The sequence below is a fragment of the Rattus norvegicus genome (assembly GCF_036323735.1).
Source record: "Rattus norvegicus strain BN/NHsdMcwi chromosome Y unlocalized genomic scaffold, GRCr8 chrY_unlocalized_9, whole genome shotgun sequence".
Lineage (NCBI taxonomy): Eukaryota > Metazoa > Chordata > Mammalia > Rodentia > Muridae > Rattus > Rattus norvegicus.
Genome location: NW_026947412.1, coordinates 370,418 through 442,506, shown reverse-complemented (window position 1 = coordinate 442,506; position 72,089 = coordinate 370,418).

Below are 72,089 nucleotides of genomic sequence, written 5' to 3'. Positions count from 1 at the left end.
ATTTATTTTAGCTATTATCTGACATAAAAATGTGAATTCCCTCCAGCACTCTTGATGTTAGGTCCCAGGTAATCAGTCTCTTATCCACGACATATGTTTAAGCAACCCTTAAAATACTACTTTGAATGTGTTGAAAATATCAATTTGAACCTTAGCAAGGCATTCAGCTTTTATCAAACAGCTTCTTTTGTGTCTAGTTAACTCTAAATGATAAGTTTAACAGATGTGTTCCACCTATTTTAGTAACACTTATGAAAGCCAATATTTACTTTGAGATCTTGTTTTTATAAGCTTTAGCTACAACTCTTTTTTTTATTTTTTTTTATTAACTTGAGTATTTCTTATTTACATTTCGAATGTTATTCCCTTTCCCGGTTTCCGGGCAAACATCCCCCTAATCCCTCCCCCTCCCCTTCTTTATGGGTGTTCCCCTCCCCACCCTCCCCCCATTGCTGCCCTCCCCCCAACAATCACGTTCACTGGGGGTTCAGTCTTAGCAGGACCAAGGGCTTCCCCTTCCACTGGTGATCTTACTAGGATAGTCATTGCTACCTATGAGGTCAGAGTCCAGGGTCAGTCCATGTATAGTCTTTAGGTAGTGGCTTAGTCCCTGGAAGCTCTAGTTGCTTGGCACTGTTGTTCATAAGGGGTCTCGAGCCCCTTCAAGCTCTTCCAGTTCTTTCTCTGATTCCTTCAAAGGGGGTCCTATTCTCAGTTCAGCGATTTGCTGCATTCGCCTCTGTATTTGCTGTATTCTGGCTGTGTCTCTCAGGAGAGATCTACATCTGGCTCCTGTCGGCCTGCACTTCTTTGTTTAGCTACAACTCTTTCAACACAGAGAAAGGATATCCTCCTCTTCTAGATACCCTAGATTACTCCAGATTTCTCTCAGTCTTCCTTAATTCTGGGTGATTCTTAGAGCAGAGCATACACTAAGAGCAGCATCTATCAGGGATTCCCCCATGCAACTCGGATTTATAAAATCATGGAACTACCTGACACTATTACTGATGATGTTATGATATGCTTATAAACAGGAGCCTTGCAAAACTGTTCTCTTAAAAGCCCAACAAGCAGCTGAAAGAGTCAGATGCAGATATGTGCACCCAACCAATGGACAGAAGCTGCTGACCCCTCTGGTTGAATTAGGGAAAAGCTGGAAGAAGCTGAGGAGGAGGGCAATCCTGTAGGAGGACCAGCAGTCTCAATTAACCTGGACCCCTGAGATATCTCAGACACTGGACCACAAACCAGGCAGCATACACCAGCTGATGTGAGGCCCCCAACACATATACAGCTGAAGATTGACTGCCTGATGTTAGAAGATGCACCTAACCCTTAATAGACTTGAGGCCCCAGGGAATGGGAAGGTCTGGTATGGTGGGGTGGTAGTATGTGGATATCTTCTTGGAAACTGGTTGGTGGATTGATGAGAAACAATCAAAAGGCAGGCTGTGAGGAAAATAAAAACTGGAATGTAAAAAAATTAAGTAATAAATAATAAATAAATAAAATCACAGAACCAGTTTTTGTTAAACAAAAGTAATTTCCTATAATGTTATTGAAATGTTTATACAGAAATATCTAAATTTAGGAAAAATTGTTTTTATTATGTATTAATTATTTAACTGTATTTTTCCATATAACAATGTTCTTTAAACATTATCCTTGGCTCAGATTATAGCAATTTTGTTCAACAAATGCTATTTTCTATAATTCTATTGACATAATTTAACATAAATAGTAAAACATGGGACACATGCATTTTCATTATTCATCAATTTCCCTTCACATACCCTATACCTGTTGTAGAAAATATTAAAAATGGAATGCACCATCCTATATTACTGCCTGTTACTCTCTTGCCCCAGCAGTCTCATTGCCTCTATGACTAGCCCTAGCATTTGACCCCTCCCCCCATTTTGTTAAGTTCCCATGGCAGGATGCTGCCATGTCATCCCCATGTAATGACCACCCACCTTGAAGTTAGCTATCACAATTCCAAGTAAACAATAAAATCAAATGTCTTGAGGCTTGTAATTTATCAATCTGATTTATATCAATAAATTCTCATCCCACAAAAGGTCTACACAATAAACTCAGAGTCGATTGAAATTGATATAAACATCTAACCTAGATAAGACAAAATGTCCTGTAATTATCCACCCCCTGTAAGATATCCATAACTGCCTGTGGCTAATTAGAGACACATGGATCTGGGTCATGCTTCTCTTCCTCCATCTTCTTCCTTCTCTTCTCTGTACTCTCTGTCCATCTCCAAAATTTTCAGCCTGCTTTTCTGTTTCACTACCCAAATACAGGCCTTGTCTTATCTTGTGCCTGCCCTCACCTGCATATAGACATCAACCAACATACACGAGGTAACAATGTACTGCACCTCTATGTAACTGAAAACAATATCCATAGATGAGAGTTTTGCTAAGTGGTAGAGCACAAATCAACAAGCCATGCCATGTGTAAAAGTAACTTTTGTTCCCAAGATGTAATTGTCAACTCAGAGGCTTACTGCTAAATAAACTCACACTTTCTAGTCTATTTTTCCCTTCTGAATTCTGGTTGGATTGTTCAACTCAGCTCTCCCAGCTCAAAACTACTCTCCAAGCTGACTGATTAAAGCTGGCTTGTCTCAGCTTCTCACTGAATTTCTCTGCTTGGAAAAACTGCTTCTGAAGTCCATTAATGGAGCTGTACTGACTACATTGACTGCATGAATTCAACTGAACTCAAATGCATTCAAAGAACTGCACTGAACTGCAGTGAACCCAATTGAACTCCACAGCATTGCCTGAATTAAACTGAACTGAACTCACTGAAGTGTCCTCCTTCCTGTTTCACTCTGCACTGTTCTTAAGAAGCCTGTTTTTCCTGTCTGTTCTCATGAGGGTTGGGTGTATCCTTTTTCTATTTTATTCTGTCAAATCTTTAAAGCTCTTATTAGTCACTTTCTCTGGCCTCAATTAGAAGTCACTTTCAAATATGCCTGCTTCCTTGTGCAAACTAAATGTACTTTACATTGTTTTGATTAAAGGTGTGTGCTAAGTGTGTGTCTATATTCCAGCCATAGGAATTAAAATTATATCATTCCAGCTGAATCACAGAAGATCTTTAGATTTGACCACTTGCCATAGTAGCCATATTTCTAGATAAAATTCCTCCATAGCTATTTGATCCTAAGAATATAATTAAAAATATAAACAGCCCATTTAGCTTTGAAAGTATAGCACAGTTTTAGACTATTTACCTAATATGTATGACAGACTTCAGTATTTTCACCCTATACTAGTAAAAACAACAAATTTAAATCAATTTTTCACTTGACACTCAAGGTTTACGAATGCATTTTGGTACTAGTTTGGTAAAATGAAATTATATAAGAAAACCTGAATTATGTCCACAGCCTTAGCCAAAGAAAAGCCATAATGTAGGTTTAGATTTAAAAGAAGAAAATGATAGGAGCTACTTAATAATATTGCAGAAAGGATAAATAGAGATTACAGTGAAAGACACAGAATCTTTCAGCACCCATGACAGCAGTGGGTTAGCACAATATTTTAACTATTACCACTCACAGATAAAACAATTATATAAATAAGTTTATAGCAAAATCAGAACTATAGCTGGCATTCATCTGAAAAGTCTAACTAAATATGGACATGCTATTTTATTGTACATTTACATTTATGTATAATTTTCTGAATTCACAATATTATATTATCTTCAATGATTAAGAAGATGAATTTCTTCACAGCAATCAATATATTAATCAACAGAATTTTGAAAAGTGAGAAAAATATGTAACCTAGAGCAGCAATTAAACCTGATTTGAAGACAGAGTTATTCCTGCCATTAGTACAAAATACAAGAGGGCAACTGTATTAACTTCAGTTTCCTGGAGAAATATTTTTTCTTGATTTAAAAGCAAACATTCTGGTTTTTATATGAGTAACTATAATCTTGACCTTTTGGTCTATAAAAACCAACAGTAGACATTTTCTTCTTTATTAAAAGATTGATTTCCAGAAGGTTGGGTCTATACAGGGAAAAATGAAGTTCAATGAGAAACATATCCATGTCTCTGACAAACAATGTTTGTCAGACAGTGCATGACATTTTAACATGGTATTGAAAAGTAAGCAGATCAACAATGTTTCTATTCTGTTAAATAAAGAACTTAAATGATACATATACTCCTATGGCACCTTGGTGGACCTGTGTTGCCAGGGTCTAAGGAAAAACACTCTAGAACATCACAAATATACTTTAAAGTTGTGAAATTGAGTAGTTTCATCTGTTCCCTCAGTATACAACAAAGAGAAACCTACTGTTTTATCATTATAAATCTTTTACAGAAAATCATGAATTTGTGGAATTAGCACTCCAAAGCATTGATGGGCATTACTGTTTTCACTCAAGTCTTTGCAGCTCAGGATTTATTTGTAAATAAACTGAGTTTTCAAAGTTACTGGTATTTTGTTTTCCTAAAGACAAGTTTGGCTATGAAAGAAGGAAATGTATGTCATGCAAGAATATATATATATATATATATATATATATATATATATATATATATAATGAGAATGTATTTTTCAAAGAAAATAAAAACCTAAAAACCTGCCACAGGTACTACAAAGAATGATATATAAATACAAAGTCATATATTTCACTTTCATGATGTGCATTTAAGTTCTTAGTATTATATCTGACATCAACACTTAAATTCTTTCTGAAAGCTGAAATATAAGAAAACACTTCCTTATTTGTGTTGGTTATACTTTTTGTCACCTTGACAGAAGCTGGAATCTTCTTGGAAAAGTGACCCTCATTTAAAAAAAAATATATACTGCTACCATCAGATTGGCCAGTATGCAAGACAATGAATGACCTATTTTCTTTCTTTTTAATTGGATATTTTATCTATTTACATTTCAAATGTTATCCCTTTTCCTGGATACCCTAAAGAATATCCCTATCCCATCCTCCTCTGCTTGCTTTTATGAGGATATGAGGATGTTTCCCTACCCCCCCCCACTTCCACTACCCACCCCTGGCATTCCCTTATACTGGGGAATTGAGCTTTCCCAGGACCAAGGGCCTCTCCTCCCATCGATGTCCAACAAGGCCATCCTCTGCTACATATACTGCTAGAGCCATAGGTCCCTCCATGTGTACTCTTTGGTGGGTGATTTAGTCCATGGGAACTCTGGGGAGTCTGATTGGTTGATATTGTTGTTCTTCTTCTGGTTTACACACACCTTCAGCTCCTTCAGTTCTTTCTCTACCTCCTCCACTGGGGACCCTGTGTTCAGTTCAATGGTTGGTGGTGAGTATCCACGTCTATATTTCTCAGATTCTGGCAAAGCCACTCAGATGACAGCTGCATCAGGCTCCTGTTAGCAAGCACTTTTTGACATGTACAATAGTGTCTGCATTTGGTGTCTATATATGAGATGGTTCCCCAGGAAGGGCAGTCTCTGGATGACCTTTGCTTTAGTCTCTGCTCCACACTTTGTCTCTGTATTTCCTCCCTTCAGTATATTGTTCCCCCTTCTAAGAATCCATATTTAATCATCCATGCTTTTGTCTTCTTTCTTCTTGAGATTCATATGGTCTATGAATTGTATCTAGGGCCTAGCCCACTATGAGCAATTGGTCCTAGTCTGTGTAAAAAATGCACCTGAGAGGGCTGGAGAGATGGCTCAGTGGTTAACAGCACCTGACTGCTCTTCCAGAGGTTATGAGTTCAATTCCCAGCAACCACATGGTGGCTCACAACCATCTGTAGGGAGATCTGATGCCCTCTTCTGGTATATCTGAAGACAACTACAGTGTACTTATATATAATAAATAAATAAACCTTTAAAAAAATCTCTCTCTTTCTCTCCCTCTCTCTCGCTCTCTCTTGCTCTCTCTCGCTCTCTCTCTCTCTTTAAAAAAAATGCACCTGAGCAAGACAGTAAACAGTATCCCTGCCTTTCCATGATCTCTAGTTGATTTTTTTTCCTACAGGATCCTGCTTAAACTCCTGCTCTGATTTCTCTCAATAATGGACTATGAAGTGTAAATATAACGCCAAGAAAGCATTATTTCCCTTACCTTGATTTTAATTTGTATTTTTTCACAACAGAAAGCAAACTAGGATAGTCACAGAAATAAGTGTGAATTTTCAATAGTTTTAATCATTTTGCATGTGTTTTCATTATAGTTCAAGTTATATCAATATGTTTTATTGAATTTTGAGTTTTTCTTAAGCATATTTGATCATGATGGATGATCGTTTTTATTTGTTTTGGATTCTGTTTATGAGAGTTTTATTGAGTATTGTTGCATTGGTATTCACAAGGAAAATTGAACTGAAGTTCTTTTTCTTTGTTGTGTCCTTGTGTGATTTAGGTATAAGCATACGTGTGGCTTCATAGAAGTAATTATATAGTGGTCCTTCTGTTTTTATTTTTTGGAACAGAATTGGTATTAGGATTTCTATGAAGGTCTGAAAGTTTTTGCCATTAAATCCATCTGGTCCTGGAATGTTTTTGGTAAGCACACTTTTAAATAACTCCTTCTACTTCTTTAGGGTTATGGAACAGTATTAGATGGTTTATCTGATCCTGATTTAACTTTGGTACCAGTTATCTGTCTAGAAAACTGTCCATTTCATCCTGATTATCCATTTTATTTAAATATCGGCTTTTGTAGTAGGATATGATGATTTTTTTTATTTCCTCAGATTCTGTTGTTATGTCTCCCTTTTCATTTCTGATTTTGTTAATTTGGATACTCTCTCTGTGCCTACTGGTTGGTCTGGCTAAGCATTTATCTATCTTGATTATTGTTTCAAAGAACCAGCTCCTGGTTTTGGTGATTCTTTGTATAGTTCTTTCTGTTTCTACTTGGTTGATTTCAGCCCTGAGTTTGATTATTTCTCTTATTTCCTTCTACTCCTCTTTGGTGTATTTTATTTTATTTTTCTAGAGCATTTGGTGTGCTGTCAAGCCGCTAGTGTATGCTTGCTCCAGTTACTTTATGGAGGCACTCAGAGATATAACTATTTTTTTTCTTGGCACTGCTTTCATTTTGTTCAATAAATTTGGGGATGTTATGTCTTCGTTTTCATTAAAATTTAAAAAAGTCTTTAATTTCTTTCTTTAGTCCTTAACCAAGTTATCATTGAGTAAAGCATAGTTCAACTACAATGTCTATGTGGCATTTCTGTCATTTGTCTTGTTACTGAAGACTAGCCTTCATCTGTGGTCATCTGATAAGATGTATTGTTTTATTTCAATCTTCTTGTATATATTGAGGCCCAATTTATGACTAATTATGTGGTCAATTTTGGAGAAGGTACCATGAGGTTTTGAGAAAAAGTTATATTCTTTTGTTTTAGAATGACATGCTCTCTAGGTACCTGTTAAATTCATTTGGTTCATAACTTCTGTTACTTTCTCTATGTCTCTGTTAAATTTCTGATTCCATGATCTGTCCACTGATGAGAGTGGGTTGTTGAAGTATCCTATTATTATTGTGTGAGGTTCAACATGTAATTTGAAATTTAGTAAGGTTTATTTTATGAATGTAGATACCCTTGCATTTGGAGCATATATTTTTAGGAGAGTTTCATTTTATGAATATGAAGTATCATTCCTTATCATTTTGATAATTTTTGGCTGAAAGTTGGTATTATTATTATTTTTTATTAAAGATTTATTTATTATATATAAGTACACTGTAGTTGTTTTCAGACACACCAGAAGAGGGAATCAGATCTCATTACAGATGGTTGTGAGCCACCATGTGGTTGCTGGGATTTGAACTCAGGACCTCTGGAAGAACAGTCAGAGCTCTTAACCATTGAGCCATCTCTCCAGCCCGAAAGTTGGTATTATTCAATATTAGAATGGTTACTCCACCTTGATTCTTGTGACCATTTGCTTGTAAAATTGTTTTCAGCTGTTATCTCTGAGGTAGTGTCTGTCCTTGTCACTGAGGTGTGTTTCCTGTATGTTGCAAAATGCCGGGTCCTCTTTCCTTATCCAGTCTTTTAGTCTATATCTTTTTATTGGGGGAATTGAGTCCATTGATCTTAAGAGATATTAAAGAATAGTTCTTTCCTGTTGTCTTTGTTTTTGGACGTGGAATCATGTTTGTGTGGCTCCCTTCATTTGGATCTGTTGCAAGATTACATTTTTGCTTTACTAGAATATAGTTTCCCTACTTGTGTTGGTGTTTTCCATGTATTATCCTTTGTAGGGCTGGATTTGTAGAAGCATATTGTATAAATTTGATTTTGTCATGGAGTATCTTGTTTTCTCCATCTATGTTAATTGCAAACCTGGGCTGTCCATGGTGTTCTCTTAGGGTCCATATGACCTCTGCCCATGATCTCCTTGCTTTCACAGGCTCTTGTGAGAAATTTGGTGTAATTCTGATATTACTTGACTCTTTCCTTAGTGTTTTTAATATATTCTTTCTTGGTTTTGTACATTTGGTCTTTTGACTATTATGTGGTGGGAGGAATTTCTTTCCTCATCCAGTCTATTTGGAATTCTGTAGGATTCTATTATGTTTATGGGATCTCTTCCTTTACGTTAAGAAATTTTCTTTTATAATTTTGTGGAAGATATTTAGTGGCCCTTTATGTTAGGAATCTTTCTGCTCTTCTACATCATTTATCCTTAGGTTAAATCTCCTCATTCTGTCCTGGATTTCCTGGATGTTTTCAGGTAGGAGCTTTTTGCGTTTTACATTATTTTTGATGGTTGTGTTGATGTTTTCTATGGTATCTTCTACACCTGAGATTCTCTCTTCTATCCCTTGAGTTCTGTTTGTGATACTTGTGTATATGACTCCTGACATCATTGCTGGATTTTCTATCTCCAGTGTTGTCTCCCTTTGTGATTTCTTTATTTTTTACAGTTTCCATTTTTATATCCTGTGTTGTTTTGTTCAAAGCCTTCACCTGTTTGGTTGTGTTTTCCTGTACTTCTTTAATGGGATTTTGTTTCCACTTTTATGGTTTCTACTTCTTTACCTGTATTATTCTGTATTTCTTTATGAGAGTCATTTATGCCCTTCTTTATGTCCTCAATCATCATCATGAGATGTGATTTTAAATTCAAATATTGCTTTTCTGGTGTGTTGGGATATGCAGTATTTGCTGTGGTGGGAGAACTGGGCTCTGATATCGCCAAGTACTCTTAGTTTCTGTTGCTGATTTTCCTGCTATCTCTAAGAGTGTATTGACATTCCTCTAAGCCTGTGTATCAGTACTCCTGTAGATGGGCTTTGTTCCATTGGAATCTCAGTACAAAGAGCTGTGGGACCTGGTCAGCTCTGGGCGCAGGCAGAAACTGGAAGGGTCTTGTCCTAGGCTGCTCCTGCTTTTGTGTGTCCTCAGGGATCCAGGCAGGTCCCTCAGAGCAGAAGTGTTGGTCTTACCTCTGCTCTCAGTTGTGTCGCTTGTGTCTTTTTATATTATCTCTATTTCTATGTATATCTATATACTGAATGTTAAAGTATTTTCTTCAAAATTTTATTATAAGTAATTTTGTTTAAAAAATATTAAAAAAGGATTAAAACATGTGATCTTTCTAAGCAATGATCTAAGAAAAAGGCTTAAAAATTAAATCATAATGCCAGAAATAAAAAAAAAAACAGCTTTAGACATTGTTCAGGTAGGATATAACTACTTTAAAAATTTTAAGGATATTATATTCACAGTTTGAATATACAATTTTCACATAGCACACTCTATTTTGAAACATTGAACATAGTTCTTTTTGGAAAATAATAAAATATTTAAATTTCAACATGTTGAAATATCTATATACAGCCCTTAAAAGAAGACTAGGTTAAAAATATAAAATGGAATATTATATATGTCCACAATATTTTATTATTCTATTTTTAAATTTTAATTTGTATTTATTGAAATAATGATATTCAAATTTGTATAACAGAAAATTTTTCCTGTACAATATTAGGACTATGTCTACTTTAGAAAAGTGTTCTTCTATTTTTACTGCTCTATGAGACAATATGTATATGACAGTAACCATAAGTAATATTAAAAATGATTCATAAATTGTCTGACAGTTGTTTTGTTCACATTAGTCTATGTCATTATTTACTGTTGTACTTGCTCTACTCAGTGAGGCTTTTTTAACCCTGTTGTGCTAAACATCATCCATATTTAAACTTATTTATTAAATACAGTCATCAATTAAGAAATGAAAAACAAAGAGTAAACCCAAATAGAAGGGAAAAAATTATTCATTGAAGTTTTGATTACAAGTTACCAGTTTCTTATCAAAAACTTCCTGTATATTTAGCCTCAACTTGATAATATATTCAAAAGTGCTGAAAAGCTTCCAAAATTTCAATCTTACCTGCTATCCTCCTTCATGTATGTTGGTAATGGATTTATTTATATTAAATATGTCATTAATGGCAAAAAACAGAAGCTTTTACTATTTTAGAGAATTCAGTTTGAACTTTTCTAAAATTTTACTAAGTGATAAATTATGTTCAATATTATGAAGTTGTGTAACATTCCTTGGTATGTGTTGAAAATAAAAGTGATACCTAATTGGTATGTTGGCTCTAAGATATAGGCACATTAATATCAAGGGTGAGTAAATGGTAAATGTTGCTAATATTGCTACTCATTACTACTAATCATTACCACCTGGACTTTTGTTTTTTGTTCATCTTTTAAAATCTGATCACATATTGGCAGCCGAGTTGTATAATAGTAAATTTGATTTCTACCAATATGAACAAATATTTTAAAATGTCTCTGTGTATTGAAGTCTGTGAATTTCTATTATATTGAACTATGTATGAGTCAATGAAGCAATGTTTTGATTATACTATCATTTAAGCTAGTTTACACATGTATTTCCTTCTTAAGTAATACGTATTCTATGACTGTTGTATGAATGGAATTTTAATGCAATTATGTATTTGGAATCCATCATCTACCCTTTAAGGAAAATAAAAACAAAACTTTAGGGGCTATCAATGCCCCCCTCTGGATTTTATATATCAAATGGGATGATGTGTAATGTTTCTACCCTCTTGAAAAGTTTCTGCATAGATTTTGACAAAATTAGTCATATAACATTTATAGCCTGTGGAATTTATACAATAGTTATTGATACCAAAATCCATAACACTGTTTTTACATATATTCTGGGATCTGATGAATGAATCATATTGACTTCATAGCTTCACTCAACTAAAAGGGATATAAGTCACTATCCTAATACCTATACCAATTCTACTAGATCACAGGTCATACTGTGCAGTCATATAGATGTCAGCAATACCTTGTGCATCATTTAGGAGAAAGCCTTAGCCTTATGTGTTTCCAATGTACAGTTTCTGTTTAAGTGTTACTAGACTTAACGATACAGCCAGTGCTTCAACAGCAAAGTTGTGCTACTTGTCTACTGTAAGCCGATTAAAGCATTTTAGTAAGTAGTGAAAATCCAAAAAGATTAATTTCAATATAACAGCATTGCACAGAGAAGCCAAGAAATCTAGTGATTCCTCCAAGTTTCTGTGGGTTTCTATACTAAAGAAAACATTTAATTACAGGGTCAGCCTTATAAATAACTAAGTAAACTCACTCATGGCATGGCCTTAGCAACCACTAAGCCATATGTATCTGTTTTGTAAGGTGGTCTAACAACTTTATCTTTTTGTGAGAAAAGGTTTCCTATCTCTGGAACCAGGATTTAGGCCTTCTCTTCTTCCATCATGAGATTCCTGAGGGAATTCTAAGTACTTTATCTCCATTCTTCCAATAATTTGGCAAACATAATGAATAACACATTTTTTCTGCCCCATCCCACATCTCTAATTGAAAATATATTATCTTATCATGCAATGATACTGATTATATTTTCCCCTCTCTCTAGTCTTCCCAGTTCCTTCACACTTCCTGTCTCTCACTAGAAAACACAAGGTTTCTAAAAGGAAACAACTAAAAATTTCAAAATAAAATATAAAGGGGTGAATCAAAAATGTTCATATAGAATTTGAAAACAGCAACCCAATAGAAGTAAAAGAGTCCCATGAACAGACAAAAGATTCAGAGTTGTACTTGTTTTCACAATCAGGGTTCTCATAAAATACTAAACTGAAAGGTAAAATATATACACAGAAGACTTAATGCAGACACATGCATGCTCTTTGCTTGCTCCTTCTGTCTCTGTGAGCTCATATGTCTCTTCCATAATTGGTTCAGAAAGCCTTGTTCTTCTGGCGTCCTCTATAACCTCTGCCACTTACAATCTTCTTGGCAACTGTATTATGGTTTTCCTGAGCTCTGAATTAAGAGATTTGATGGAGACATCCACTGTAGACTTTCTCTGCATAATTTCTGCCTGCTGATCTCTGAATACACTCCCATCTGTTCCTGAAGAAGACCCTCTGATAATTACTGGATAAGGCAATTATCTATGAATATAACAAATTATCATTTGTAATCATTTTATTATTTTTGTTGCTGTTTATATGTTTGTTTGATTGATTGTTTTTAATCAATGTTGCCTAGTTTTACCTAAGACTTGGGCTATCTATCCTCTGCTTCTTGGTTATCCAAGTAGTGTCAGATATAGGCTCATTCTCCTGCAGTGTGGCTTAAGTCAAATCATATATTGGTTGGCTACTCACACAAATTCTGTGCTACCATTGCCCTAGCACATTGTGAAGGCAGGACAGTAGGTCAGTGATTTTGTGTGTGTCCCCACATTTCTCTTATGGTAGGCTACAGAAAACTTCCTGTACCACAGATAATATAACATAGGGGTGAATGCTCCATACAGGTAACAGTTCCACTTATACATGTCAAATGATGTGTTTTAATGTTGTTTTCAGCAATGGGTCCTTACTGACTTTAGAATATGTTAATCCTGGCATGTCCTGTTATACTATGGAGCATCCTTTTTATGCCTAGTACTTTAAAAATTAATACTACTGGAACCAAAAGCTTAGTATTATTTGTTCTTGTTCCAATTCACATGAAACCTCCTATCCATCTCATCAAAGCAGAAAAATACCATCAGAAGTTCCAGTGGCATCAAAAAAAATGAAGCCTAAATATTTAGACAAAGAAGACCTCATGTTATTGGTACAGAAACAGGCAAATTGATCAGTGGAATAGAATAGAAGTCTCCAAAATAAACCCACACATGTATGCCTATTTGATATTGCACAGAGAAGCCAAACATGTACAGGGAAAATAAAAAAGCACTGATCTCTATGTAGAAGAATGCAAATAGATCCATATTTATCACCTATCACAAAGATCAAGTCTAGCGCATCATGGACCTCCACATAGAACAAGATACACTCAAACTAATTGAAGAGAAATCAGGGAAGAGCATCTAACACATTGGCACAGGGGAAAAAAATCCTGAAAAGATCATCAATGGTTCAGGCTTTAAGATCAAGAATTTAAAAATGGGACTTCTTGAGTCTGAAAAGCTTTTATAAGGTAAAGGACACTGTCAATATCACAAAACTGCAGCCTACATTTTGGCAAAAGTTCTTCACTAACCCTACATCCAATAGAGAGCTAATATTTCAAATATAAAAGCTAATATTTCAAATATAGTACAGAGTTAAACAAATAATTTTCAAATGAGGAATTTCAAATGGCAGAGAATCACTTATGGTTTGTGAAAATATCATGGATATTTTGATGTTGACAGATATTTTGCCATGCATATGGCAATGTGTTGTGAGAGAAATTATTGCCAAGTATTTTGTTACTTCTGTTAGAGATAAAGTGACTTCAATCAAATACATTAGTACAATTATAAACCATTTTGCTTATATTCTCAGAACTTATGCACATTTATAATTGCCATTTAATGCATCGAAATAATAACTTTTTCTGAAATATTGGAAGTTAGAAAATATAAACTGAATCATTTATAAAATCTCCAATATTTTTAGACATCAGGAAACTGCAAATCAAGGCAACACTGAAATTCCACCTTACCCCAATCAGAATGGCTAAGATAAAAAAACTCAAGTGATGGTACGTGCAAGTAAGGATGTGAAAAAAGAGTAATACTCCTCCATTAGCAGTAGGATTTGAAACTGGTACAACCACTCTAAAAATCAATTGGTGGTTCCTCAGAAAATTGGAAATATTCTACCTGAAGACCTAACTTTACCACTTGGGCATATACCAAAACAATGCCCTACGATATCAAAAGGTCACATGTTCCACTATGTTGACAGTAGCCTTATTTGTAATAGCCAGAAGCTAGAAAGAACCCAGATGTCCCTTAACCAAAGAATGGAAACATAAAACACAATTCATTTACTCAATATAATACTACTCAGCTACTAAAAACGAGGACATTGTGAATTTTGTAGTCAAATGTTTGTAACTAACAAATATCATCCTGAGTGAGATAACCCAGACTCAAAAGGACATGGATAGGATGTACTCAGTGATAAGTGGATATTAGCCAAAATGTCCAGAATACCCAGGATACAACTTACAGACCATATTAAGCTCAACAAGAAGGAAGACCAAAGTGTGGATGCTTCAATCTCATTAAAAGGGGACGACAAAAAAATCATTGAAGGCAGAAAGAGGGAGGGACCTGAGTAGGAGAGTAGAGTGGGAAGGAAAAGTGGGTACAAGATCAGGTATGGGGGAAAACAGGAGAGATGCCCAGAGACCAAGAGAATCAGTAGAAATATGAGTCAGTGGCCCCAGCTATATATATAGCAGAAAACTGCCTTGTCTTGCTTCAGTGGGAAATGATGTGCTTTATAAGTGTTTGTGTGTGGGAGCACCCTCTTAAATGCAAAGAGAAGTAGGATGGGGTGAAGAATTCATGGATTGGGGACTAGGAAGGGGACAATATTTCAAATATAAATAAAATAATAAAAAATGCAAATATCAAATTCATAATAAATAAATAAGAATTAAAACAAGTAAAATTAAGAGTATAAATAATTTCAAAAGATCAATGAATTGGAGTTCAAAGGATTATTTCCAGGGGTGATATGCAGGTGAGATATCATCTCATTTTCTAGGCCAAGATATCCTGGAAATCACCATGTTCTTATTTTAACATCTATAGTGCTGCAAAGATGAGAATATATTGGAAATACTTGAAAGCATTAATATAGAAAACAGTATTTTATACATAACTTTAAAAGTTTTGATAACAAAAATGGAAGATAAATGGAATCATGTAAAACTATGAAGCTTGTGCACATCAAAGGAGGAACCTGGGATGAAAAGCTAATGTAAGAATAATTATAAAATGGTACATGGTAAGGAACGGATACTTTGGGATGAATAAAGAATCCAAAAAGTAGTTATTAAATAGATGCCATCCACAAGAAAAGAAAAATGCCAGATGTAGCAGTAGCATGGTTCTATATCTTCACCCCTCAATACATGACACAATATAATAAGTACTTGTCTTCAAGCAAAACCAAAATTGACCAGAAAGAAATGAGCAATTCTGGTAAATATTCAAAGGAAGGGAAACTTTTCTACATTTTTGATAGGAATGTAACTAAGACTAACCATTATGGGAAATAACATGGTGATTTCTTGAAAATCTACATGGAGTTCTCCCACATAATCTAGACATTCCACTACTGAGATATTAACTTATCATATCCGGGACATTTTTTTGTTGTTTCTTGCATTCTTCTATCATCTGTTATAGAACTGTGCACAAAAACTAAACAATGAAATTTTTAAAGATGTCCTTCAGTGCCTGATAGGGTAAACAAAATAAAATTATGGTATATCTTTGCAAATAGAGTACTATAAAAATATTTATGTTATAAAAATAAGCACACCCTGCCTCCTGAATAAAAGAAGGGACTATTACTTTAGGGTAAACAAGTAAGAAACCATAATAAAATTACCATGCCTTTTAAACTTGTATTTAATTTTTTTTACAGTCTAGATTTTATCCCCTTCCTGGTTTAACCTCTGACTGTTTCATATCCCACAACTCCTCCCCCACTCCCATCTTGAAAAAGATGTCCCCACCCTCAACCCCACCCCACGAGACCTCCCTACCCTCTGGGTCCAACAAGTGGCTGAAAGAGTCATATGCAGATATTTATACCCAACCAGCATACAAAAGCTACTAATCCCTGTGGTTGAATTAGGGATAACTGGAAGAAGCTGAGGAGGAGGGTGACCCTATAGGAACACCAGCAGTCTCAACTACCCTGATCACCAGGATCTCTCAGACACTGACCCACGAACCAGACAGCAAACAGTAGCTGATAAGAGGCTCCCAATACAGCAAAGGACTGCCAAGGCTGGACTCAATCAGAGAAGATGCACCTAACCCTCAATTGCCATGATTTTACTTATTTGTGGAAACAAGTATATCACCTTTGCAGAAGCATGGCATCTCAAGAGACTATTTATAAAGGTAAAGAGAGAAGTGATGAGAATGATTTCACTAAGGAACACTGAAACCTCACATTGAATGGAGAACTTATTTCCATTGATTCTTTAAAGCAGTTGGGTGGCAATTCAGCATGAGAATCTATAAGTGATATATTTCTAATGCATAGAAGCAAAAAGTACAAAATTTCTAACACATAAATTATTAGTAATTAAAAATGCTTATTTTATATTTTTAATGCATATTGTATATGTATATTGAATTATTACTATCTCTCCATAAAGAAATATGAACTCTTTAAAAAAATTTGTCTGATATACATATATATGTGTATATATATAATTTAAATATAAACATATATTGAAAATATGAAGCATAAAATGCTGTATATCTTAAATTGTACCAGACCTAGTTTGTGTTGATATTAAAAGATTTTTGATTTCTACATTTATGGATTTGGGATGTCCTGCTATTTTCCAAGTAAATAAATAATAATGGACACAGATTACCTAGCCTCCCCTATCAACTTGAAGCTTTTTGACAGAAAGCCATATGAAGACTGAGAATGGTGAGTTTAATAGCTCCATCCCCAGTGTAGAAATTGATCTCAGTTGAAGTGTAATGTTCTTGGAAGTGATGATTAAAATGTTTTCTAGTCATCACAATGTTAAAGACCCAGTTCTAGGAAACATGACTTTCTGAATTTTAAAATCAATATCAAGTAATTTTATACAATGTATGTATGTAATGGGAACTCTCTGAGTATAGCAATATGAAAAATACATAGCATATAATTTATGGTTCCAGAAAACCAAGCATATTGAATTCTAAATTAAGGTGTATGTGAATATTTAAAGCTTTTCCAGGCCTCGAAGTACTGGGATATCAATCAATACTAAGAGTGCTTTTTATAGAAAGACAGTTATATAAATTTGCTAACCGTCAGATAAAAAAAATGAAGAAAACATTTATTTTAAGTATGGTATTCGTGGATAAATAGACTTAATTTGATAACTCAATGTACTATTTTCCCTTTTCTCATCTCTCACATGGTGGTTCACATCTCTATTTCACCAGGTGATAAAGGTCCTCTTATCTCTGTAGCACCACCGCATACACATGCAAATAAATACATACAGGCAAATCATACTCATGAAAGAATGACATAAATCTAAGAGGTATATTTTTAATGATACTTGGTATATCAGAAAGAAATAAAAATAAAGAAATAATAGATATTATAAATGTAGACATACTTTTTAGACAAGATTAATTTTGGGTGGAAAGTTTTGTAGGTGGGTTGGTATCCTCACCCTACCAAATATGGGTCCTGTTTAACTACTAGAGCTGTTCTCTTCAGGTTACATATCACAACTGTTAGGCATTTCAGCTGTGGTCACCCTCATTGATTCCTGGGAGCCTACCCCATTCTACGTTTCTGGGATTTATAGTAGATTCCCCCACCCCAAACACCCGCTCCCAAACCCCCACCCCCAACAGGGGAATATTTCCATTCATTCTTCTGGCCCTCTTGGCCACTCTCCTGTATCCCCTGATACCTGATCCTGCCCCTTTTTCTGACTCACCCTCCACTCTCCCACCCATGTCACTCCCTCCCTCTGAGTCCCATGATTGTTATGTTCTCCATTCTAATTTGTATTAAATATCTTCACTTAGGCCTTCCTTTTTGTCTAACTTTTTTGAGTCTGTGGGATATATCATGAGTATTTTATATTTCTTGACTAATATTCACTTATCAGTGAGTACATACCATACATGTCCTTTTTCATCTATGTTACATCACTCAGGACGATATTTTGTAGTTCCATCCATTTGCCTGCAAAATTCATGATGTCTTAGTCTTTAATAGCTGAATAGTATTCCATTTGTGTAAATGAACCATGCTTTCTGTATCCATTCTTCAGTTGAGGGACATCTGGGTTGTTTCCAGTCTCTTATTATTATAAATAAGGCTACTATAAAAATAGTGGAGCATGTGTTTTGTAAGATGGTGGATCATCTATTGTATATATGCCGAAGAATAGTATAAATGGGTCTTCAGGTAAAACTATTTCCAACTTTTTGAGGAACCACCAGACTGATTTCCAGAGTCCAAAATTGCTCCTGTTTGAAAGAAATGCAGTGACAAAAATGTAACAGAGAATAAAGAAATGGACAACCAACTTAAGATCCATCCCACGGATTGGCATCAATCCCTGACACTATTATTACTGATGCTATGTTGTGCCTGTAGAAGGAGGCTGCCAAGGCTGAAGTCTGAGAGGCTCTGCCAACAGCTGACTGAGACAAATGCAGATACACATTGGCAAGCATTAGGTGGAGTTCAAGGATCCCCATGGAAGAATTAGGGAAAGTATTGAAGGAAATGAAGGGAATGACAACCTCATAGGAAATCCAACAATGTCAACTAACATAGGCCCTGTAAGAGCTCCTGGAGAGTGAGCCACCAAGCAAAAAGTACCTACACAGGTTGGTCTGTTCTGAGAACCACAGCACATATGTTGTAGAAGGTTGTATTTTTTGACCTCAAGGGTGAGGATACTCCTAATCCTGTAGAGTCTTGATATAAAAGAGTGGGGGAATACCAGGACAGGCACCCTCTTATATGAAGGGGAGGGGAGGGGGGAAGAACCACGTAATGGATGGCCAAAAAGGGAACAGCATTTGGGATAAAAATAAATAAAATAGACCCGCGGATCCCGGCCCGCAGCAGCTCTCTGCTCCCAGACCCGGTGAGAGAGAGACCCAACCGCCTGGTCAGGTGGGCACTCCTGAGGCTGCAGAGCAGAAGAGACCACCAACACTGCTCACCCCTGCCCACATCCCTGGCCCAAGAGGAAACTGTATAAGGCCTCTGGGCTCCCGTGGGGGAGGGCCCAGGAGCGGCAGGACCCCTGCCACAGACACCACCGGACCCTGAAGGAAACAGACCAGATAAACAGTTCTCTGCACCCAAATCCCGTGGGAGGGAGAGCTAAACCTTCAGAGAGGCAGACAGGCCTGGGAAACCAGAAGAGACTGCTCCCTGCACACACATCTCGGACGCCAGAGGAAAAAGCCAAAGACCATCTGGAACCCTGGTGCACTGAAGCTCCCGGAAGGGGCGGCACAGGTCTTCCTGGTTGCTGCCGCTGCAGAGAGCCCCTGGACAGCACCCCACGAGCAAACCTGAGCCTCGGGACCACAGGTAAGACCAAATTTTCTGCTGCAAGAAAGCTGCCTGGTGAACTCAAGACACAGGCCCACAGGAACAGCTGAAGACCTGTAGAGAGGAAAAACTACACGCCCGAAAGCAGAACACTCTGTCCCCATAACTGACTGAAAGAGAGGAAAACAGGTCTACAGCACTCCTGACACACAGGCTTATAGGACAGTCTAGCCACTGTCAGAAATAGCAGAACAAAGTAACACTAGAGATAATCTGATGGCGAGAGGCAAGCGCAGGAACCCAAGCAACAGAAACCAAGACTACATGCCATCATCGGAGCCCAATTCTCCCACCAAAACAAACATGGAATATCCAAACACACCAGAAAAGCAAGATCTAGTTTCAAAATCATATTTGATCATGATGCTGGAGGACTTCAGGAAAGACCTGAACACACTTAGGGAAGCACAGGAAAACATTAATAAACAAGTAAAAGCCTACAGAGAGGAATCGCAAAAATCCCTGAAAGAATTCCAGGAAAACACAATCAAACAGTTGAAGGAATTAAAAATGGAAATAGAAGCAATCAAGAAAGAACACATGGAAACAACCCTGGATATAGAAAACCAAAAGAAGAGACAAGGAGCTGTAGATACAAGCTTCACCAACAGAATACAAGAGATGGAAGAGAGAATCTCAGGAGCAGAAGATTCCATAGAAATCATTGACTCAACTGTCAAAGATAATGTAAAGCGGAAAAAGCTACTGGTCCAAAACATACAGGAAATCCAGGACTCAATGAGAAGATCAAACCTAAGGATAATAGGTATAGAAGAGAGTGAAGACTCCCAGCTCAAAGGACCAGTAAATATCTTCAACAAAATCATAGAAGAAAACTTCCCTAACCTAAAAAAAGAGATACCCATAGACATACAGGAAGCCTACAGAACTCCAAATAGATTGGACCAGAAAAGAAACACCTCCCGTCACATAATTGTCAAAACACCAAACGCACAAAATAAAGAAAGAACATTAAAAGCAGTAAGGGAAAAAGGTCAAGTAACATATAAAGGGAGACCTATCAGAATCACACCAGACTTCTCGCCAGAAACTATGAAGGCCAGAAGGTCCTGGACTGATGTTATACAGACCCTAAGAGAACACAAATGCCAGCCCAGATTACTGTATCCAGCAAAACTCTCAATTAACATTGATGGAGAAACCAAGATATTCCATGACAAAACCAAATTTACACAATATCTTTCTACAAATCCAGCACTACAAAGGATAATAAATGGTAAAGCCCAACATAAGGAGGCAAGCTATACCCTAGAAGAAGCAAGAAACTAATCGTCTTGGCAACAAAACAAAGAGAATGAAAGCACACAAACATAACCTCACATCAAATATCAAAAAAAATCAATTTCCAACTAAAAGTCATCAAAAAAGATAAGGAAGGACACTTCATATTCATCAAAGGAAAAATCAACCAAGATGAACTCTCAATCCTAAATATCTATGCCCCAAATACAAGGGCACCTACATATGTAAAAGAAACCTTACTAAAGCTCAAAACACACATTGCACCTCACACAATAATAGTGGGAGATTTCAACACCCCACTCTCTCAATGGACAGATCATGGAAACAGAAATTAAACAGTGATGTAGACAGACTAAGAGAAGTCATGAGCCAAATGGACTTAACGGATATTTATAGAACATTCTATCCTAAAGCAAAAGGATATACCTTCTTCTCAGCTCCTCATGGTACTTTCTCCAAAATTGACCATATAATTGGTCAAAAAACGGGCCTCAACAGGTACAGAAAGATAGAAATAATCCCATGCGTGCTATCAGACCACCACGGCCTAAAACTGGTCTTCAATAACAATAAGGGAAGAATGCCCACATATACGTGGAAATTGAACAATGCTCTACTCAATGATAACCTGGTCAAGGAAGAAATAAAGAAAGAAATTAAAAACTTTTTAGAATTTAATGAAAATGAAGATACAACATACTCAATCTTATGGGACACAATGAAAGCTGTGCTAAGAGGAAAACTCATAGCGCTGAGTGCCTGCAGAAAGAAACAGGAAAGAGCATATGTCAGCAGCTTGACAGCACACCTAAAAGCTCTAGAACAAAAAGAAGCAAATACACCCAGGAGGAGTAGAAGGCAGGAAATAATCAAACTCAGAGCTGAAATCAACCAAGTAGAAACAAAAAGGACCATAGAAAGAATCAACAGAACCAAAAGTTGGTTCTTTGAGAAAATCAACAAGATAGATAAACCCTTAGCCAGACTAACGAGAGGACACAGAGAGTGTGTCCAAATTAACAAAATCAGAAATGAAAAGGGAGACATAACTACAGATTCGGAGGAAATTCAAAAAATCATCAGATCTTACTATAAAAACCTATATTCAACAAAATTTGAAAATCTTCAGGAAATGGACAATTTCCTAGACAGATACCAGGTATCGAAGTTAAATCAGGAACAGATAAACCAGTTAAACAACCCCATAACTCCTAAGGAAATAGAAGCAGTCATTAAAGGTCTCCCAACCAAAAAGAGCCCAGGTCCAGACGGGTTTAGTGCAGAATTCTATCAAACCTTCATAGAAGACCTCATACCAATATTATCCAAACTATTCCACAAAATTGAAACAGATGGAGCCCTACCGAATTCCTTCTATGAAGCCACAATTACTCTTATACCTAAACCACACAAAGACACAACAAAGAAAGAGAACTTCAGACCAATTTCCCTTATGAATATCGACGCAAAAATACTCAATAAAATTCTGGCAAACCGAATTCAAGAGCACATCAAAACAATCATCCACCATGATCAAGTAGGCTTCATCCCAGGCATGCAGGGATGGTTTAATATACGGAAAACCATCAACGTGATCCATTATATAAACAAACTGAAAGAACAGAACCACATGATCATTTCATTAGATGCTGAGAAAGCATTTGACAAAATTCAACACCCCTTCATGATAAAAGTCCTGGAAAGAATAGGAATTCAAGGCCCATACCTAAACATAGTAAAAGCCATATACAGCAAACCAGTTGCTAACATTAAAGTAAATGGAGAGGAACTTGAAGCAATCCCACTAAAATCAGGGACTAGACAAGGCTGCCCACTCTCTCCCTACTTATTCAATATAGTTCTTGAAGTTCTAGCCAGAGCAATCAGACAACAAAAGGAGATCAAGGGAATACGGATCGGAAAAGAAGAGGTCAAAATATCACTATTTGCAGATGATATGATAGTATATTTAAGTGATACCATAAGTTCCACCAGAGAACTACTAAATCTGATAAACAACTTCAGCAAAGTGGCTGGGTACAAAATTAACTCAAATAAATCAGTTGCCTTCCTCTATACAAAATAGAAACAAGCCGAGAAAGAAATTAGGGAAACGACACCCTTCATAATAGACCCAAATAATATAAAGTACCGCAGTGTGACTTTAACAAAGCAAGTAAAAGATCTGTACAATAAGAACTTCAAGACACTGAAGAAGGAAATTGAAGAAGACCTCAGAAGATGGAAAGATCTCCCATGCTCATGGATTGGCAGGATTAATATAGTAAAAATGGCCATTTTACCAAAAGCAATCTACAGATTCAATTCAATCCCCATTAAAATACCAATCCAATTCTTCAAAGAGTTAGACAGAACAATTTGCAAATTCATCTGGAATAACAAAAAACCCAGGATAGCTAAAGCTATCCTCAACAATAAAAGGACTTCAGGGGGAATCACTATCCCTGAACTCAAGCAGTATTACAGAGCAATAGTGATAAAAACTGCATGGTATTGCTACAGAGACAGACAGATAGACCAATGGAATAGAATTGAAGACCTAGAAATGAACCCACACACCTATGGTCACTTGATTTTTGACAAAGGAGCCAAAACCATCCAATGGAAAAAAGATAGCATTTTCAGCAAATGGTGCTGGTTCAACTGGAGGGCAATATGTAGAAGAATGCAGATCGATACATGCTTATCACCCTGTACAAAGCTTAAGTCCAAGTGGATCAAGGACCTCCACATCAAACCAGACACACTCAAACTAATAGAAGAAAAACTAGGGAAGCATCTGGAACACATGGGCACTGGAAAAAATTTCCTGAACAAAACTCCAATGGCTTATGCTCTAAGATCAAGAATCGACAAATGGGATCTCATAAAACTGCAAAGCTTCTGTAAGGCAAAGGACACTGTGGTTAGGACAAAACAGCAACCAAAAGATTGGGAAAAGATCTTTACCAATCCTACAACAGATAGAGGCCATATATCCAAAATATACAAAGAACTCAAGAAGTTAGACCGCAGGGAAACAAATAACCCTATTAAAAAATGGGGCTCAGAGCTAAACAAAGAATTCACAGCTGAGGAATGCCAAATGGCTGAGAAACACCTAAAGAAATGTTCAACATCTTTAGTCATAAGGGAAATGCAAATCAAAACAACCCTGAGATTTCACCTCACACCAGTGCGATTGGCTAAGATCAAAAACTCAGGTGACAGCAGATGCTGGCGAGGATGTGGACAAAGAGGAACACTCCTCCATTGTTGGTGGGATTGCAGACTGGTAAAACCATTCTGGAAATCAGTCTGGAGGTTCCTCAGAAATTTGGACCTTGTACTGCCTGAGGATCCAGGTATTCCTCTCTTGGGCATATACCCAAAAGATGCCTCAACATATAAAAGAGACACGTGCTCCACTATGTTCATCGCAGCCTTATTTATAAGAGCCAGAAAATGGAAAGAACCCAGATGCCCTTCAACAGAGGAATGGATACAGAAAATGTGGTACATCTACACAATGGAATATTACTCAGCTATCAAAAACAATGAGTTTATGAAATTCGTAGGCAAATGGTTGGAACTGGAAAATATCATCCTGAGGGAGCTAACCCAATCACAGAAAGACACACATGGTATGCACTCATTGATAAGTGGCTATTAGCCCAAATGCTTGAATAACCAGATCCCTAGAACAAAGGAAACTCAAGAAGGATGTTCAACATGTGAATGCTTCACTCCTTCTTTAAATGAGGAAAAAGAATACCCTTGGCAGGGAAGGGAGAGGCAAAGATTAAAACAGAGACTGAAGGAATACCCATTCAGAGCCTGCCCCACATGTGGCCCACACATATACAGCCACCCAATTAGACAAGATGGATGAAGCAAAGAAGTGCAGACCAACAGGAGCTGGATGTAGATCGCTCCTGAGAGACAGAGCCAGAATACAGCAAATACAGAGGCAAATGCCAGCAGCAAACCACTGAACTGAGAATAGGTCCCCTATTGAAGGAATCAGAGAAAGAACTGGAAGAGCTTGAAGGGGCTCTAGACCACAAAAGTACAACAATCTTAAGCAACCAGAGCTTCCAGGGACTAAGCCACTACCTAAAGACTATACATGGACTGACCCTGGACTCTGACCTCATAGGTAGCAATGAATATCCTAGTAAGAGCACCATTGGAAGGGGAAGCCCTGGGTCCTGCTAAGACTGAACCCCCAGTGAACTAGACTATGGGGGGCGGCAATGGGGGAGGTTTGGTAGGGGAACACCCATAAGGAAGGGGAGGGGGGAGCGGGATGTTTGCCCGGAAACCGGGAAAGGGAATAACACTTGAAATGTATATAAGAAATACTCAAGTTAATAAAAAAAAAAGCGTGACAAGAGAGTATCAGGATATTGTGACACTGTCCTCCCATTAGAAACATGGAAGTGTTGACAATCACAGGTTGTGGTATCATGGCTGAAATTTGACACCCAGCTAGGCAAAGGTTAACCTGTCAGTTAGCTTCCTGAGTACCATCCACAAGACAAGGGTAGGCTCAGATGATGGAACGTTGAAGATAGCTGCTATTCATTGTGAGCTACTTTTCAGGGTAAGTGGAAGACCATTTATCCTCTTGTGACATTGGAGATCAGAGTAATGAATGGGGACAGAGGAGACAAATCTGTGTTTTGTTTTGTTTTGTTTTCTGGACAACCATAACTACATTTTCTAGGCTAAGGATTTGCACATGGAAGTCTAGTGTCTCACATTGGTATATACCAATCTTGTATGATCTCAATAGCACAACTGGTTCCAGGCTTCTTTCTTAGTTACTGGGATTTACAGGCAGTCATTTATGTCTTGTCTCCTAGATTCACAAATTATTTTCTGGCTTCATATACACAAGGCATATTTTTACACTCTGTCTCTCTGTGTATGTGTCTTTCTCTGTCTTTCAGTCTCATCTCTCTTTCTCCTTCTGTCTGCCTCTCTTTCCTGTTTTTCAGCTTTCCTACAACAATCTTTACTAATGATAATATATTTCATTTCAGTTCATGCACTTTATTCTCTCATAAACTCCAGTGTGATCTAAAATTGCTGTCTATTGCAGAACCACAATTAAAAATATAACTGTTGTCCAAATCTACTAGACTAGAATTTTAACCACTGAGAAGATGTAGAATATCAACAGCTCCCAACAAGCCTAGGATCATCTATGGAAGGAAAATTTTCAGAGATAAAAGAAATGCATGCCAGGATGACCATGGCTTCTCATTACAGGGACTACCAGCATCTGGAGAAAGGTAACATGGGGCTTTAATAAACATGCATCGTGTAACAATACCTAGTCTCTTCCCTTATGTTACACTTCCCTGTCTGTATTTTCCTAATGGATGTTGTATATAAATGTAGTAGTGACTGCCTTTCAGGAGTATAGACGTTGTCACATGTGGCCCCCAAATGAAGAATTTGATTTTTCTTCCCTGGCTGAAGCTCCTTGCCAATGATCCACAACATATTTTTCCCTATGACTTCTGCTTTGTTTTGTGTGTGAGTGTCTGTGTGTGTGTGTGTGTGTGTGTGTGTGTGTGTGTTTGTGTGTGTATATCTGTCTGTCTGTCTTTCTGTCTTTGTCTCTGTCAGTCTGTTTCTTCCAGATGATACCTCTCTATACTTCAGTTTCACTTCTTAATTGCTCATTCCAAGATTGACCCATCATGCTTTCTCTGAGTGTTTGCTTTTGATGACTCAAATTACACATATGTTAATCAGTGCACCTGTAGCCACAACTGTGAACCATTGATCACATCATAACCACCCTCACGGCTAAGAAAAGCTATTTTTGAGGCTCTGAGGGAAGTTTTTATCAGAATTTAAAACTTTTCTGTATTTTTTACTCCCCTATCCAAACTGTTGTAGTTTGTGGATCTTCCCCAAGTCTTTGCTTAATTGTATTTATCTATGTTCCTGGCCTACTGGGAAGACATCATCCCAACCCTCCAATATTACTAATCAGGAGGAATAGATGAAGAAATTGGAGAAATTGGTCATTTATCTACAGAAGATGTCCCTGAGATGGATTAACTGTGTCGAATCATCGCATCACTGACAAGCATTCTGAACTATGTTCTCAGTTTATTTTCTTCTTTGTCATTTTGAGTGTGCTACCTAAGGTGGTGAGGACCATTTGTGGGCTGTGTTTGAGAATTGACTCTTCACTATTCATGCATGAAGGTGGTAAAAAATACAATAGATCAGTGATATCTCTGGGTTAGAAGGATAGTGATAGAATGTCTTCCTTTGTGTCTCAGGCAAAGATCCTTGAAAGGGCAACTTGGCTTGTTGATTTGGAGAAGAGTTAGTTAATGGGTAGGTATGTGCTGTTGAAGGGGACTCTCTTCTGGATACTCTAGAGTATGCTGGAATTTCCATGGTATTCTCTGTGATGTCACTAGTTTTATGGAAACAGAAACTGCCCTTGTGGTATTTAGTTAGTACTTATTGGTTTACGCACACAAATATTTTTGAGGATGATCAAGCTATTTACAGAGAAAACAGAAAGCATGGAGAGACAAAAGAAAGAGAAAGAAAAAATTAAAATACTTTCTTGTTACAGAAATGGAAAGAATAATTATCTTGTGGTAAATGGCGAGTTAGGGCACTTGGCTGGTTCTGAGGAGCTTCCTAGAGGAGGTGCTCTTGGCTCTGGCCTTGTAGGAGTACGACTTATGATCTGAGGGCTCTGGATTCCTAATGAAGAGAACCAGTTTCAGGAATATCTGATCATTTTTTGGCAGAGAACCAGGAATTGTCAAGCATGCAGCTGGTCTACTATGAGTTTCTTACTTTCATTCTGAATGAGCAAGAATTCCAAGAAGAGTCACAGGAATAAAAATTTTGACTCTCAGTGTAGAGTATTGAATTTTATCTTCAGAGGTATCCTGGACATGCCATTGGAATTTTATGACAAGGGCTTCTACCCTTGACATGCATCAATATCTCTGACTCTTTGTCTTGGACATACATGATTAAGGATTGGGGGTCCTAAACACTAATGACTCCAGGACTTACCTACATCCCATCAGATATGTACTGAAAATGTCCTCCATTTCTTCATGTCTTGGCCAGATTTTGTTGTTAAGGGCCAGGGGGACTGCAGAAGGAAGTGAGGCGTATGTCTATCGATCATGTTTGGGAGAAAGAAAATAGCTAATAGATCCAGCTTGACTAGAGCTTTCCTCCTCTTTCAGTGCTTTCACGTGTCTGTAGACTTCGCCTTTTGTCATGCTTTATTGGGGGATTTGCATTTTTTCTCCTGTGTCTGGGCTACTACTATGCATGTTCCCTTGTTTTTATCTACAGGGTCTCCAGGGAAGGCATCATCCCAACCTTCCAGCATCAGTGAGCAAGTGCAACAGATTAAGAAGTTGGAGAAATTGACTAAGGAGCTCCAGAAGATGACATGTGAGTTGGAAAATTCTCGTGCATAGGTAACCATTGCACCAACAGCATTTGAAGAGAAGTACTCATTGTATGCACTTCTTTGTAGATACTCCTGACCCCTGTGTGATAACCTCAGTTTTCTCAGACCACAGGAAAATGCAACTGTAATGTCCTCATGTACAAATTAATTTTCTTATGTTCCTCTCAGAATCACGACATAAAGAAAGGATAGTAGTGTGATAGGAAGCTATTTTATTTCTCAGAAATGCAGAAGCAGTGGTTTGAATAACTGTCTTGGGTTACGGAAAGTAATGTGTGAGCTCTCATCATGGATTTTAATAGACAGAGAATGTATTTTCTGTCCTCAGACACACAGAAAGTTGGTAAGCTACAGAAGCATAGTAACTTAAACTTAGATAAGTAAACTTTTATTTTTTTTATTTAAAGTTTTATTTTATTTGTTTTCAATGAGTATCTGTAACTCTCAGACACAACAGAAGTGGAAGTTTAATGCCATTATACATGGTTTTATGCCACTATGATTTTGCTGGTAGTTGAACTCAGGACCTATGGAAAAACAGTTAGGGCTCTTAAATGCTGAATCATCTCACCAGTCTAAATTACTTTTGACGATGATGGTGATGAAGATGATGATGATGATGATTACCATTATTATTATTATACTTAAACTCTAAAGGGATCAAGATTTCCCCTCCTCCAAAGCTCTTTCCCCTCTCCTGTCTCAAGATATCCTACAATAAAGAAGATACCATCACAGCTTCCCATCCTCCCCAGCACTGAAGAAAGAAAAGTTTTACTTTGTCATGGTTATGGACATATTCTTGTTTACTGGGCTCAGAGCTTCAGATCTGATGGAGGGAGACTATGGAAATGGAATCTCCTTTGGAGGAATCTGCTTACCTTGTAGGAATGGGGAAATAGAGAGCAAAAGTAAGATGTTGTTCCACGACTTCATCCCTTGCTAAGAAAAAAGTGTCCTTTTCACAGCTTGGGAACTGGGTAAGCAGTCTAAGCAAGCATGGCTAACAAGCCAAACCAGATGGGTAAACATTTGTCCATTGGATACGAAGGGGGAGCATTTAATTGACTATGCTGACTGTATCTCCTGTCCACTGTGTTCTAATCCCATGCAAGGAAAGTTCGGTGGATTTTGTCTGTCCTGTGTCAGAGCAATAGTGTTTTCCATTCTGAATGCTTTTTCTTCACTGATATGAACCTTGAGAGAACAGTGGGAGCCATGGAAAGCCACAGCCAACAACATTCTACATTCTAGAATATCAAGGGCTTCTCTTAAGAAACACTTTCTTGTAGTTGTGAATTCAGCAGGGAGGAAAATTACAACCAACCTCTGATCAAGCAGCATAAAAATTAGCATGAGATAAAGAAAGACTTAAAAATGAGTCAGATCTCTGATACATAACAAGAAGTGGACCCTGGCACTGTCACAAATAACATTAAGGTTATTTTGTTGAGCAAGAGTTACTCTCCTGGAGTCCTCAGATGTTCATATGTGGTTGAAAATCTGTCACAGAAGACTGTATTGATATCATACTCTAATCCAGAGAGACCATACAAAAAAGTATATTATTCCTTCTGGAGTATTGGTTGAAATTAATTCACATCACACATTTGTATGTGAGGCTTAAATTAATGTTCTACATAGACAAAAGCATTATCTCAATCCTTGCCTTTGTAATTTGTTTTGTTTTGTTTTGTTTTTTTTAATTTTGAAAATGGCTTAGTATTCTTCAGTTAAACAATTGAACTGAAGTGACTGTTCCTCAGACTGTATACATAGAGAACATCTGAGTAGTAGTTGACATTTTTAGTCGGGGCGTCTCCCCATGGATCTGTTTGTGCCTGAATAAGCATGCATAGACTTATTTCAGTTAAGGGAATCATGTAGTATACAAAAAATTAGAGGATCCATCTGCTGTAAATATTTTCTTTTACTCAGGTGAAGGAAGGTTTATCAAAGCCTGTGTATCAAAGGTTGTAGATATTACACCATCCATAGGAGATAATATATCAAGAAAGATTCTGCAGGGATACAGAGATTGACCTAAATATCCCCACACAATTCTAAGCCAGAACGGACAAGATATCACTTCACGTGGAAATTTAAAATAATCTGATGCTATGGTATGTGGAGTGTTTTAAAGAAAAACCACCTAAAAAGCATATGCATATATAGCAGATGCTATTCAAAAATATCCAGAGGCAGTTTGGAACCTACATTTAGCACAAAGAGATTGAATCCCCACTTCACAGATACTGAATAGAACCACTGAGTATTAAGAAATCTATATTAGAAATCACTTGCCTATCACATGTCTGTATAACTAGGTAGTCACAGCAAACATGACATTCTGAAAGCATAACTTGAACTTGTCAACAATGGAGGGAGTGCATGTAGTGAATGAGGTTTGGGCATGAAACTCAAAAGTCGAAAATAATACTGAGATTTGAGTTTTGAGGACAATAAATACTTAATGACTTTTGGGACAAAATTTGAATCTAAAGACTCCAAAAATTATTTATCAATCAGCTCTGAATCCCTATGGAGATCGGTGGATATTATGAATTTAGTCTGTGCCCCAGAGGTATAGGTAAATGGTGTAATTTGAAGTGATTAGGTATGCTAAAGAGGCATACAAAACTGAGGAGGCCATGGTATCATTGAATAAGTGTGCTTCTCCAAAACGTAGCATGATTTTTTGTGGAGTGACCTAGACACTATACACACACGCGCATGCACACACATAAACACACAGATACACACATACACACATACACACAAAAACACACAAACACACACACACACACACACACACAAAACCCACAAATAATTGACTTCCTCTGTGCTGTGTGTGGCATGCTGGAATTATCCAAGATATGAAGAGTATTCTCCACAAGTAAGTTAAACCCAAACTCAATGAAAAATTTAGAATTCCTCCTCCTTTCTTGAGAAAGCATTCTGTGCATGAGTAATGCTTACATTTTAAAGTTTAAGAGGGATGACTTGAAAACAGTAACTACTTAATCCACGTTGAAACAGCATTTCAGAGATGTATAGTGATTTAATTTTGATTTTATGAACCTGCAATTGCTCAGGTCTCATGATTGCAGTATTGAACCACGTCATTCCTAAACATAACTGTAGGGACAGTAAGAGTTTGGAGATTTCTTCAAGTTGAAAAACCTCAGAAATCGTATTAGCAACAACTTAATTCAAAAATGGAGAAACTTGTGCTTGGGTAAGGTCCTAAGACTGAGCAGCTGGTTCAAAGCCAAGGACAAACATTGCATGTAACCAAGGACTGCTGGGTACAGAACCTGTTACTAAAATGGAGAAAGCTAAAGTCTTCAGGAAATATGGATAAGGAAGACTTGAAATGGTAGAAATATATGCTATATATTTAGTGGTACACACTGAGAGGATGAATTTTTGAAATGTTTATCTCCTTAGGAGTGTAAACATTTGAGCTAAGTAAATGCTGTAGCCTAGGTAGGAAAGGGAAGTGAGTTTCCATTCAGACACTGGAATTACCTTCATGCCGAACATGAACATGGGAGGGTTTCAAAGAAATGTTGAAGCACATCAAGAGTTTTTGAGCATCCAGGAGGAGTCTGAGAGGATTAATTTGTTCTTGTTATGAGGGATTTTCTAGTTTATTGTTGGAAATCCATCCAGAGAATTTCAAAGTCTAGAAACCAAATTCTATACAAGTCTCATATTAGCTTTGGAAGACTGTGACCTGTAAAGGCCTCAAAAAGGCATAGCTAGATTCACCTGTTAAAATGTATTACAATTGGTGACTGACTGCCTTTCCACTATGTTCCCAAGGCCAGCCGCAGGGTACGACTGTGGTGATAAACCTTCAGCTGGAGAATTCTGCTTAGCTTAATTACTGTGTTTTGTTTTTGGTTTGAGTTGTGTTTGCTTCAGGTATTAGTACTGTTGGTTTGGTTGGAAGTTTTGTTATTCATTCTTAATAAATTTTTGTTCTTTTGGTGAATTTGCAGTTTTGTTAACATCATGCACATTGGGTTGTGATTGTATCATTAAACCCTTTTTGAAAAAAAATTAATATATTTTTCAAAATAAAATGTGTTTTTCAACTCATAAGAAACAAGTTTTTTCTTGTGTCGTGTTGCACCCTGTAATCCCAGAAACCATATGTAGAGATAGATGACTAAAATTTGCAGGGTCTTGGGATTCACAATTGTTCCCAGTAAGCCAGAGGTACACATGTGGATTGGCCTTTCGATGTGTCTAGTGTGGCCTAATCTGTATACCAATTTCATGATGGAAAAGGTATCCATACTCTATCCTTGTGGTCATATATTTAGCTACTCCTAAAACATAGTACTTTAGGAATGATCTCATAGAACAAATTAATGAGAAAATCAACAGTATTTGTCTAATGACTACCAGAAAATGAAAACATTCACCAATGTATTGGAAATTAAACTCCGGAATATCTGACGTATTCTGTCTCTGCTTTATTGAGATATAGTCTCAGTGCGAACCACATAGAAGAGATAATGAATTCCATGTTCTTAAAAATCTTTTTTATACTTAGTTTTTATGTTGTTGGCCTTGAATATGTATTTGGTGCCTATTTTGGATAGATGTTTGGTTCAGATTATTATCATTACCATTATTATTGCTATTATTTCTTTTTTTATTAACTTGAGTATTTCTTATATACATTTCTTTCTTTTTTTTTTAAGATTTATTTTATTTATTATATATAAGTACACTGTAGCTGTCTTCAGATACACCAGAAGAGGGCATCGGATCTCTTTACAGATGGTTGTGAGCCACCCTGTGGTTGCTGGGAATTGAACTCATGACCTCTGGAAGAACAGTCGGGTGTTCTTAACCACTGAGCCATCTCTCAAGCCCTCTTATATACATTTCGAGTGTTATTCCCTTTCCCGGTTTCCAGGTAACATCCCCTTCCTTTCTCCCCTTCTTTATGGGTGTTCCCGTCCCCACCCCCCCCCTTGTCGCCCTCCCCCCAACAATCTAGTTCACTGGGGGTTCAGTCTTAGCAGGACACAGGGCTTCTTCTTCCTCTGGTGCTCTTACTAGGATATTCATTGCTACCTATGAGGTCAGAGTCCAGGGTCAGTCCATGTATAGTCTTTAGGTAGTGGCTTAGTCCCTGGAAGCTCTGGTTGATTGGCATTGTTGTATATATGGAGTCTCGAGCCCCTTCAAGCTCTTCCAGTTCTTTCTCTGATTCCTTCAACGGGGGTCCTAATCTCAATTCAGTGGTTTTCTGCTGGCATAGGCCTATGTGTTTGCCGTATTCTGGCTGTGTCTCTCAGGAGAGATCTACATCCGGCTCCTGTCGGCCTGAAATACTTTGCTTCGTCCATCTTGTCTAATTGGATGGCTGTATATGCATTGGCCACATGTGGGGCAGGCTCTGAATGGGTGTTCCTTCTGTCTCTGTTTTAATCATTGCCTCTATTCCCTGCCAAGGGTATTCTTGTTCCCCTTTTAAAGAAGGAGTGAAACATTCACATTCTGATCATCCGTCTTGAGTTTCATGTGTTCTAGTCATCTAGGGTAATTCAAGCATTTGGGCTAATAGCCACTTATCAATGAGTGCATACCATGTGTGTTTTTCTGTGATTGGGTTACCTCACTCACGAAGATATTTTCCAGTTCCTACCATTTGCCTACGAATTTCATAAGGTCATTGTTTTTGATAGCTGAGTAATATTCCATTGTGTAGATGTACCCCCTTTTCTGTATCCATTCCTCTGTTGAAGGGCATCTGGATCCTTTCCAGCTTCTGGCTATTATAAATAAGGCCGCGTTGAACTTAGTGGAGCACGTGTCTCTTTTATATGTTGGGGCATCTTTTGGGTATATGCCCAAGAGAGGTATAGCTGGATCCTCAGGCAGTACAGTGTCCAATTTTCTGAGGAACCTCCAGACTGATTTCCAGAATGATTGTTCATGTCTGCAATCCAACCAAAAATGGATGAGTGTTCCACTCTCTTCGGATCCTTGCCAGCATCTGCTGTCACCTGAGTTTTTGATCTTAGCCATTCTCACTGGTGTGAGGTGAAATCTCAGGGTTGTTTTGATTTGCATTTCCCTTATGATTAAAGATGTTGAACATTTCTTTAGGTGTTTCTCAGCCATTCGGCATTCCCCAGCTGTGAATTCTTTGTTTAGCTCCGAACCCCATTTTTTTAATAGGATTATTTGTCTCCCTGCGGTCTAACTTCTTGAGTTCTTTGTATATTTTGGATATAAGGCCTCTATCTGTTGTAGGATTGGTAAAGATCTTTTCCCAATCTGTTGGTTGCCGATTTGTCCTAACCACAGTGTCCTTTGCCTTACAGAAGCTTTGCAGCTTTATGAGATCCCATGTATCGATTCTTGATCTTAGAGCATAAGCCATTGGTGTTTTGTTCAGGAAATTTTTTTCCAGTGCCCATGTGTTCGAGATTCTTCCCCACTTCTTCTTCTGTTAGTTTGAGTGTATCTGGTTTGATGTGGAGTCCTTGATCCACTTGGACTTAAGCTTTGTACAGGGTGATAAGCATGGATCGCTCTGCATTCTTCTACATGTTGACCTGCAGTTGAACCAGCACCATTTGCTGAAAATGCTATCTTTTTTCCATTGGATGGTTTTGGCTCCTTTGTCAAAAATCAAGTGCCCATAAGTGTGTGGGTTCATTTCTGTGTCTTCAATTCTGTTCCATTGGTCTATCTGTCTGTCTCTGTACCAATAGCATGCAGTTGTTATCACTATAGCTCTGTTATACTGCTTGAGTTCAGGGATAGTGATTAAACCTAAAGTCCTTTTATTGTTGAGAATAATTTTAACTATTCTTGGATTTTTGTTATTCCAGATGAATTTTCAAATTGTTCTGTCTAACTCTTTGAAGAAATGGATTGGTATTTTGATGGGGACTGCATTGAATCTGTAGATTCCTTTTTTAAAATGGCCATTTTTACTATATTAATCCTGCCAATCCATGAGCATGGGAGATCTTTCCATCTTCTGAGGTCTTCTTCAATTTCTTTCTTCAGTGTCTTGAAGTTCTTATTGTACAGATCTTTTACTTGCTTGGTTAAAGTCACATCAAGGTACTTTATATTATTTGGGTCTATTATGAAGGGTGTCGTTTCCCTAATTTCTTTACAGCTTGTTTCTCTTTTGTGTAGAGGAAGGCTACTGATTTATTTGAGTTAATTTTTATACCCAGCCAATTTGCTGAAGTTGTTTATCAGCTTTAGTAGTTCTCTCTTGGAACTTTTCAGATCACTTAAATATACTATCATATCATCTGCAAATAGTGATATTTTGACCTCTTCTTTTCCCATCTGTATCCTCTTGACCTCCTTTTGTTGTCTGATTGCTCTGGCTAGAACTTCAAGAACTATATTGAATAAGAAGTGAGAGAGTGGGCAGCCTTGTCTAGTCCCTGATCATAGTGGGATTGCTTCAAGTTTCTCTCCATTTAATTTAATGTTAGCAACTGGTTTGCTGTATATGGCTTTTACTATGTTTAGGTATGGGCCTTGAATTCCTATTCTTTCCAGGACTTTTATCGTGAAGGGGTGTTGAATTTTGTCAAATGCTTTTTCAGCATGTAATGAAATGATCATGTGGTTTTGTTCCTTTAGTTTGTTTATATAATGGATCACGTTGATGGTTTTCCGTATATTAAACAATCCCTGCATGCCTGGGATGAAGCCTACTTGATCATGGTGGATGATTGTTTTGAAGTGCTCTTGGATTCAGTTTGCCAGAATTTTATTGAGTATTTTTGCGTCAATATTCGTAAGGGAAATTGGTCTGAAGTTCTCTTTCTTTGTTGGGTCTTTGTGTGGTTTAGGTATAAGAGTAATTGTGGCTTCGTAGAAGGAATTCGGTAGGGCTCCATCTGTTTCAATTTTGTGGAATAGTTTGGATAATATTGGTATTAGGTCTTCTATGAAGGTTTGATAGAATTCTGCACTAAACCCATCTGGACCTGGGCTCTTTTTGGTTGGGAGACCTTTAATGGCTGCTTCTATTTCCTTAGGAGTTATTGGGTTGTTTAACTGGTTTATCTGTTCCTGATTTAACTTCGATACCTGGTATCTGTCTAGGAAATTGTCCGTTTCCTGAAGATTTTCAAGTTTTGTTGAATATAGGTTTTTAAAGTAAGATCTGATGATTTTTTGAATTTCCTCTGAATCTGTAGTTATGTCTCCCTTTTCATTTCTGATTTTGTTAATTTGGACACACTCTCTGTGTCCTCTCGTTAGTCTGGCTAAGGGTTTATCTATTATGTTGATTTTCTCAAAGAACCAGCTTTTGGTTCTGTTGATTCTTTCTATAGTCCTTTTTGTTTCTACTTGGTTGATTTCAGCTCTGAGTTTGATTATTTCCTGACTTCTACTCCTCCTGGGTGTATTTGCTTCTTTTTGTTCTAGAGCTTTTAGGTGTGCTGTCAAGCTGCTGACATATGCTCTTTCCTGTTTCTTTCTGCAGGCACTCAGAGCTATGAGTTTTCCTCTTAGCACAGCTTTCATTGTGTCCCATAAGTTTGGGTATGTTGTACCTTCATTTTCATTAAATTCTAAAAAGTCTTTAATTTCTTTCTTTATTTCTTCCTTCACAAGGTTATCATTGAGTAGAGCATTGTTCACTTTCCAAGTATATGTGGGCATTCATCCCTTATTGTTATTGAAGACCAATTTTAGTCCGTGGTGGTCTGATAGCAGGTATGGGATTATTTCTATTTTTCTGTTCCTGTTGAGGCCCATTTTTTGACCAACTATATGGTCAATTTTGGAGAAAGTACCATGAGGAGCTGAGAAGAAGGTATATCCTTTTGCTTTGGGGTAGAATGTTCTATAAATATCTGTTAAGTCCATTTGACTCATGAATTCTCTTAGTCTGTCTACGTCTCTATTTAATTTATCTTTCCATGATCTGTTCATTGATGAGAGTGGGGTGGTTAAGTCTCCTACTATTATTGTGTGAGGGGCAATGTGTATTTTGAGCTTTAGTAAGGTTTTGTTTACGTATGTAGGTGCCCTTGTATCTGGGGCATACATATTTAGGATTGAGAGTTCATCTTAGTGGATTTTTCCTTTGATGAATATGAAGTGTCCTTCCTTATCTATTTTGATGACTTTTAGTTGAAAATTGATTTTATTTGATATTAGAATGGCTACTCCAGCTTGCTTCTTCTGACCATTTGCTTGGAAAGTTGTTTTCCAGCCTTTCACTCTGAGGTAGTGTCTGTCTTTTTCTCTGAAGTGTGTTTCCTGTAGGCAGCAGAATGCAGGGGCCTCGTTGCGTATCCAGTTTGTTAATCTATGTCTTTTTATTGGGGAGTTGAGGTCACTGATGTTGAGAGATATTAAGGAATAGTGATTATTGCTTCCTGTTATATTCATATTTGTATGTGAGGATATGTTTGTGTGCTTTTCTTCTCTTTGTTTTATTGCCAAGTGGATTAGTTTCTTGTTTCTTCTAAGGTATAGCTTGCCTCTTTATGTTAGGCTTTACCATTTATTATCCTTTGTAGTGCTGGATTTGTAGAAAGATATTGTGCAAATTTGGTTTTGTCATGGAATATCTTGATTTCTCCATCTATGTTAATTGAGAGTTTTGCTGGATACAGTAACCTGGGCTGGCATTTGTATACTCTTATTGTCCATATGACATCTGTCCAGGATCTTCTGGCTTTCATAGTTTCTGGCGAGAAGTCTGGTGTGATTTTGATAGGTCTGCCTTTATATGTTACTTGACCTTCTTCCCTTACTGCTTTTAATATTATTTCTTTATTTTGTGTGTTTGGTTTTTTGAGTATTATGTGACGGGAGGTGTTTCTTTTCTGGTCCAATCTATTTGGAGTTCTGTAGGCTTCCTGTATGTCTATGGGTATCTCTTTTTTTAGGTTAGGGAAGTTTTCTTCTATGATTTTGTTGAAGATATTTACTGGTCTTTTGATCTGGGAGTCTTTACTCTCTTCTATACCTATTAACCTTAGGTTTGATCCTCTCATTGGGTCCTGGATTTCCTGTGTGTTTTGGACCAGTAGCTTTTTCCGCTTTACATTATCTTTGACAGTTGAGTCAATGATTTATATGGAATCTTCTGCTCCTGAGAATCTCTCTTCCATCTCTTGTATTCTGTTGATGAAGCGCGTATCTACAGCTCCTTGTCTCTTCTTTTGGTTTTCTATGTCCAGGGTTGTTTCTATGTCTATGTTCCATGTGTTCTTTCTTAATTGCTTCTATTTCCATTTTTAATTCCTTCAACTGTTTGATTGTGTTTTCCTGCAATTCTTTCAGGGATTTTTGTGCTACCTCTCTGTAGGCTTCTACTTGTTCTCTAAGGGAGTTCTTCACGTCTTTCTTGAAGTCCTCCATCATAATGATGAAATATGATTTTGAAACTAGATCTTGCTTTTCTGGTGTGTTTGGATATTCCATGTTTGCTTTGGTGTGAGAATTTGGCTCCGATGATGCCATGTAGTCTTTGTTTCTGTTGCCTGGGTTCCTGTGCTTGCCTCTCGCCATCAGATTATCTCTAGTGTTACTTTGTTCTGCTAATTTCTGACAGTGGCTAGACTGTCCTATAAGCCCATGTGTCAGGAGTGCTGTAGACCTGTTTTCCTGTTCTCTTTCAGCCAGTTATGGGGACAGAGTGTTCTGCTTTCGGGCGTGTAGTTATTCCTATCTATAGTCCTTCAGCTGATCCTGTGGGTCTGTGTCTGGTGTTCACCAGGCACGTCACTTGCAGCAGAAAAGTTGGTCTTACCTGTGGTTCTGAGGCTCAAGTTTGCTCGTGGAGTGCTGCCTACGAACTCTCTGCAGCGGCAGCAACCAGGAAGATCTGCGCCCCCTTTTCTGGGAGCCTCCGTTCACCAAGGTTCCAGATGGCATTTGGTGTTTTCCTCTGGTGTCAAGATGTGTGCAGAATGCAGTCTCTTCTGGTTTCCCAGGTGTGTCTGCCTCTCTGTAGGTCTAGCTCTCCCTCCCATGGGATTTGCGTGCAGAGAACTGTTTATTCGGTCTCTCCCTTCAGGCACAGGGGTCCTGTCGCTCCTGGGCCCTAACCCACGGGAATCCAGAGTCAGTATACAGTTTCCTCTTGGGCCAGGGATGTGGCCAGGGGTGGGCAGTGTTGGTGGTCTCTTCCACTCTGCAGCCTCAGGAGGGCTCACCTGACCAGGCGGTGAGGTCTCTCTCCCATGAGGTTTGGGAGCAGAGAGCGCTATTATTTCTTTTATACATAATTTTTCATTTGATGTAAGTGCTATGCACCACATACATGCAATTACCCCAGAATCCAGTCAAGGTTAGTGAATTCCACTTGGAACTGGGTTATCCTTTTGGTCCTATGTTAAGGAAATTTGAAAAAATGGATGAGCTATCTCTCCAGAACCTGCCCATGACTTTTGTCCTTCCTTTTGTACTGCATTAGTTGAACTTGAACAAACTCATTCAAAGAAAGAAGGTTTGTGAGAACTACAGAAATACATAAATGGCCCCTCCACTCCCATCCTTCCTCCCTCCCCTTTCTCCCCCCCACCTCTCCTCTCCCTTCCTCTCCTCTCTCCTCCTTTCCATTTCCCTTCCTTCTAGAAATAAAAAAGAAATACATATAAGGAATAGGAATGCTTATTGTCTAAACTGCCAGTCATCCATGAGGGCATTAGTAGATGCACAATCAAACCTTAGCATCGCTTATTGCAAGGTTTGGAGCAGAACTGTCAATCTCATCTTGTGTTATGATGTAGATTAGACTCATCAGATTAAATTAAGAATTGAAAAAAATCTCCTGGGGTTGAAAGTGGTAAGGAAATCATGCTTATGTATCATAAATGCAGTGCTAAGAGCAGGATTCAATCTAGTCTGGGGGGATGCATCCTTCAGCACAGTCAACAGATCTTTGGAGAATGATTCAGTTCAAATCTGGGTAGGGAGAAGGATTGTTGATATTGTTTTAGAAGACATCCCAACATTTAAAAAGTGTTTCTTTCAGATCAGTGAATGATTTTTGTAAAATAACTCATGGAATGAACTTTTGAGACCAACCATCAGCCTGAGAATTAATGTGTGAAAGAATAAATTCTGTGTCTTTCCAGACTGTTGCTTTCAAAGCAACAGCCAAACGTGTCCATCCTATGAATGATACATAGATATATACACATTATAGCAGTATGGATACTGAGTTTCTTCAGGTTCATGAATGAGGTATTCAGCAGTTGACCTGGCTCAGAAATTAAGGAAATTTGTGCCAACTCTTGAGACCTGAGTTCCTTCCCCATGAGCCCCATGATTGAAGAAAAGAACAAATTTCAGACAACTTGTCTCAGATTTTTTGTAGTTGTGGTTTCCTGGTCTTGATCTACAGAAGGAAGGGAATCTAGTTTTCCAATTCTTGTTTATCCTATAATAATTCTTTCCAATGCACTCATGCAAATATATTACTGTGGATTTCATTGATAGGTTACTTTTGCTATTTGAATTCTGTTGCCAAGAACTCTAGGAAATAAGAAGCACTGTATCAAAGCATCATATGAAAATCATGCTAAGGGAATGTGGCCATTGGTAATTTGTAACTGAGCTGAAACACTTACTAGACACAAACTGCTGTAAAAGGTCTTCTCTAGATTCCAGGTGTAGAAGCCGCTGTTCCCTAACAGAGAGTAGAGGATGAATCTCTTTGTACAGAGAAAAGGGATTTATCACAATGATCACAGGCTGTGGTCCACATAATTTAACAATGGATGGATATTTGTAAAGTCCAAGAATCCAGTAGTTGATAAGTCCACAAGCCTGGATGTCTCATCTGTTCATTATTATATGATTAAATCCTCAGTAAGCAGGTTCTATGGTATGTGAGGGTTTGGTAGGAATGTGAGTGTAAGCTAGAAAAAATAAAAGTTTCTTTCTTCCATGTTTTCTATGGTCTTCAATTATAATGCATTGTTCAGAATACATTGAGATTACCATTTTTCAATAGAACGTTCCTTTCAGGGAAACTGCAGCCTCACAACATGGCTCAGGAGTATGGGAACTGCAAGACCCAGTCTGGGAAGATGTTCCTATTCATCGAGCCCACCTACCAGTATTGCAAAAATACCCAAGAAATTCTCAATCAACTCCCTTTGAAACATGGTCTTCTGGGATTTGTAGACATCACAGCCACTAACAATACCAACTCAATTCAAGATTACTTATAACAGCTCACTGGAGTGAAAATAGTTCCTAGGTCTTTAAGCTAATCAAAGATTTCATAGGCATACTCAGTGAACTAGTCTCCCTCCATCAGAATTGGGAGCTGATGACGTGGCTGAAGCAGATTGGAGCTCTGCTGTTATGAAAAGGATGGCAGTAAATCCCATGCTGACAGCTGTCATCCAGGCATGTGAAGGCCAGTGCACCTGAGAGTTTATGTGCATCATGGAGGAGGACAGTACTTTTTGTGACTTGGATTTTCAAAAAATTGACTTTTATTCTATTCCTCAGTGCTTAAATATAATGCTGTTTGCATGAAACCATGGCGTAGGGAAACTTAACATCACACAGGATTGATTCTCCATACTTTATGTGCTCACATGTCTCTACCTCTAAGCCCATGTTGAACAATCCAGTGCATCTATATCTCCAGTGAATCAATTACCGTTTTTCTACCATGATTTTCTGCTGAAGTCATTTTGCAGAAGTCCACTTCCTAGTGAATATTAAAACAATGGATATTCTGAAGTTGTGTATGATCCACACACAGGCCTTTCCCACTTCAGCATTTCCAACTTTCAAATGGTGTTCTCAACCTTTCCCTCCACAAGCACAAAAGTCCGCAGTGGTATGAGGATGCTGTTTGAAAAATCAGATGAAGAGTTTTACCATAGTTGTTCCTCACTGTAGCAATATTAATGTAGATGGAAGAGCATATGATAAATTCAGCTCTGTTCACAAACTGGTTAATTGCCAAGAAAATCACAAACAGTTGTGAGTTGATTCTAGTCAGAGTCCCAGAAAAGTCAAATATGAAATGCAAAATTTCAGAGCTCTTCAAAGACAGTCTATGAAAGAATTTGCTTGCAAAACACTGTCCTAAAATATTTATTCCATTCACACTTTTATATTTTGCTTTGATGTTTATTAATAATGCAACTGCAGGTCTCTTCTCTGGTCTCCAGTGCGAAGGATTCATTCCTAAAAAAGATGTATCTGCAGATGACTAAAAATATAAAAATAAGAATAGATCTTGATTAAAGTTCTGAGTTAAAGATGCAACATCCTATCACAAAGATCATATTAGAATTAGATTTGACATATATGTGTATATATTTTTATTTTTAGTGTCTTCTTGAATCTGTTCGCACGGATTTTATTGAGAATATGTGTGTATCGGTGTAAATTAGTATGTAATACTCAGTCTTCCTCTCTTTCGGTCAGTTGTCAGTAATGGAGTAGAAACACGTTTTTTCATTTTTATCAAAGTTAATAAAGATTTATTATAAGTACAGGGACAGAAGATAAAATATGGATTGGGTTTATCTATGTAATTTTTCAATAATAAGTATATCCCAAAATATGGATTTTACCTTTGAGCAAACCTTTTGTATAGTCCTTAAGGAATGAGATGTGAATGTCTCTGTTGGAAACATGAACATATTATATTATAAACATTATATGTATACAATAATCTATTCCTTTGTTTACATTTCAAATGTCATTTCCCCAATTGGCCTTTCTTTCTTGAATCACACAAGCCATTCTGATCTTCTTAGTTTCTAAGGTGGTGCTCCCCCATCTACATGCCCACTTCCACTTTAGTCCTCTACCATCCCCCTTCTCTGGGATATGGCATCTCCACAGAAACAATTGACTCCCTTCCCAGAAATGGAAGATGAGGCAGTAGTCTTCTCCATATGCTCTACAATCTATGTAGCAGAAGCCATCTACTGGCACAAATATACACTTGTTTGTGCTAAATTTCCTGAGACTCTGAAGGGTAAACTTTATTGATAGTGTTGTTCTTCATATTGGGTCCCAATCCCCTTCAGATCCTTCAGGCAATCCACTAGCCATGCTTTTCTGGCTCTCAGTTTCTGTCAAATGGTTATGTGTATGTGAATCTGTCACCATCTGGTAATGGCAGAGCCCCTCAGATGACAGACATATTAGGGTCTCATCTGCAAGCACATCTTGATATCAGGAGTCATCTGAGGATTTGGAGTCTGTGGATGAAATTGTTCTTCTAGTCTGGTGGTCTCTGGATTGCCTTTCCTTCAGTCTCTGCTCCTTTTTTGTCTTTGCATTTTTTTTTTCATTTTGGACATTTATAAGTTAAAGATTTTGAAATGTGTGGGCATCACCTTCTCTTCACAGGTGGGCATGTCTAGCTACAGGAGGTAGTCTCTTGTGGTTCTATCTCTTTGCTGCTTACTATTTCAACTACCATAGTCCCAGTAAATTTATGGAATCCTCTTGCATCCCTGGCATCTGTGACTTTCCTGGAAATGCCCAAGTTCAACACCCACCACTGATGCTTATTGTTATTTATTCCAATGTTCCTTTAGATTTCTCTTTTGTCTTTATATTGTTTCTACACTCCCCATTTTGTCCACCCTTCCTACTTCTAGCAAAGTCCCTCCATTCCTCTCTCTTTTATTATCATTTTGCTCTCAATTCTAAGTCGGTTGCAAGAATCCGCAGTATGGCCTTCTAACATTTTACCTTCCATGTGATAAATGATTTGTGTATTGGGTATACTGATCTTTTCGGCTAACATCCACTTCTCACTAAGTACATCCCATGTTATGTCCTTTTCGATCTCTGTTTCTTCACTAATTTCCAGGTCCATCCCTTTGCCTACAAAGTTCTTGGTTTCCTCATTTTTAATACCGAGTAGTATTTCTTTGTTTAAATATAGCACACTTTCTGTATTTATTCCTAAGTTGAGTTGACGTATATCATGACTGTTTGCAGCATTTGACTTATATAAGTAAGGCTGCCCTGAACATGTTCAACCACTTGTCACTGTTATATGTGGATCATATTTTAGTATTTGCGTTGAAGTGATTGGTAAAGCCGGGTCTTCAGGCAATGCTATTTGCAATATTCTCTGAACCTCCACATTGATATCCAAAGTGGCTATACATATACAAATCCCACTAGCAGTGGAGGAGTGTTCCATTTTCTCAACATCATAGCCTACTCTGCTACTGCATTAGTTTTTTGTCTTAGTCACACTGATTGGTGTAATGTATACTCTCAAGTTCATTTCAGTTTGTATTTTTCTGATAACTAAGGATTTCGAAGATTTCTTGAAATGTTTCTCAGCTACTGAGATACATCAGTTCAGAATTCTTGTTTTAGCTCTCTAACCCAGTTTAAAAGTTGGGTTACTTTGTTGTGTGGGAGTTTACCTTTCTGAATTATTTCTATATTTATTATTATGGCACTTTACCAGATATGGGGTTGGTTAAAATCTTTTCCAAATGTGTAGATTTCTGTTTTATCCTATTGGCAGTGAACTTTGCATTAACAAAAATTTTAAGATTGTTTAAATTTCATTATTGACTGGTGATCTAGGAGCCTGAACCTTTGGTATTTTGTTCTGTAAACTTTCTCCTGGCAAATGTGTTTTAGGCACTTTCTGACATTTTCCCTTCTGTTGGTTTCTGCATATATGGTTTTATATAGATTTCCTTGATACACTTGGACGCGAACTTTTAAGAAAGAGATAGAAATGGATCAATTGGCACTCAGCTATATCCAGACCAACAGTTAGGTAGCATCCTTTCTTAAAATGCTTTCTGTTATGTACAACATACTTAGTCATCAGGTAAATGCACATCAAAACAACCCTGAGATTCCACCTCACATCAGTCAGAATGGCTAAGATCAAAAACTCAGGTGATAGCAGATGCTGGAGAGGATGTGGAGAAAGAGGAACATTCCTCCATTGTTGTTGGGATTGCAAACTAGTACAACCTCTTTGAAAATCTGTCCTGAGTTTCCTCAGAAAATGGACATTGCACTGCCTGAGGACCCAGCTATACCTCCCCTGGGCATATACCCAAAAGATGATCCAACATACAACAAACATACATGTTACACTTTGTTCATATCAGCCTTATTCATAATATTCAGAAGCTGTAAAGAACCCAGATGCCCTTCATCAGAGGAATGGATACAGAAAATGACATATATTTACACAAAGTACTACTACTCAGCTATCAAAAACAATGAGTACATGAAATTCATAGTAAAATAGATGGACCTAGAAAATAATCATCTGGTGTGATCTTTCCCAATCACAGAAAACACACAAAGTATGGATTCATTGATAGGTCGATATTAGCCCAAATGCTCAAATTTCCTAACATACAATGCACCGAACACATGAAACACAAGGAGGGCCAAAATGCAGATGATTCACTCCTTCCTTATATTTAGAGTAACCAAAATATAAATAATAGGTGTAGGTAGGCATTGTTTTAAGGAGACTGAAGGAATGGCCATTCAGAGTTTGCTGGACATGTTCCCCCATATATATATACCCAAACTTGAAAAGATTGATAAAGCTAAGCAGTGCATGCTGGCAGGAACTGTATATAGATCCCTCCAGAGAGACACAGCTAGAGCATGTGAAACACAGAGACAAATGCCAGCAGCAAATCACTGAACTAAGCATAGGACCACCTTTCTAGGAATTAAAGGAAGGACTGAAGAGGCTAAGGGACTTACAACCTCAAAGAAAATACTGCCAGCAAACTAGATCTTTCAGGTACTAAATCACAACCCAACTCCATATGTAGCAGTGAATTGCCTTGTTGGGGCACCATTGTGAAGCTCTTGGTCCTAATAAGATTGGACCCTTCATGTAGAGGAAAGTACGGCCGGGTGCTTTAAGGATAGGAATGGATGTGGAGGGTACAACCACATTATAGAAGGGGAGAAGGAGAGGTTCGGGCTGATGGCCTGGAACCACAGAAAAAAATAAAATATGAAATGTAAATAGTAAATACCAAATTTAATAAAAATGGGAAAAATTGTAATCTTAAACGTCAAAAATTTTACTCTTAAATAAATATAGCTTTTGAGATTTTAAAACATTTATTTCCTATGGAGATGAATATTGTTTATACACATGGAATACAAGTGCTCAGCACTATATTAGCTAGTTATATGGAGCCTCAGAAATGAACTCTGATGTTCTAGAAATATCTTTCAGTATAATTTTAAAAAGTTTTTGAATTATTTCAACATTTATCTGATACTTCTTTATTATGTCCAATTGCTGTTAAAAAGATACAGAAAAGTACTTATTCTTTTTACAAACGTTGTTACACATATTCCAGCACTGACTCAATATGAATTAGGGGGGATATTATAAGGTATTATTAACCTACTGTCTTCCTGTAAAAGTAAATTCTGTAAGCAATTATTTATTGGATCTTGATTTTTTTATTGTATGAAATATCAAAATCTACATTGACATGCCATTATCATTTACTTAAACTATTAATTTAATCGATTGTAATATGGACCACATGTAGTGCACCATAGGAGAAATGTAAGGATTGCTGTAAATCGTACTGTCTCCTCTTTGTTAAGCTTGGTATGTATCAAAATCAGAAAGGTATAGTGACTCATATTGACATGTAAAAATGATGTAATTACATATGGTGTCCTCTGCGGTGAAAATGATAAGCAAGCTTAGTATTTAAGATTTTAAATATTTAATCGAATCAAAGTTATGTTAGATTGCTTTTAATGGTAATCTTCTGAGGAGATAATTGGGCCTTAGTAACCAATGCCCCCAAATATGATACACTCCTCTGCTTATTATTTCAAATTAATAATACCTGGAGTAGGCAAATGCTGTATGAAGTTTCATCCACTATACCCCTGTTTAGAGATTGGATATGTCAGAGATGAAAAGGGTTATCTTCGGTTCGTTATTGAATTTTATTTAATTAAATGAATGTTTTCAAAAAGAAACATTAAAGAATATACACATACATGAACAGATTTTTGTCAAAGGTTATTGTTAATGTTCTCACACTGTGTAATTTCGCTATAGGGTCGTGCAATATTGTTAATGTATCTGAGGCATTCATCCCATTAAATCGTCCAATAATGTTCAGCATGTTCAAATTACCAACATCCATATTGAAACCTGTACCAACTTTTAACTTCATTTCCTTTTCTGCTCTTTTACAATTTGATGCCATTTTTCTAGTATTTACCATGTATTTATAAATTAACCTGTTTCTGTAACCCACTCAGAATCACTTGTGTATATTCTTCAACAACTTTCACTCAATATGAAAGTTCAGGTCTTTTACCCTTTTTGTTTACAATTGAATGAAGCACTTCCCTGCACAAGGTCTTCTTCTACAACTCTGGGTTCTCTTCCAGAAGTGTTCTTCCTATGATTCCTTTCACATAGCCAGGTTTCTGTTTTAGGTCTGAGTAGAGCTAGAACTTTGTAACAACTTTGTTTTTCCTGTCTAAAGTTTCAATGGAAAAAAAAAAAACTCTTGGTACATAATTTATTAGGGGAAAATAGATCATTTTATTTTCTCAAATAAAGAGAAACTATAAAATGGTTGATGTTGAAAATGGTACTTGAAAGAGAGAAGGGGATAGTGATCACATTGGTGACAGAGAAATAATAGTTATCTGTAAGAGAACAATGGTATTAAAGATAAAAAATGATGGATCATGATTAATTTTCATGAGAGCACATGAGGAATTGTTGGAGACTTAAACATTGTGATAGGATTTGAGATAGAATGCAGAGCAGGGTGGAAAGTAACGAAGATTTTAACTTGGAGACAAAGTTTGAAGTTTTCCATTTAAGTAACAAAGACAAGATGATGGGATAATTTAACAGATTAATGTAAAGGAAGTTAAGTATTTAATGTCTCTTAATTACCGGAGAGGATATTTCAAATAGACATTATATTTTAAATATTATGGCTGATAAATCTCCCTTTAGGTATTAAAATATGAACGTAATTCACATTTAAAATTTTGCTTCATATAGGAAGATATTTTCACATTTTAATACTAGTTATTTCATGATCGATGATTCTGAGTATGTGATATTTGTCTACTTTTCATCTGTGATCTTTCATCTTTGTAACTATGTATGTATGTATGTATATATGTATGTATGTATCTAGTTATTTATCTATCTATCTATCTATCTATCTATCTATTGCTCTGATCTATCACATATAGCAATCCATTTGTTTTATTTTCTACCTTACATAGGTCTAGAATCCTGAAATTATATCACATGCTGGAAAAACTAATGAGATATGTCACATGCTAAAACATATGTACAGTGACATTACTAAATTAAGTCTTAGTGTTTTTATCAAATAGATAAGGAAATTTGATAGTATAATAATTAATCACCTACATTGAATCTATTTTCTGAACAGTGATTTTAAAATGAATCAAATTTATAGAGCAGGTTTTAAAATTCTTGAGTGCTAATGTATTTAGCAATAAAGTTTCATAAAATTAGAAAATAGAGTTCATTTTTATGTTACATATTTATATGTATATACATGTACATACACACATACAGACAAATATATCTATATATATACATATATATATATACATATTTTAACTGTGTCAACATACACATATATATGTATATACACATACACACATGTATATGACATATACATATGTCCTGATGTACACATACATATATAGACATATATACACATATACATATATCCATACATGCTTTTTCAAAGTAAAGACCTTGCTTTTAGAAGAATTTGCCTAGGCATGACATATATGGTTTAGCCAAAGAAGAGAAAAATGTTGTTATTTCTAAATGACTCTGTGTGAGTAATCATTTTTTTTTGTTTAACATGATGATTGTTTAGCGATCTGACTTCCATGTACTTGGGGATTGGTATGATGTCCTTTGCTTCTCTAATTCACTCATACACTTACTCCAGAAATAAGTGATTCCTTATTATGTTTCCAGTACAAATCTAGAAAATAGACTTATAAAAATATATTTGTAGTTTCTGCTTTCCTTCAAGGGCTTCACCATCTAGTGAATATATAATCAAATATCATTGTTTATTAAATATATAATCTGCACAATTTTCTTCCTATATATATCATTTTGATCCTCCAAAAATTCATTTAGTTATCAGTCCACTTCTTTTTTTAAATACTAGAAACAACAGTGTGAAAAATTCCTCTTTAAAATAAGATATAATGAAGTTAAAATTCAAGTTCCCATAATATATTGCTCCAAGTCATTTTTAAAAATGTATTATACTTGATGCCTTAAGTCACCAAGTTCAATAAATTGTAACTATTTTGTTAGTAAAATATAAAACAAAATAAAATCTAAGGGAAATATATTAATAAGATACAATTACAAATTGTTTATCCACTAACATATTCCCTTCTATATCTTTACATTTAATATAGAACTAGAGGATTGGGGATTTAGCTCAGTGGTAGAGTGCTTGCCAAGCAAGCACAAGGCCCTGGGTTTGGTTCTCACCTCTGGAATAAAAAAAAAAATAGAATGAGAAAATAATTAAAACCCCTAACACAACTTCCTACAACCCTGGGATCAATGTTTGGAAATGGAATGTTCGAGATGAAAAGTGAAAAAAAAAAAGTGAAAGTATGTGACCCTGCTAGTAGATGCTTGAAAAAACATGTATACTTAGGTTGATGTTCTAAAATATAAACCTGACTTATCCCTACAACTAGATGGTGTGTGCTTTTGGCCAAACAGAACAGGAAAATTAACAGATGAGCTCCATGTCTGACACACTTTTTTTGTAAATTTGCTTGAAATCATAGTTTTGATAATTATCATCTTAACCAAAGACAGCATTAGGCTTACATACTCACAAGCGCCTTGTTTTCACCTTTTGTTAACTAACTGTATTTTATTTCATACAAGAGTAAGAATAAGTAACTGCTATTGAGGTGGTTTCAAGGGTTTGTAGTACCATTACAGCTCATAAGTTGTAAGTGTTTTTAAACTTTTTTATAGGAAACATGGTCAAAGCATGTACTCTGTCTTAATTTTTCTCATCTGATCACATATTGGATTACCCATTTCAACATTAGCTGCAATAGCTGTAAATGATTGGAATGATCTCTATCCCACTGAGGAGAAAATCATGTACAGAATTACTCAGCTACAGTAATATATTTGTAGCAGCAGCAAAAGTTTCAAATACCTTATATTTTTCAAGGAAAAGTTGACTATACAGACTATGGCAAACACTTAAAGCAGCAGCAGCAATGTTTCTGACTCCTGAGTCTCTGCTGATCTTCAATTCCCTGAGAGCGACACAGCATATAACTTCTCTCTTTCCAGGTTACTGACAGAAGCCTGGTTGTTTCTAGTATGTTGTGCAACTGCTGTTATTTCCTGTTTGTTATGACAACTCTACAAAACTGGACTACTAGTGTATTCATGAAATACTTTCTATTGGAACAGACTGCCTCTGCTAAACTGTGAACTGATATTCTGCTTTCCAGACAACACAGATGGGAGTTGCTCCAGTGAACCTTTCTTTCTTTTTTTTTTCTTTTTTCTTTTTCTTTGGAGCTGGGGACCGAACCCAGGGCCTTGTGCTCGCTAGGCAAGTGCTCTACTGCTGAGCTAAATCCCCAACCCCTCCAGTGAACCTTTCTAAGCAGGGCCACCAGCACACCCATCAAAGCCCCCCATTCTTTCTTTTGCCTTGTGTGGGTGGAGGGCTATAAAGGAGGGTAAAGCTTTTAAGAGTCATCATCAAACATAGATATGTGGAAAAAAATAAAGTATAATTTGAAGAGTTATCAGCTGTGGGCTTTCCTTGGAGTGGAATATTACTCAGGCATTTGATGTATGCTGCATGGCAGGACCCTGAGGATACCAAGTTACTACAAAATGGCTGGGATTCTCTGGTTCTGTATGTATCAGTGAATATAAAATTATCATAAGTAGTGGCAAGAAACAGTAGGTTTGAGGTCTGGTGGAGGGAGAACAAAGATGGTTCCTGTGTGCAAAATCCATGGCATCTCAGCTTCATAAATTCAAATAAAGCTGGGTTAGAGAGGGAGTGACAGACACACACCAGACATGCTGTGCACTATACCAATAATAGCAAAGAGCTAACTTTTCTGCTGTATATATTTTGATTTCAAACCAAACCAAAGAAAACAAACAAACAAAAAAAAAAAAACAAAGAACTATGAGTGTGAATAAAGATTCACTGGAAGAACTTTGTCGGAGGCTCTCAATATTCAACACTAAATAAATAATCTAAAATCAATGATGACCCACTCACTCATGGAGCTGGGCACAAAGTAAACTTGGCGATAATATTTTGAAACTGCATTGAATCCCATGGTAAGTGTTCATTGTGCAATATGTTGAAAATATTTGCACGCTATTTTTTTTTCAGTCGGTACAAGTTTTTAGTCATTTGTGTGAACATTCAGCTTCCTGAGGTCCAGGCTCTCTAACCATTGTATTCCTGCTGCAAGGACAGCACTGACAGCAGTGAATCATAATGAGCTCTTGTCCAGTTACAGAAGAAGGAATTGAGGGACTAAACTACAAATCAAAGAGTTCACAGGTAGGGATCCATGGCTCCAGCCACATATATAGAAGAGGATGGCATTGTCTGGCATCAATAGGAGGAAATGCCTTGTCCTATAAAGTCTGGTTTTTCTAGTGTAGGGGATGCCAGAATGTTGAGGTGTGAATATGCAGGCATGATTGGTAGCAATCTCAAAGAAGCAGGGGGAGGGTGGATGGAAGAGACGGGAACCAGAAAAGGGTATAAAATTTGAAATGTAAATACATAAAATATTCAATTAAAAAAGAAGGAAATGAGGTAGAAAGTTACAGGACGCTTAACTCAAAAGAGTGAGAGAGCTTCTAGATGCTGGTATAAGTCAAAGATTAAAGCATTTTAGTTATGTATGAAAGGCAAGGGTCAGGAGACTATAGCATTTTATGTTTTTCAAGAAAAATCATTGAAATAATAGTTCCATTTCTTATATGAACACAGAAATTTTGCAGCCATCTTTGTTTGATGGGGCCTGTTGTACCTCCCCTTGATCAGAGGGGTCTTCTCCAACAAATTTTGGAGGAGAATTGGAAAGATTGGAGAACTGTAAGATAGGGAATGAACATTTGAAACTCCTTTGGAAACTCTGTGGGACAGAAAGCTGATCACACAGAAGACTGGGCAATACTGAGACCTCAGGGAAGGAGAGACTGCCACTTCTGCCCACCCGGGCCCACATCCCTTGCCACAGACGAAACTGCAGAGTGTGTCTGAACGCATGAATATAGGAGCAGTCAAGCTGCAGGATTCCTGCATTCCAAACTGCACCTGGATCTGAATTGGTCCAAAAAGCATTCTACACCCAAATCTCTTGTGGGGTGGGGAAGACTTATACCATCAGAGGGGCAGAAACCCCTGAAAACTCTTCTCACATTCCTGACTCAAGAAAAAAACACCTAGTTCCATCTGGGCCTCCTGTTCATAGGGACTTAGGAACAGTAGGGGCAGGACATTTCTGATTGCGGCTCTCATAGAAACCTGAAAGTCAACCGGAGGAGCGACATCAGACCTGAGACCAGAGGTGAATCAAACTTTTCTGCTCTAAGTGACCTGACTGGTGGACTCAGGACAAGCAAAGGCAGAAATCCTCTGGGACCAGGAACTTCCGGTTTCTAGCTGGCTCCTGAACCTCGTGATCCCAGCGCAGAGCTCCCTGCTCCTAGATGCAGAGACAGAATGCTGATCACCCAGGAGTGTGGACAATACTGAGCCTACAAGAAACTGAGACTTCCAGGTCTGCGCACCGTTATACACATCTCTGGCCCAAGACAAAACAGCATAGTGCTTCTGGCCCAGGAATATAGCAGAGTAAAACTGCAGGACCACCATGTTCCAGACTGTGCCTGGATCCGAATTGACCTGATCAAACAGCTCCCTGCACCCAAAAGCTGATGGTGGGGGGAATAGAACACTCCTGGGAAACCAGAGGAGACAATTCTCTGCCCAGATTCCTGACTCAACAGGAAAACACCTTGTGCCATTTGTGCATCCCCCCCTCCCACAGAGGAACATAGGAGACGTAGGTGCAGGTCCTTCTGATTCCTACCCACAGGGACAGCTGAAAGCCAGTGGACAGGAAAACTATCCACCTGAAAGGAGAAAACTCTGTTCCCATAACAGGGATCTACATACATAAAAGACACCTTACTAAATCTCAAAGCACACACTGCACCAAACACAATAAGAGTAGGAGATTTCAACTCCCCACTCTCATCAATGGACAGGTCATGGAAAACAGAAACTAAACAGAGATGTAGATAGACTAAGAGATGTCATGAACCAAATGGACTTAACAGATAATTATAGAATATTCTATCCTAAATCAAATGGATATACATTCTTCTCACCACCTCATGGCACTTTCTCCAAAATTGGCCATATAATTGGTCATAAAACAGGCCTCAACAGATACAGAAAGATAGAAATAATCCCATGCATCATATCAGTCCACCACGGGATAAAGCTGGTCTTCAATGACAATAAGGGAAGAACACCCACATATACGTGGAAGTTAAACAATGCTCTACTCAGTGATAACCTGGTAAAGGAAAAAAAATAAAGAAATTACAGACTTCTTAGAATTTAATGAAAATGAAGGTACAGCGTACCCAAATTTATGGGACACAATGAAACCTGTTCTAAGGGGAAAACTCATAGTGCTGAGTGCCTGCAGAAAGAAACAGGAAAGAGAATATGTCAGCAGCTTGACAGCACACCTAAAAATCTAGAACAAAAAGAAGGAAATACACCCAGGAAGAGTAAAAGGCAAGAAATGATCAAACTCAGAGCTTAAATCAACCAAGTAGAATTAACGATAATCATAGAAAGAATCAACAGAACCAAAGGTTGGTTCTTTGAAAAATCAACAAGATAGATAAACCCTTAGCCAGACTAACGAGAGGACACAGAGAGTGTGTCCAAATTAACAAAGTCAGAAATGAAAAGGGAGACATAACTACCAAATCAGAGGAAATAAAAAAAAATCTTCAGATCTTACTACAAAAGCCTATATTCAACAAAATTTAAAAATCTGCAGGAAATGGACAATTTCCTAGACAGATATCAGGTGCCAAAATTAAATCAGGAACAGATAAACCTTTTAAACATTCCCATAACTCCTAAAGAAATAGAGGCAGTCATTAAAGGTCTCCCAAATGAAAAAAGTCTGGGTCGAGATGTTTTTAGTGCAGAATTTCTTATTCATAATAGCCAGAAGCTGGAAAGAACCCAAATGCCCTTCAACGTAGGAATGAATGCAGAAATGTGGTACGTCTACCCAAAGGAATATTACTCAACTATCAAGAGCAATGACTTTATGAAGTTCATAAGCAAATGGATGGAATGGAAAATATCATCCTGAGTGAGGTAAACCAATGACAGAAAAACACATAAGGTATGCACTCATTGATGAGTGGCTATTAGTCCACCTTGTCGAATTACCCTAGATGCACAGAACACATGAAACTTAAGGCAGATGATCAAAATGTGAATGCTTCAGTCCTTCTTTAAAAGGGGAACAAGAATGCCCTTGGGAGTTAATAGGGAGGCAAAGATTAGAACAGAGGCAGTAGGAATGCCCATTCAGAGCCTGAGCCACATGTGGCCCATACATATTCAGCCACCAAACTAGATACATGGATGAAGTAAAGAGCTGCTTGCCGACAGGAGTCAGATGTAGATATCTCCTGAGAGACACAGTCAGAATACAGCAAATACATAGGCAAATGCCAGGAGCAAACCCCTGAAGGAATCAGAGAAAGGACTGGAAGGGGCTCTGGACCCCATTTGAACAACAATGCCAACCAACCAGAGCTTCCAGGGACTAAGCCACTACCCAAAGACTATACATGGTCTGACCTGGGCTCCAACCTCATAGGTAGCAATGAATATCCTAGTAAGAGCACCAGTGGAAGGGTAGCCCTTGGTCCTGCAAAGGCTGAACCCCCAGTGTACTTGATTGTTGGAGGGAGGGCTGTAATGTGGGGAGGATGAGGAAGGGAACACCCAAAGAAGGGGACAGGGTAGGGTTAGGGGGATGTTGGTCTGGAAACCGGGAAGGGGAATAACAGTCGAAATGTAAATAAGAAATACTCAAGTTAAAGAATGTAATCAGATAAACCCATACCGATTTTCACTTCTTCATAATTTCAAGAAGAACCTGAAAGAGAATATATAATATTCCAGAGGCAAAAACAGGAATTTAAATTAGCCAGCATAAATATGTTTTTAAAATTTTCTGCTTTCTGTTATTTAATAATTCTGAGTATTCCTATACAAATGATAAGACGGTTGTGTAATATCTACCGATCCCGAAAGCCTGAAACATTGTTAAAAACTTTAGCACACTGGTAACAACACAGACTATAATATAAAGGAATAATCCTGGAATAATAATAATAATAATAATAATAATAATAATAATATTAATAATAATAATAATAATAATGTGGGTCTTTGGTCAGCATCCTTTTCATTGCCCATCTAAATTCTTTGTTTCTCAAGTAGATCAGAGGACTACGTGAGGATGTCACTCTCATGTAGAGGACCAAGGAACTTTCCGTACTTGCATTTATTTGCTCTTGTGAGCATGTAAATAAAATTTCAGTTCCAACAACAAAACATGGCCGTCCAATGGGATCACCCTGTCACGGCTTCAAGAGTGAGTTGAGAACCACAGTTTTCTACTATATTGAAGAAATATCAATTAGTGAAATAGAAGAGGGACTGGGTTCTTCATGACTTCTGTATGTGTCCTGAACAGTAATTGAGGGAACTAAACAACCATGTTCTATTCCTATAAGGCATGTCTATCTACACTCGTAGGTCTAGAGAGACTTAGCAGTGATCCTGGCCATATGCACATCAACTTTATGCTGACATAGTTTGTAGTTTTCATCCTGGCTTCTGTAACTACAGCCAAAGATGTTCTGAAGACAAATTACACCCAGTAAAGATGTGGATATGCTTGAGGAGACTGTCTCCTTGGTTTTCTGAAGCATAGCTAAGGTAGACATAGGAAAACAGAACTCCCTGCTCAACTGATCTCTGGGAATGCTGACATTCTGGCTTCATCTCCTTATATGTTCTTGAATATCCTTTGGTGTTCTAGCATTGGACTGCAATGAAATACTATGCTGGAGAGGTGTGGGAAACACCTGAACTCTTCCATTAGAGATCAGCAAGATGAGCTGTATTTGCATTCAATTGATTGTGTACGTTTCTTGTCTTTGTTTGACAATGCAGTTCTGATGTCTCATACTTCATTTTTTCATGTGTCCAAGTTGTGGGAAAGCACACCTCACAATTGCTTCCCATCCTCCATCCTAGTGTCTTAGATTTTAGTGTAACCCTTCATATTTTATATTATCGATACACTATCCTAACTTTTTTTAACATACACATCTCTATCATCCCTGCACACTGTGTGTCTGTTTGTGTCTGTGTGTGTCTGTGTGTATCTGTGTATCTTTTGTGTCTATGTGTGTGGTTTGTGTCCTTACATGGTTAGTTTGTATGCAATTTACAGAAACCATTTTCACTGAAAGAAGTTTCTGTAAAAAATCTATAAACTGTGGATGGGGCATAATCCAAATGGTCTCCCACAATGTGGCCTTCTAGAAAGATTAGCATAATCTGTAATAAAATAATACGCTTGACAAGTAAGGGCAGGCTGACAGGAACTGGATGTAGATGGCTCCTGAGAGAAACAGCCAGAATACAGCAAATACATAGGGGAATGCCAGCAGCAAACCATTGAACTGAGAACGGGACCCCCGTTGAAGGAAACAGAGACAGGACTGGAAGTACTTGAAGGGGCTTGAGAACCCATATGAACAACAATGCCAAGGAACTCGAGGTTCCAGGGACTAAGCCACTCCCTAAAGATTATACATGGACTGATCGTGGGCTCCATCCTCATAGAGAACAATGAATAGCCTAGTAGGAGCACCAGTGGAAGGGCAATCCCTTGGTCCTGCTAACATTGAATTCCCAGTGAACGTGATTTTTGGGGAAAGGGCGGTAATGGGGGGAGGATGGGGATGGGAACAACCATATACAATGGGCTTAGGGGTTAGAGAGTGGGGTTAGGGAGATGTTGGCCCAGAAACCGGGAAAGGCAATAACAATTGAAATGTAAATAAGAAATACTCAAGTTAATAAAGAAAAAAAAAGAATATGCTTCAAAGCAAAACTTAGAGGAAATACCTTGACATGTCTACATTATAGCTGTGAACTGTGACATTGTTTACGTGGCTTCTGTAGTCAGACATGTGGCCTTTGAAGCCAAGCTGCATCCTGTGGATCTGTAAATACTTCTGAGAGAGACTTTCAACTCGGTCACATAAAGCATGTGAAATGCATGAAAAGACAGGTGCAGCCATTGTGACACTGCCATCCCAATGGATACATGGAACTGTTGACAATCACAGAGTGGGATTCTCATGTCTGAAGTTTGACACCCAGCTAGGAATATGTAACCTGTCAGTTCAGCTCCTGAGTACCATCCAAAGGCCAAGGGTAGGCTCAGATGAAGTACTGATGAAGATAGGTGCTGTTCCTTGTGAGCTGCATGTGAGGGTATGTGGAAGGCCACTCAGCCTCTTCTGACATGGGAGATCAGAGTAATGAGAAACAGACAAAGGGGACAATTCTGTGTTTTGTTTTGTTTTGTTTTGCTTTTTTTCTGGGCCACCATAACTACGTTTTCCAGGCTAAGGATTTGCTCATGGAAATGTAGTGTCTCACATTGGTAAAGGCCAAGCTGTATGAAGCCTCAATATCAAAACTGGCTCCAAGGTTCTTTCTTAGTTACTGGGATTTACAGGTAGTCCTTCATACCTTGTCTTCTAGATTCACAAATTCTTTTCTGGCTTCATGTACATAAGGCAATACTTTCATTCTCTGTGTGTGTGTCTCTCTGCGTCTCTGTCATATTTTTTCCTCTATCCTAGAACAGTCTTTACTAATGATAACATATTTCTTGCCAGTTTAAGCACTTCCTTATCTTATAAACCCTAGTGTGATCTGAACTAGGTGTCCTCTGGAGAACCACAATTAGAAATAGAGTTGACATCCAACTCTACTAGACTAGAACTTAAACACCTGTGAAGATGCAGAATATTCAACAACTCCCAACAAGCTTAGGGCCCAATAAGCATGTATGGAAGGTAAATTTTCAGAGATCCAAGAAGTGCATGGCAGGCTGACCATGGGCTTGCTTCCCTTTGCTGGGACTGCCAGGATCATGACAAAGGTTACATGGGGCTTTAATAAACATGTATAGTTTAATAATACCTAGACTCTACGCTTACTTTACCATTCCCTGTCTGTAGGTTTCTAATGGATGCTGTCCAGAAATGTAGTAGTGACACACTTTCAGGAATATAGATGTTGTCACATGTGGCACCCAACAGAAGAATTTGACTTTTCTTCCCTTGTTGAAGCTCCTTATCATTGATCTACAACATATTTGTCCCCATGACTGATGCTTTGTTTTGGTGTGTGTGTGTGTGTGTGTGTGTGTGTGTGTGTGTGTCTGTCTGTCTGTCTGTCCGTCTGTCTTTGTCTCTGTCTGTATCTTTCCTTCATATAATAACTCTCCATAGTATAGCATGACTTCTTAATTGCTCATTCCAGGTTGACCAACCATGCTTTCTCTGACTGTTTTTGAGGTCTCAAATTGCACCTATGTTAACCAATGCACCTGTAGCCTGACATGTGAACTGCTGCTCACATCATAAACAGCCCCATGTCTAAAACATGTTATTTTTGAGGCTCTGAACAATGTTTTTGTCCAAATTTACCAATTATTCCTAGTTTTTTACTCCCCCACCCAAACTGTACTACTCTGTGGATCTTTCCAAAATCTTTGGTTACTTGTATTTATCTATGTGCCAACTCTACAAAGAAGGCATAATCCCAACTCTCCAGCATTAGTTAGGAGGAGCAATGGATGAGGAAATTGGAAAAAATGATCATTTAGCTCCAGAAGATGTCCTCTTAGAGGGATTAACTGTGTAGAATCGTTGCATCAATGAAAATCATCCTGACCTAAGTTCTCAACTTCCTTTCTTCCTTGTCATTTTCAGCCTGCAACATAAGGTGGGGAAGACAAATTCTGGGCTTTGTTTGAAAATTTAGGATTCAATATCTGTACATGATGGTGGGAAAGAATTCAATAAATCAGTCATATCTCCATTTTAGAAGGGAGAGTGATGGAAAGTCTTCGCTTGTGTCTCAGGCAAAGGTACTGGAAAGGGCAACTTGGCTTGTTGATTTGGAGAAGATCTAGTTAATGGGTAGTTATGTGATGTTGAAGGGGACACTCCTCTGGATACACTATTGTATACCTGAAAATCTGTGGTATTCTCTGTGATATCACTAGTGTTATGGAAACAGAAGCTGCCCTTGTGGTATTTAGTTAGTGCATATTGGTTTACTCACAGACATGTTTTTTAGGATTATCAAGTTATTTACAGGGAAAACAGAATGCATGGTGAGATGAGAGAGAGACAAAAAAATTAGGACTTCTTTCTTGTTATAAAAGTGCAAAATAAATAATCTGGTGTAAAGCAGATATAGTAAGCCCTGAGCCACTGCTGGGGAGCTTCCTAGAGAAGCTGTGCTTGGGTCAGACCTCTTAGGAGCAGGACTTGTGGTCTGAAACCTCTAGATTCTAAAAGAAGGGACCAAGCATCAAGAATATCTGATGAATGTTGGGCAGACCACCAGTAATTGACAAGCATGCTGTTGGTTTGCTAAGAGTTCCTTATTTTCACTCCGAATGAGAAAGATATCCAATAGGAGCCACATAGATAAAGCTTCGCCACTCAGGGTAGAGTATTGGACTTCATCTTCACAGGATTCCTGTACATGTCATTGACATGTTGTGATAAGAAGAGAGAGATACTGCCCTGGACATGTATCAAAATCTCAGACTCATTTTTCTTGAACATACATGTTTAGGGCTTTGTGGTCCTAAACAGTATGGACTACAGAACTTACCTGCATATGTCTAGGAATCATGGTTGGAGGCAGGAGAGTAGCTAATAGGTCCATCTTGAAAAGAGCTTTCTTACTCTCTCAGTGCTTCAAAGTGTCTGTAGATTTCCCCTTTCCTCATGCTTTGTTGGGGGACAAAGCATGGTCTCTCCTGTGACTGGGCCATTAATATTCATGTTACCTTGTGTTTATCTATAGGGTTTGCTGGGAAGGTATCATGCCAACCTTCCACCATCAGTGAGCAAGTTCAGCAGATTAAGAAGTTGGAGAAACTGACTATTGAGCTCGAGAAGAAAACCTGTGAGTTGGGTAACTTCCAGGAATACTGACCCATGGCATCCACAGAATTTGAACAAAAGATAGTCATTACATTCAGTCATTTGTTGACCGTCTTGACCCCTCTGCATTAACCCCAGTATTCTCACATCAGAAGCAACTGCAACGCCAGCATCCTTATGCACAAACTCATTTTTCTGATGCACCTCTCAAAAGCAGAACTTGAAGGTAGGATAGGAGTGTAATGGGAAGCTATTTCATTTCTCAGAAAAGAAGAAGGTGTGTTTGAATAACAGTCGAGATATGGCAAGCAATGTGTGAGCTCTCATCCTGGATTTTAATAGAAAGAGAATGGATTTTCTGTCCTCAGAGGAACACAGAAAGCTGCTAAGCTACAGAAGCATAGTAACTTAGACTTAGATAAGAAAACTTTTGATTTTTATTTATTTTAAAGATTTATTTTATTTTATTTTTAAGAGTATACTGTACCTGTCAGACACACCAGAAGAGGGCATCAGATGACATTATAGATGAATGTATGCCATGATGTATACACTTGGAATTGAACTCATGACCTTTGGAAAAAACAGGCAGTACTCTTAATTGCTGAATAATCTTCCCAGCCTAAACTATTTCTCCTTCCTCTTCTCCTTCTTCTTCTTCTACTTCTTCTTCTTCTTCTTCTTCTTCTTCTTCTTCTTCTTCTTCTTCTTCTTCTTCTTCTTCTTCTTCTTCTTCTTCTTCTTCTTCTCCTTCTCCTCCTCCTCCTCATCTTTCTTCTTCTTCTTCTTCTTCTTCTTCTTCTTCTTCTTCTTCTTCTTCTTCTTCTTCTTCTTCTCCTCCTTCTCCTCCTCCTCCTCATCTTTCTTCTTCTTCTTCTTCTTCTTCTTCTTCTTCTTCTTCTTCTTCTTCTTCTTCTTCTTCTTCTTCTTCTTCTTCTTCTTCTTCTCCTCCTTCTCCTCCTCCTCCTCATCTTTCTTCTTCTTCTTCTTCTTCTTCTTCTTCTTCTTCTTCTTATTATTATTATTATTATTATTATTATTACTACTATTATAATTAAGAAACCCTAAGTAGATCAAAATTAACCCTCCTCCAGTGCTCTTCCCCCTCCTGTTTCAAGAACTTACAATAAGGAAAGTCACAATAATATCTGCCCCTCCACCTCAGCACTAAATAAAGAAAAAATTTACTTTTTCTTAGCTATGGAAATTTTCTTGTTGACTGGGCTCATAGCTTCAGACTTGAAGTCAGGCATACTATGGACAATGGAGATCCTTTTGGAAGAAGCTGCTACGTTGGAGGAACTGGGTAACAGTGAGCAAGAGTAAGATGTTGGTCCACCACCTGATGCCTTGCTGAGAAAAAAGTCTCCTCTTCTCAGCCTGAAAACTGGGCAAGCTGGGTAAACAGGCATAGCTAACAAGCCAGTCCAGTTTATACAGGGTATAAAGGGAGAGCATTTCATTGACTAAGTTGAATATAAACACTGTCAACTATTTTCTTATCACATGAAAGGAAACTTTGGTGGATTTTGTCTATCCTGTGTCCACAAAGATTACTTCTCACTATCATTGCCATTTCTTCCCTGGTAGGACCCTTAAGAGAACTGAGAGAGTCAGAGAAAGACACAGACAACAATAATCTGCATTGTAGAGATCAAGGCTATCTCATAAGAAACACTTCTTCGTGGCTGTGAATTCAGCAGAGGGAAATTGCAACCAACGCTTGATAATGCAGCTGATATCTGGTATACAGACTCATTGACTAACTGTTCTATTGGAGAAAGGAAGCATCAAAAGTTAGCATGAGACCAAAAAAAAAAAAAAATACTAAAACTGAGTCGGAACTCTGATACATGTAGTAAGTGTTCCCAGTGTGGGTCACAAATAATATGAAGGATATATGTTTGAGCTAGAGTTACTCTGTTGAAGTCCTCAGATTTCATATGTACTTGAAAATCTGTCACAGCAAACTATATTGATATCATATGGTAGTCCGAGAGACCATACCCAAAAGTATATAATTCCTTCTGAAATACAGTGTTGAAAATACTGCACATCACACATTTGTATGTAAGGCTAAAATTAATGTTCTACCTAGATAAAAGCATTCTCTCAATCCTTATCTAAGTAACTTGTTTTTTTTTTCCATTTGGAAAATGGCTGAGTATTCTTCAGTTCCAAACATGAACTGAAGTGACTCTTCCTCAGACTGTACACATAGTGGACATCTGAGTAGTAATTGACATTTTTAGACAGGTGGGTCTCCCCAAGGGTCTTTTAGGCATGAATAAGCATGTATAGCCATATTTTAGCCAAGGGATTCATGTAGTAGCCTAAATATTACAGGATCCCTCTGCTGTAAATAATTTTATTTTACACAGCTGAAGGAAGGTGTATCAAAGGCTGTGTATCAAACGTTGTAGATATTACACCATCCATAGATGATAATATATCAAGAATAATCCCTTAGGATTACACACATTGATCTAGAAACTCACAGACGATTCTAATCCAGGACAGGTAATCACTTGGCTTGGAAACTTACAATAATATAATGCTCCAGATCTATGTGGAGTGTTAATAGATAATGAGAAACCACCTAAAAAGCATATGCATAAGTACAAGATGCTATTCAAAAATTATCCAGAGGGAGTTTGGCAACCTACATTCAGCACAAAGAGATTGATTCGTCACTTCACAGATTCTGATCAGATCAATTTAGTATTGAGAAAACTATATGAGAACTCACTTGCGTATCCCATGACTGTACAACTAGGTAGTCACAGCAAACATGACATTCAGGAAGCATAGCTTGAACTTGCCAACAATGGACAGAGTGCATTTAGCTGACGAAGTCTGACCATGAAACTCAAATTTCCGAAATACCACTTAGGTTTGAATTTACAGAACAATAAATACTTAATGAGTTTTGGGACAAAATTCTAATCTAAAGACTACAAAATTATTTATCAATAAGCTCTTAATCCCTATGGAGAGATTAATGGTAGATATAATGAATTTAATCTGTAGCCCAGAGGTATAAATAATTGGTGCAATGTGAGGTGATTTGGTATGTTTAAGAAACATGCAAAAAAGGGAGGTCATTCTATCTTTGAACAGATTTGCTTGTCAAACATTTAGCATGAGTTACTGTGGAATGACCTAGACACATACATGCACATATCCTACAATTAATTGATTTGTTCTGTTCTGTGTGTGGTATGCCGGACTAATCCAAGGTAGGAAGTATATAATGCACAAGTATTTTAAAACCAATATCAATGAAAATAAATCAGAATTCCTCTTGTGAATGCCATCCTAGATGAGTTAATCCAGATCAAAAAGTAAAAAATGAGTTACATATTCACTTTAATCTGAATGTTAATTCTCTAAACTGTGTATCTGTATGATCATTTTGTGTAAGAGTCTAGTGAAACAGACTGTATATATTTTGAGAAGTGCAAGTGTACTTATGTATTGCTGAAGGACACAGTCAGGAACAGGAATATCAACTGTGAAGAGACAGGGAAAAGAGCAACAATGAAGGGAATGTAGTACATACAGTTAAATTGAGAGACATTTGAGGCATTGAATGGAAAACTAATGGAGTAGAAAAAAATTTTTTAAAATTTTTATCAAGTAATTAAACATTTGCTATAGTTACAAGGGCAGAAGATAAAATATTGAATGGGTTTATCTATGTGAAATTCGAATAATAAGTCACAACAATTTTGGATTTCAACTTTTAGTAAACCTATGTTACAAATACTGACTGTATAGTCATTAAGGAGAGAGATGTTAACATACATATCTTATATTGTTGGAAACATACATATCTTATATTATAAACATTGGAAGTGTAAAATAATCTATGTATTTGTTTACATTTCAAAGTCATTTCCCAAACTCTTCTTTCTGTCTTGAATCCTCCAAGCCTTTCCGATTCTCTTTGTTTCTATGATGGTGCTCCTCCATCTACATGCCCACTTCACTTTAGCCATCTAACACCCTCCTTCTCTGGGGTATGACATTTCCACAAAACCAATTGCCTTCCTTTCCAGAGATGGCAGATGAGGCAGTTGTCTTCTCCCTATGCTTTACTGTCTACATAGCAGTATCCATGTACTGGCCAAGTATACTCTTGTTGGTAAATTTCCTGAGACTCTGAAAGGTAAACTTAATTGATACTGTTGTTTTTCATATTGGTTTCCAATCCCTTTAAGATCATCCTTTAGGCATTCGACTAACTCATCTTATGTGGCTGTCATTTTCTTTCTTTTTTTTTTTTTTAGATTTATTTATTTATTATATATAAGTACACTGTAGCTGTCTTCAGATACACCAGAAGAGGGCATCAGATCTCTTTACAGATGGTTGTGAGCCACCATGTGGTTGCTGGGAATTGAACTCATGACCTCTGAAAGAGCAGTCGGGTGCTCTTAACCGCTGAGCCATCTCTCCAGCCCCTGTCATTTTCTTTCAAATGTTTAGCTGTACCACCATCTGTCTCAGTCAGGTGATGGCAGAGCCCCTCAGAGGACAGATATATTAGGGTCTAATCTGCAAGCACATCTTGACATCAGGAATAGTGCGAGGATTTACGGTCTGTGGATGAAATGATTCTTATGGTGTGGTGGTCTCTGAAGGGCCTTTCTTCATTCTCTGGTCTTTTTTTTTTTTTTACATTTTTTAAGCCTTGGATATTTATACGTTAAAATTTTGATCTGCGTGGCAGCACCATCCCTTCAATAGGGTCATGTTTAGCTACAAGGGGCAGTCTGTAGTCGTTCTATCTCTTTGCTGCTTTGTATTTCAACTAACATCATCCCAGTAGGTGTATGGGAGCCTTTTGGATTCTTGAAATCGGGGATTTCCCTGGGCATACCCAAGTTCACCACCCATCATTGATGATTATTGTTATTTATTCCACTTTTCCTCTGGATTTCTCTCTTCTGTCTTTTCATTGTTGCTGCTCCCCCGACTTTGTCTATCCTTCTGTACCTGTAGCTAGGTCCCATTTTCCCTCCTCGTTCTAAGTTTGTTGCAAGCATCCACAATTGGTTTTCTTTCATGTTACCATGCATGTGATGAAGGATTTTAATTGTGGGTATTCTGAACTTTGTGGCTAACATCCAAATGTCCCTAAGTACATCCCATGATAGGACCTTTTCAATCTCTGTTAATTCACTATTTTCCAGTTCCATCTCTTTGCCTACAGTGTTCTTGGTCTCCTCATTTTTAATACCTGAGTAGTGTTCTTTGTTTTATTATAGCACACTTTCTCTATTTATTCCTCGTGGAGATGACACTATAGAGGGGTGAAGAAGTTCCCTGAAACCCTGGGAAGACGGGGAACATGCCTTTTTGGTAGAAAAAGGAGTTACTTGAGCATCTTGGGACAATATGGAATGGCCAGCATGCCCTTGTAAGGAATGGCAACTTTCCACAATTCCTTGGTCATTTTTGGAAAATTCCAGGTCTCTTTGGACAGATGGAGAAGGTGTGGGTCTCACCTGAGGAATAGTTGTAGCTTTTGTTGTCTCTTTTGCAGCATAAGATGGCAAAAGGGGGATCCCTTTTGGCAGAAGGGGGAAGGTTGAAACTGTCTTCCTTTGAGGAGAAATTTCTCAAGACTGTATCAGAATAATCAAATCATAAGACTTTGTTTCTAGAAACTGGGTGCCTGTGGTCTACTGTGGTAGAGGGAGAATGTCGACTATTTCTCCCCAGAGTGGAAATGTAAATAAATCTACTTGGGTAGATGGGGATAGTTGTAAAGCATGCTGATCAGATGCAGTAGATCCTAAGACATCCTTCTCAGATGAGGAAGGTCTTAATGTATTGTGTATATGTGTGGAAATCCTGAATGCAACGTCATAATGGGGGGAAGGTATTAGAACTACCTCTGAAGATGTGACCTCTCCTAGAGCATCCTAGACAAATGTGAGAGGTCTGAGAGACTCATGAGCAGATAAGGATGTTTCTAGATATTGTTGTGTAATTGTGGAAGTTCCAAAAAAAATTCTTTGGCTGGAGAAGTGAAAACAGACTTTGAATAGAAGTGTCAGGTTTACTAGGTTGCTTGATAGGCAAAGCAGGTTCCAAGGCCCCTTCAGAAGATATAGTAAAATCCAAAGCCTTTGAGGTATTTGGCAGATGTTCTGGGTCTGCTTGTGGGTATAAAGAAGGACTCACAACCATTTGTGCATATTTGGAAGAGTGTGTAGCATCTTCTGTAGTTGGGGAAAATGGCTGATCTTGAGGAGATAAAGAAGTTCCTATAGCCTCCTGTGAAGTTTGCTGAGGTCATATGCATTCTTTTGCACAAATGGAATCCAAGGAATCTCTTTCCTCAGATATCGAGTATGCTACAGACACTGGTGTTTGCATATCATGTTCCCCCACCCCTCATTCACATATGGTTGTATCCATAACCTTCTCTACAGATGGAATATGTCCTAGAACATCTTTTGTACATGTGTCACATCCATAAGCCATCTCTAAAGATGTGGCTGTGGTTAGAACTACTTTTGTAGATGTTTCTTTTCCCACAGTCTCTTTATGAGATAGAGTACTACTCAGAGAATCCTGCTCAGATTTGGGAAATTCTAGCATCTCTGATGTATATGTGGAAAATTTTGGAGCCTCTCCTTTCAGGACAGAACAACCTAGAGTCCCCTGAGGGGGAAAGGGATGTTTTATCTTCTCTGGAAATTGTACAAATATGTAGCCTGCATGGCTCATTGACTGTGTCTTGTGATAAACTTGGTTGTTTTTGTGCTTATGACAAGTCAGGGGGTCCTTTTGTGTGATAGAGGATATTTGAGTAACTTCTGATGTATAGGGACATAGGAACCACTGGGGGAGATGGTGAGGGTGCAAGATCACAATATTTATGTGCAGAAGGCCCAAGAGTCACTTGGGTAGACTCAAAATTTTCTACCACATCTTGCATGGGTGTGGAACGCTCAAGAACCCCTTCTGAAACTGTAAATGGTCCTTAATCTAATGGTGTACAGGAAGAAAGTTTTGTCTTACTTGGGCTGGTATGTGTGTTATGAGATTCAGTTTGCGGAATTTTGACTTTATTTTGTCCCCTTTGACCATAGTGATGATTTAAGCCCATTTTTAATAGTGGAGGACTTTGAAGGCCCTTTTGGTTTGATATGGAAGTTCTGAAAACCCCTTTGTCAGCAGAAACAGGTTTCAAACTCATTTTACCCAAAGCAGATTGCATAAGGCACTTTGTTGGAGAGTGGGGATATCTTGAGTTTCTTTGTGAGTGGACATAGTTCTGTGCCCTGCTAAGACCATCAGAGGGGCAGAAACCTCTGAGATCTCTGCTCACATTATGACTCAAGAAAAAAAAAAACCTAGCTCCATCTGGGCCTCCTGTGCATAGGTACATAGGAGCAGTAGGGGAAGGACATTTCTGGTTGCAGCCCTCATGGTAAGCTGAAAGTCAGCACAAAAAGTGAGCTCAGGCCTGAGACAAGAGGTGAATTCAACATTTCTGCTCGAGGTGAGCTGACTGGTGGACTCAGGATACGCAAAGGCAGAACTCCTCTGGGAATAAGCATTTCCAGTTTTTAGCTGGCTCTTTAATGTAGGCACAGAGACTGCTACTTCTGCCCAGCATTGCCCAGGTCTCTGTCCCAAGACAAAACTGCATAGTGCTTCTGGACACAGGAATATAGGAGGAGTAAAGCTACTGGAGCACCATGTTCCAGACAGTGCCAAAACTGAACAGAACTGGTCAAACAGATCCCTGTACCCAAATCCTGAAGTTGGGGCAACTAGACCTTCAGAGAAGCAGACACTCCTGGGAAACCAGAGGAGACTACTCTCTGCCCATAATCCTGACTCAAGAGGAAAAAATCTTGTGCCATCTGTTCCCGCTCCCCCAACAGAGGGACCTAGGAGAAGTATGGGAATTTCGCTCTGGTTCTAGCCCACAGGGACAGCTGAAAGTCAGTGGAAAAGAGCAATTACATGCCTAGATCAGAATACACTGTTCTCATAACTGGGTACAAGAAAACAGGAAAACAAGTCTACAGCAGTACGGACACATGAGCCTACAAGACAGTCAAGCCACTGTCAGAAAAAACAAGCCAATCTAACTCCAGAGACAACCTGATGGCTAGAGGCAAGCACAGAATCACAAGCAACAGAAATCAAGACTACTTGGAGTCATCAGAACCTCATTCTCCCAACAAAACACACACTGGATATCTAAACACACCAGAAAAGGAAGATCTAGTTTTAAATTCACATTTTATCATGACGAAGGAGGATGTTAGGAAGGTCATAAATAACTCCCTTAAGAAAATACAGGACAACAGAAAATACAGAAGTAAACAAGTAGAATCCCATAAAGAGAGACACAAAACTACCTTAAAGAACTACGGGAAGAACAGCAAAACATGAAAAGGAAATGAACAAAACCACCCAGGAATTAAAAATGGAAATAGAAACAATTAAGGAAGCACAAAGGAAGACAACCCTGGAAATGAAAAACCTAGTAAAGAGACCAGGAGTCATAGATGTGAGAATCACCAACAGGATAAAAGATATAGAAGACATAATCTAAGGAGCAGAAGTTTGCATAGAAATCATTGACACAACTGTCAAATATAATGTAAAACTGAAAAGCACCTAGCCCAAAACATACAGGAAATCCAGGACACAATGAGAAGGTCAAACCTAAGCTTAACAGATATAGAAGAGGGTGAAGACTGCCAAATCTAGGGACAGTAATATCTTCAACAAAAGTATAGAATAAAACTTTTATAATCTAAAGAAAGAGACGCCCATAAACATATTCAAAGCCTACAGAACTCCAAATAGATTGGACCAGAAAAGGAGATCCTCCCATCACATAATAATCAAAACACCAAATGCGAAAAACAAATAAAAATATTAAAAGCAGTAAGGGAAAAGGTCAAGTAACATATAAAGGCAAACGTATCAGAATTACACCAGAATTCTCAAAAGAGACTATGAAAGCCAAAAGATCCTGGACAGATGTCATACAGACATTAAGGTAACAAAAATGCCAGCCCACACTACTGTATCCAGCAAAACTCTCTACTAACGTTGATGGAGAAACCAAGATATTCCATGATTAAACCAAATTTACACAATATCTTTCTACATATCCAGTCATACAAAGGACATTAACTGCAAAACCCCAACATAAGGAGGCAGGTAAAATCATAGATAAAGCAAGAAATTAATCTTTTCACAACAAAACAAAGAGAAGAGAAGCAGACAAACATAAACTAACCTCCAGTTATGAAAATAAGAGAAAGTTATCATCACTATTCCTTAAGATGTCTCAATATCAATGGACTCAATTCCCCACTAAAAAAACACAGACTGACACTCTGGATATGTAATGAGGACCCCACGTTTTGCACTACAGGAAACTCATTTCAGAAACAAAGATAGACACTACCACAGAGTAAAAGGCTTGTTAAAAACTTTTCAAGCAAATGATCTGAAGAAGCAAGTGGGAGTAGCCATTCTAATATCATATAAAATCCACTTTCATCCAAAAGTCATCACAAATCATAAGGAAGGACACTTCATAATCATTAAAGGAAAAATCCACCAAAATGAACTTGAAATTATAAATATCTATGCTCCAAATACAGGGGTACCTACATACAAAAAAGAAACCTTACTAAAGCTCAAAGAAAATATTGCACCTCAAACAATAATAGCAGTAGATTTCAACTCCCTATTCTCATCACTAGACAGATCACAGAAACAGAAATTAAAAAGAGTCATAGACAGACTAACAGAAGATATAATCCAAATGGACTTAACAGATATTTAGAGAACATTCTATCCTAAAACAAAAGGATATACCTCCTTCTCACCATCTCTTGGCACATTCTCCAACATTGATCATACAATCAGTCAAAAAGCAGTCCACAAATGACACAGAAAGATAGAAATAATCCAAGGCATCTTTCACACCACCATGGGCTAAGGCTGTTCTTCAATAACAATTAGGAAAGAACACCCACATATACATGGAAGTTGAACAATGCTGTACTCAGTGATAACTTGGTCAAGGAAAAAATCAAAGAGTTCTTAGAATTCAATGAAAATGAAAGTACAACATACCCAAAACTCTTGGAACACAATGAAAGCTGTGCTAAGACAAAAACTCATAGCTCTGAGTGCCTGCAGAAAGAAATAGGAGAGAGCATACATCAGCAGCTTGACAGCAAACCTAAATCATATAGAACAAAAAGAAGCAAATAACTGCAGGACTAGTAGTAGGCAGGAAAAAATCAAACTCAGAGCTGAATTCTACCAAGTAGAAAAAAGGGACTATACAAAGAATCAACACAACCAATACCTGGTTCTCTGGGAAAATCAACAAGATACATTAACCCATAGCCAGACTCACCAGTGGATACAGAGAGTGTGAAAAATTAACATAATCAAATATTAAAAAGTAAGACAAGGGGGTTGGGGATTTAGCTCAGTGGTAGAACGCTTGCCTAGAAAGCGCAAGGCTCTGGGTTCGGTCCCCAGCTCTGGAAAAAAAGAAAAAAAAAGGGAGACAAAACAGCAGAATCAGAGGAAATTAAAAGAAATCATTGTATAACAAAAACCTATGTTCAACAAAACTTGAAGATCTGGAGAAAGCGGACAATTTTCTAGACAAATACAAGAGAAAAAAATTAAATCAGGAAAAGTTAAACTATTTAAACAACCCATAACTCCCAAAATAATACAAGCAATCATCAAAACTCTCCCAACCAAAAAGAGTCCAGGAACAGATGGGCTTAGTGCATATATCCATCCAAATTCATTGAAAATTTCAAAACAATACTGTCCAAACCATTCCATAAAATTGAAACAGATGGAGTACTACCAAGTTGCTTTAATGAAGCCACAATTACTCTTATAACTAAAACACAGAAAGAGCCAACAGAGAAAGAAAATTTCAGACCAATATCCCTTATCAATATCGGCACAAAAATACTCAATGAAATTCTTGCAAACCTAGTCCTACAACACATTAAACAATCATCCATTATGATTAAGTAGGAATCATCCCAGGCTTGCAGGGATGCTTTAATGTACAGAAAACCAACAACGTAATCCACTATATTAACAAACTCAAAGATGAAAACCACATGATCCTTTCATTAGATGCTGGGAAAAAATTTGACAAAATTCAACATCACTTCATAATAAAAGTCCTGGAAAGTACAGGAATTTAAGGCCCACACCTAAACATATACAGCAAATACGTAGCTA